This window comes from Telopea speciosissima, chromosome 4 (genome assembly GCF_018873765.1).
Source record: "Telopea speciosissima isolate NSW1024214 ecotype Mountain lineage chromosome 4, Tspe_v1, whole genome shotgun sequence".
Classification (NCBI taxonomy): domain Eukaryota; kingdom Viridiplantae; phylum Streptophyta; class Magnoliopsida; order Proteales; family Proteaceae; genus Telopea; species Telopea speciosissima.
The window spans coordinates 13,853,260-13,916,597 of record NC_057919.1 but is presented as its reverse complement, the minus strand read 5'-3'; the positions used below and the strand labels follow the sequence as shown (position 1 = coordinate 13,916,597).

At 38.3% G+C, this 63,338-nt stretch overlaps 1 protein-coding gene, 1 long non-coding RNA gene, 1 other non-coding gene and 1 pseudogene across 4 annotated transcripts; 2 read left to right on the top strand and 2 right to left on the bottom strand.

The window, feature by feature from the left end:
- Positions 1-8,359: 8,359 nt before the first annotated feature.
- Positions 8,360-13,632, bottom strand: LOC122658734 (annotated as a pseudogene).
- Positions 8,550-11,939, top strand: LOC122658735. Its single transcript, XR_006332486.1, has 3 exons — positions 8,550-8,664; positions 11,216-11,315; positions 11,842-11,939. It is a non-coding gene; the product is annotated as an uncharacterized LOC122658735 (long non-coding RNA).
- A 4,809-nt stretch (positions 13,633-18,441) lies between the features above and the next one.
- TRNAQ-CUG lies at positions 18,442-18,513 on the top strand. The gene has a single exon. It is a non-coding gene; the product is annotated as a tRNA-Gln (tRNA).
- A 1,902-nt stretch (positions 18,514-20,415) lies between these two features.
- On the bottom strand, positions 20,416-44,626 carry LOC122660003 (probable LRR receptor-like serine/threonine-protein kinase At2g16250). Of its 2 annotated transcripts, XM_043855175.1 has the most exons (4): positions 42,633-44,626; positions 40,556-40,684; positions 28,642-28,664; positions 20,416-21,355 (listed from the first exon to the last, which is right to left on the bottom strand). In XM_043855175.1, exons 1-4 carry the CDS (start codon positions 44,510-44,512, stop codon positions 20,748-20,750), a joined length of 2,640 nt encoding a protein of 879 aa, XP_043711110.1. In that variant the 5' UTR covers positions 44,513-44,626; the 3' UTR covers positions 20,416-20,747. The 2 variants fall into 2 exon arrangements, with proteins under 2 accessions (XP_043711110.1, XP_043711111.1); XM_043855176.1 differs by lacking the exons at positions 20,416-21,355; positions 28,642-28,664 and having other exon boundaries at positions 40,552-40,684.
- Between the last annotated feature and the right edge of the window lie 18,712 nt (positions 44,627-63,338).

The following is a 63,338-nucleotide window of genomic DNA, read 5'->3' as shown; positions in this document are numbered from 1 at the left end:
CTCAAAACCTTCGTTTCGAGGCCTAGAAGTTTTTTTGCCTTGATTTTTGCTGTGCTGCCTATTTTTGACATTTTATATCCAATCCGTGCATTAGTTTTGCATAAATAATACTCAAAATAGTATTTTTGGTTTTGACCCTAGTTTGGTAGTGTATACTGTTCTTGGAAATGGTATCGAACTAGAATTATCCCTTATTTGTTATTTCATTTACTTAAAGTTATTATTCATAAATAAGCAAATATACCCCATTTGAATCAAATAAAAATAGTTTGAAAATCAAATTTCAAAAGGATAAAAAGTAAACCCCCAGTTCAAGAATAAAACCTGGATTTTTCGGCAGTAGGTGAAATTTTCAACTTTCTACTGCTGGGGTTTTTCACAAATCTAAAAATTCCATAAATCTTAATATGGTAAAACATTGCTAAAATCTGAAGGAGCGGTAAAATAATCATTTGTTTTTATACCTAAAAAAATATTTTCATTCAGAGCGATTTTGATAGCATTCGCGCACAACAAATAAAGTTTGACCAGAACATAACTCTTTTAATATAAATTGGATTTAAGCAATCTTAGACTTTGTCAAGGGAGTATAGCATTGTTTCTTGTGGTTGTTTTATATTTGCTGGACAGATCCGATGGACTTTTCAGATCTTTCTGGTATCTGGGGATTTATTCCCTTTGGAACTAGAGATGAGAGCCTGTGGAGGTATACTGTCACAGAGATTCTATGGAGTATTTGAGAGGAAAGAAACAACTGAATATCTAGGCAAGAGAGTTTGCAGGTGAGATTTGTGAGGCGATAAGGACAGCACATATCAAGAGGCATTCCTTTTGACTATATGATCAGACAATGAGCACAGGTATGAGTTCCAATCCCCACTAAGAGAGAGTTAGGAATGAATGCAAGGATCCACTGGACATAATAGAGAAATTAAATTTTGACAGAAGTGGTTTGGGCAATTCAATGTAGTCTACTCTTGGAAGAGTGTGTAGGGACTAATGGAAATATTGTCTGCTTTTTTGGATGCCATTGGAAGGGAAGTTTTAGTACTGCTGAAGTTAATGCATTCCTTCAAGGACTAACAACTATTTCCAGTGTCTTAGGCTCATCTTATCATTTAAGGGGTTTTGGCATTGGTGATAAGGTGAATGTCCATAGATTTCGACATTCCTTTGATGCTAACACATCTGATTGGTATATCTGAATCACTATGTAACTAGGAGAATACCTCATTTTTCTTGGTGACCTTGTAGTCCGAACACCCTAGTAAATGCTCTAGCTCATGAAGGGGTTGGAAGAAAAATTATATATCAGGGCCATATCCAAATGTGTGTAGATATATATATATATATAAAGAGAGAGAGAGAGAGAGAGAGAGAGAGAGAGAGAGAGAGAGAGAGAGAGAGAGAGAGAGTTTGTGGAGGAGCCCCCCAATCTTTTGGGTGTTTGATGTAGAATGGTGTAGGTTCATGTATGTCTCGTGATGGATGTACAGTTTTCTTGGCTGGTTTGCCAGATAAAATTGTTACTTCTATTTGTTATGGATGTTCAAAGTTGCTACACATCACATATGCTGAATACTGAGCAATAATTTTAATTTATCTTCCATCATTTCTTGCTCTTGTACTTAAAACTCCAGATCTTCAGTTCTAATTGTTTCTAGAAAATATCCATGCAGATTATTGTGGTTAAAGCAAACTATCCATCTCAGGATTATCTAATCTGGAAAAGCCGTGAAACTATAGTTATCCTGAAACCTCTGTGCTACTGAGTTCAAATTATCAACTATTTGAGTGAGAAGTATGAGGTGGAGCTGGTAGCACTCATTCATTAATTGTCTGAGGCAGAGCTGTTAAGTTTGTGATTGCCACTCAAATTATTCATTGTGTTTGATTATGGTTACTGACAGAATACCTTTCCTATATCTGCTTGTTTTAAGGCTATTGGAAGAATTCAATAATTGTGCCTTTGGTGGAAATATTTTTTAAAGACTTGTGGTAGTAATCCAGTAGAATTGATGAATTTGATATTTACAGTCGTGAGTTTATTTGAACCAATGCTGAAAGAATGCATTATTGGACAGTTGATTGAATCAATACTCAAAGTGCTGAGATTTCTGAACAGGATCAAGAGTTTAAAAACACCTGACAAACTTATAAGTTTTGTTTTTGTGGCCTTCAGGGTTTGATCCCAAAATTTAAATATTTCGGAATTCTGGTTGTTTCAGTGAACCACTTCGGTGAAACAAGCTGTGTTTTTGATTTTTTTTATAAACAAAAAAGCATTGAAGAAAAAACAAAGCAAAAACGCATCCAAATGATATAATTTGCAAACAAGTGAAGTGTGAAACATTTTATATGTTAAAAAACACTTGGGGCAATTTCAAAAACGTTGTTACGAATAACCCCACATCAAGTAACTCTAGTTTCTAAACACTTCCAAGTTCGGCCGCTTTTGGGTGTATGGCCGTGGAAAAGAAGTGCAACACATGCAAGGGAATGTTCAGAATTATCTCGCATCGACTCACTCTGGGACTTTTGATGTCTTCATATACTAGTTCTCTCTCCAGCTAAAAGTTCAAGCTCTTTTTTTTTTTTTTTGGGAAAGGGAGCTTATATACTATTACTATTATTACTAAAGGGGGGGGAGGGGGGAAGGTAACAGCCAGGAGGCTCGAACTTGAAACCTCCTTGTGAGCATGGGCATGAAGCACATCACAGTTCACCAACTGAGATAGGCAGTTATTAAAAAAAGTTCAAGCTTTTGGATGCCACAGTAACTGGAGAATCCCTTGGTAGTGTCTAGACTCCATTAACCGTGGTCTTCAGATTGGCATCACCCACGACCTGAGGGTATTATCGACTTCTTCCAAGGGGGGATGTATAATGACCCTAGGATGGTGACTAATGCTTAGTATAGGAAAACTTTCCCCAAAATGGAGAAAGTATTCCTCCACCATGGGTGAAGGAAAAGTACACTCATCTAGGATCATTATTACTCCTAACGAAGGTCAAAATTACCCCTCCCCTTGTTTCCGATGCCCATCCCATTGCCTTGACACCCATCGATAAAGGGATTCCTCCTTCGCCATGGGTGAAGGAAAACCGTCCCCTTTAATTAATGTATTAGGATATCTTATATGCTTGAAAAAGCTAAGTCATAAGCTTTTACCGAATGACAAATAATATTGGGAAAATCTTATTGTAATCAAAATGGTGAACTAAGAAGTAAGAAGTTTTAATCTTACTTTTTTGCCCTTTTAAATAACACATTTTCCCCCAATGAGGTTAAATCCTTTCATTTCACATAAATAATGATTTAAATAACTTTCCTTCAAAAAAAAAAAAAGATTTAAATAACTGTCAACTGTAACGATCTACTTTGGCCCATGGACCTCACGGTTCTAAAACGTGTCATACCAAGTAGAGGAGGCTACTCTTTATTAATAGCTTAGGATCTCCCTCCCTGCACCCCCTGGTACTAAACCTTCTCTTTCTTGGGGCAGTACATTCTCCCTCCCCCCTTTACGGGCACATTGTCCTTGCTGTGGCCCTCTTTGGCCTTTAGGGTTCACAACATTAAAACACATCATACCAAATAGAGTAGCCTATACTCTTTATCAATAGCTCATGATTTTTCTCCCTAGCCGATGAGGGATTAAGTTTGTACTCTCTCATTGATCTCCCAATCTCCCTAGTACTAAGCCGTCTCATGATAGAGACACCTCAACGATCTTCCAAACAGGCCGACACTATGCCGTTTTCTTGGAACGTTACATGAACTTCATGAAATCTTTTTTTACCTATGCATTAAATAACTTTGTGGAAAAAGACCGTGCAAATGTGCAATTAAAAGAAGATCACAACTTCTTAACAAGAAGTTGGACTCAATAAGATTTGATTTTTCTGTACAACAATAAAAACAAGTACTGTAAAAATGGTGGCAAAATATTCTGTATGAGAGAGTGTAGCCTTGCCGTTGACCCAAGCACAAAGGTCTCAATTCCAAACAGTGTCTAAGCAATCCTGGACTACTCTGAAAGTTTAAATCGTAGACTACTTTTCTATAGTGCATGAGATTCTCATAGATTCCCAGAAAATAAAAGCAAATCTTGAGGGGGTAAGTGATGTAGACACTAGGAGTCAAGGATACGTCCTTTCTCTGGAGATCTTTCCTATAATACTAAAGCATTAGATTGTATGACAATCCAATCATTTCTTGAGATTTCCAATGGGTTGAAATCTAGGTATCGTCGATCGAATTTGTTTGACAGATGATTTACTCAATGTGGAAAGAAGCCAAGCATTACAGGTAAATCAATCCATGGCGTGCTTTTAAAAGGAAGCTGTTGTGAATATTGGATGGGAAAGGGCTAATAATGATCAAGTCAAAAAAAGCAATGCGGTAATGTTGGATTAGTACTGAGTAGTTTTCAGATCGAACATGCTACAATTTTGATTCAAGAAAGCCAGACCTTACAACATTGTAAAAAAGGGAAAGTTCTTACTTGTTGGATCCAATCCTCCATACCTAAAGATTGCTCTGCTTACTATGTAATAACTGGGTAAAAGAACATATTATTGCACTATGAATCTGTATAAAACTAGTGACTTTTTATATTCCCTAGTGGAATGGAGAAGCTGACCATCCTGTGATTGTGCATATATCTATCTCAGTACTGATCTGCTTCTGCAGCAGATTAACCTAAACTGTAAAGAATCTAACTTGATAGAACTGTGTATTTCTTTCAAGCTAAAGGGTGTGGGCAGCAAACCAAATCTACCACCTGTTCACCAAAAACTCTGAACAGAAGCTATTCTGTCCTAAAATACCTTCACCTATTCAAATCGTAGGGTTATTTGGTGCCTAATTACACTAGTTGTGGGGACCCTAATCCTATATCAGTATTAAAAGGAAATGTTTCATAGTGAAATAAAACCCATCTGGTTTAAGTTCCGCATGCTAATGGACTGGCTTAGTTGCATCATAAGTTGGGAATTTCAGCATGGATGGCCGAAGACTGGTGTTGTGCATTTGGGTAATTTACTTAGCATGAGAACCTGGACCAGTGTCCACTGTTGATGTCTTATTACTGGTTCACAGCTTGTATTTTCTCCAAGTGGAAAGAAACAATAGTATGGAGTGAATGAAGGGTTAATTTGTTGACGAGTAGCAACTTAAAACTGTGAAAATTTGAAACAGAAACAGCTCTGATTCAGATTAAGGAAACAAAATAATACCAAGCATCGATCATATATGCACTATTTGCAAGTAAAAATTTTCGATATTGATTCATAACACATATTTTTTTCATTCTTCTCTCCTGGATCTAGGATTCTTTACAGGCCTATCTGATCTAGAGATGAATGTGATGAACCTTGCTACTGCACCATGCATTACCTTAAAATCAAGCCTATACTGTTTAAGATTTACATTTGATTTACAAAGATGTAGCTTGAGAATGCTACCAATATTTGAACTATCACTGTGTGTTCCCCCACCACCTCCCCCATTGGATGAAATTGCTATTTTTGTATCACCTTTAAGGGTACAAAAATAGAGGGACAGGACAGAGGAAAGGGGGTGCATATCATGCAAAGGTGGTGCACTTCAGCACATGGCAAAAGTGGGATTTGATCCCAGTCTTGGCTATAACGAAATGAGACTTACCAGCCGAACAATTTGGCACCTTCAAACAAACACCTCTAGAAAATGAATTATTTCATCCATCTTTACGGCTAGTCATTCCTCCCTTGATAATCAACTTCACTCAATGGAAACTATCAGCTGCATGAAAATCTGAAAGAGGATGACTGCTCACACCAGATTCAAACTTTTGACACCTCTCCACCGCAGCCTCAACTCTTTGATTGAACTCTTCATCAGAGCTTGCCAACATATAACACAGTTTGAAGTTTATCTGGTTTTCCACCAGAACCTTGTGCCTTGGAATTATTCTACCGTCAAGAGAGTAACTGAAAAACCTGCAAAACCTCTCTTCCTCATCAGCTTCAGAAAAATTCATAGCATAACTAAGATCTAAAATAGGAACCACAAACTAGCCACTTGCATGTCCTGCCACTTCTGATGATACAGAAAATTAACCAGAATAACAACTTGGCAACTTGGTACACCCCAAAAAAGGAAACAAGTGGAGGGAGGCAGACAGCTTGGTAATTCCTAAATCAACCTAAAAAAATTCACATGGATCAAATAAGGTCGGCTCATTCTTAAGCTCAGTTTATCGGGTAGATTTATGTATATCATATGAATTAACATTTTCTGAGTAAACATAGGTAAGGATAATAGTTCATTTCTAATAAGTTTATGCATATAGGCTCCAACTATAGACCTGGTGGACTTGGGGCCTAAATTAACCCAATGTGTAGATAGCACTTTGAGCTTTTTCCTGATTCAGGCCATTATGTTTGCTGAGTCAAACCTGACTTTGTCAGTTTTGTATTTAATCCACTAGTCCGACAAAATACTGCATGAACAAAACGTAAGACTGATAAATCATCCTGCGACAAGCAACTTCAGACCAATCACAGAGTGAGATGACCCAGCTCGTTATGGCTCCAAATTAGTCCAGACTCCACAAGCACAATATTCAGAATGCTCATAATCCAATTGTTCTATACATGGCTGACTATAAAACTGGTTTGCTATTTTCTGTTTACATTTCTCAATCATAATCAAATTTTACTCAAAAGAGACCATTAAAAGAAAGAAAAAAAAGGCCCAAAAACACTTACAAACTAAATATCATATATTAGGAGCAGGGAAGTGAGAGACCTTTACCTCTGCCAGCTGTTTTGCCACTTGGAAGTTCCAGGTGGCTCAAAATTTAATGGACTCAATTCTCCGCATCATTGATTCATGCGTTAATTTTCAACCCAATCCAACATAGTAATATGACAGGAGAAGGCTATGAAAATTGCTTTGAAAGCTCATTTATATCAGAACTGTTGAAATAAAACAACAGTGGGCCATATAGTTGAGGTAGGCACCATATTTGACATGCACCCTATCCAGATAACTTCCAATCTATTCAATGGTCAGAGTGACCAAGCATACTTACAACGCAACTCAACTTAGCCTTATCCCTAATAAACTGGGGTCAGCTAAATGGATCCACTTTCACCAATCAACTTTTGGGTAGAAAAGTTTAGCCGACAGAGATTCAGAACCTCCCACTTTTGTTGGTGGTTAGCAAGGGCAACTTCGGTATGAACATAGTGACAAAATCAAAGATGGGAAGAAACAGTGCCTACGATGAGAAAATAGGAAGAAGAAGACTAACTCACGGTTGGAGAAAGAATGGTCCCAATTTTATAAGAATAGAATTGTGTAATTACAAATTAAGGATATGTTGGACTTTTATTACGTAGTCCCAATTAGGTACAGAACATATCAACTTAACCCTATGGTAGACAATAAGAAATAAACATAAACAACAATTTTAACAAACACAAAGCTTAAAAGGATCTGTAAGTGATATTTGGATCCCAATCTGTATACTGGAGTCAGAAAGACACTCAAATCTAACCCTCTTCCCTGAAAGGGGTCTAGTAGCTTTGCTTTACAAACTCCACATATTTGCCTTACCAGCAAGGATTAAAATGTTGGCAGTAAAGTGAGTTCAACTTTAAGAGACACACTGTAGATATGTATGGATATGCACACACACAAAAAATTTAAGCAGCACATTGAAACTGGTAGCCTAATACATATATAAACAACATTTGTTTTAAAGCAAAATTGACTTGCATGAGGTATAATGCATATCTAATCACTTTAATAAGCATGGAGGTAAGCAAAAACATCTCCATGAACATGAATTATAAAACAAAAGTTTTTGAGTTTTTAAGTTTTTCAAGAAATATTCAATAAACATGTATAGATCCATACTATTTTCAGTATTTTCCATGACGGATGTGTGAATCTTAAGTGAAATCCATCACGTAATATGATTTCTTTGAAAAGAAACATCTTAAAATATAACATTCACCACACTATTGACTGATTCAATCTAGTTATGCTTCCAATTAATTAGTACCATATTAAGTATTATGAATATGTATCCATAAATAACGATGCATATCAACCCTGTTACTGTCAATGCATCTGATACGTATGCTATGCTTAGAATTTTCGAATACATGGGTATCTTGTATTCATAGATTGAAAATGGACAACGATCAGAGAATATCTTGAGCTATACATTGATCGTAACCTTGTATACCAAAACTGAAAACTTAAGTACTTTCTCAATTATATAATTTCAAGCACGAGAATAGAAAACTATGGGAGATAGATGAAAACATGAAGAAAAAAGTTGAATAGCGGACTGATATGCTACCTTGGAAAGTCAATGAGATCCTGCAATGGCCTGACCATAGTCCTTCTCAAATAACGGTACTTTGGCCGGAGGACATCCAAATTGTATCTTAGCAACATGGGAAAATCGGCAATCATCTCACCCAGCAAATGGAGAGGGATGCCCAGTGAAAGGAAGTACTTCACATTAACCTCAAGCTTATTAACAATGCTGCACCCCAAGAGTTCTGGTCCCAAAGCTATCACTTTTCCAATATCTCTCTTGGTAACTCCAGCTTTTGTAATCAAGAAGATAACCTGTACAGTATAACCACCAGGAAAAGGTTCGTGTGCTTCCAGCAACATACATTTTGCAATATAAAAGGTACAGAAAATAGCCTCCCAGATAATTATAATTCATAAATAGCCACCTAGAAATTTTATGGTCCTAAACCAGAAATAAACCATATTGAAACAAGAAAAGGAAAAGGTGTAAGCCACCAAATCTTCTCTAAGAAGAGGGTAGAACAAGGGAAACCCCCTTTGAGAAGAAAAACTTTACAATAATATCATAAATGCTATTTTTCTGGGGAAGAATCAGATGACAGATATATCTTTTTCTCTTTTCTTGATAAGTTAGTGTCGAGTTGGGGCACAGAAAAAGTATTGACAGCTCTGCACAAATACAAAACAATAGGCACAGCCAGAACTGAGAATAGCCATGTTTTGCCCACCAAGACCCAGGCACAGGTAATTACAAAGTTATCTTGTTCCTATGAATGATATGCATAGCATATCAAGGATAGAAAGTCCAAACAATGGAAGATAAGCCAAAATGCAGGAAACTCATAGGCAAGGGGAGCAACAGATCAGTCGAGCTTTTTGACTCACAAAACTAAATTATATAATTCAGGCTACAATCTTCTTCATTTCCTTTTCTTCCCTTTTCTGGATAACTAATTTAAGGATTTACTGATGAAATGAGGCATGTTATAATGCGTACATATATAGATTGATATGCATAAGAATCAGGAGTAGAAAAGCTGTGCACTAAATTCTGTCTCAACAGTCTTAAGATACAGGAAACTTTATTCCTTATAGTTTGTTAAGGATCAGGGTCCAATAGTAGAGAGCATGGTTCAAAATTTGGCGGAAATTTCAGCAAAATTTCACCAATTTTGACAACAGTGAGACGAAACAAAAGGCAAAAACACATTGCCTTTACTTTAAAAGCATGATTTCACGAGTTCCGGTCAAAATTTCAACCAGAATTCATCTATTTCGGTTCTTTCGCCTGGGAGAAGAAGAAAACACCTATTTTGCTGGGATTTTTGCAACATCACTTCAAAGAGATCGGTTGTTGCATATTGGTGAATATTTGGCCATATTCAACAGTTTCAGGTAATGAACTTTCCCTAAAATGATTTTTTTTTTTGTAAAAAATATGATAAATACCCGATAGTTAATGATAAAATTTTTATATATCAGACACCGGAGGCCGATCCCTCTGTTTTCAATTCTGTAAAAGTTAGATTCAGGGGGTTAAGTTGATAGTGAGGGTAGAGGAATTTTCTGATTTTCAATGCAAACGTCAAAGCCTAGGTCAACAAAGACGTCTGACCCGAGATATCGGACAAGTGATACGAACTTCAGAACGAAACTTCTAGTTTATCAAGTAAGACAAAACCAACTGACCAAAGGGAGGGCCAGGTTGACTGACCAATGCCGGAGACAAAGCCAGCTCTATCGGCAAGACTACGGCACCTGGGTCAAAATCCCATTTACCAACAAGACGTTGAGAGAGTCAGTTAACCATTCCCCTCCTGCTAACAAAGTGATGGCGGTTGTAGCATCCATCGGTAGTGTGTGGAAGAGGGTAAGCTTTCTCACGGTGTCAGAATTTTTTTTTTTTTTGTTTATATATTTTTTTATTTTTCTGGTTTCAAAAATGTATTTTCCTACAACAAAAAATGTGAAAAAAAAGTAGGGTTAATATCAATTGGATGGTACTCAATTTTATATATGTCAGACCATTGGCCGATCTACGGCTTCAGGGAATCGAAACTGCAAGGCGGCGGGTGGGGAAGAGGGGTTACCAATCAACATATCTAATTGAATAGACTGAAAACAGAAAAAATAATATCGAGAGGAAACAAAAAAGAAAAATAGAACAAACCACTGGGCGGATTTTCTTGTAGAGGCTATACGTTAATAAAGGAGGGAACTTGACAAGCATACTGCCGATTGCTTCTTCATGAATGCCTATGTCCTGTAAAAATTGTACCTTCACAATGAAAGAATAAGTCCATGTATTAGTACCATGGGAATAAAATTCAATCATGCAAACAATGATCATTATAGGTAGACTTTATATGCTAAGTCAGTAAAAAGAATAAGTCCTCTTTCTCTCTCTCTCTCCTGTGGCTGTGGATGTGTGTGTGTGTGCCAGCCAAAAGTTCTGTTAAGACCATGCTGGCTTCCACCGTGCAAACCTGCAGTGACGGGGTTCATTATCATGTAGAGCACTAACATGGCAGCTTAACAACATTCATCTTGTAGGTAGAATTTCATTAGCCATGTGTACAGGATGCTTGTCCAGGTCTACCCCATTGCCCATCATGTATAACATTTTCCTGCTATAAAAGATATTGTTTCAATATTCCAATATTTCCTTCATTTTCTTCTAAAAAATTGAATTACTAGTCTTCACCCCCCCCCCTCTTTTTCTCATCCTTTTTTAATAGAAAAAATGTCATTGAGTATGTTGGGCTGATGTGGACTATAGCACTGCAGCACATCATTATTAATGAATCATCTTTTCATTGGATTTTCATATTCAAATTTACTTCGTGAGAAAACATTTTTTACTCAAAATTGTTTTGAAGGGATTGACAGGATAGGTCACTGGATTTGGGTCACATGAAGACCCGATTTGGCCAACCCAACCACAGGACAGACATAGGACTTTCTGTATTGGCTACATGTCAAATTTCAGGTCCAACTCAATCATATGGACCACCTTGAAGTTGACTCTTACCCCTTTTATCTTAAATGGTTCGCATTAAGTTAAACTAACTAAAAACAAAAATGGGCTATAATGTATGTTAGTGGCCGAGCCTTGGCGCAACGGTTAAGTTGTGCTATTGCAACCTGTTGGTTGCAGGTTCAAAACTTGGAAACAGCCTCTCCTGCGAAGCAGGGAGTAAGGCTGTGTACATTTGCCCCTCCCAGACCCTGCAGTAGCGGGAGCCTCATGCACTGGGGCACTCTTTAGTGACTAAAGTGGAACAAATTAGTAGGGGAAGGTGTGCCTACCCATCTGTGTTTTTGAGACCCCACTTGAGCTGCCACTTGGCAGATACATAGTCTGTTCAACTAAGCTTGGCAGAACTGGTAGGCCCACTACCTCCCATCCATATTTCATACGTGTATTGTTGAAGTTATATAAAATTATACATGAAAAATGGAAAAGTCAAAACAGAGTAAGATCTCCCTAATTTTTTTCAAAATTTTCATTTCAGTGGCATGTTCCAAGCAGTCATTTTCAAAATCTCGCCTCACACACATAATTGTAAGAAGACACCCCAGGTAAGTGCTTTACTGCAACAAGTTTCAATCAGTAAGAGCTCCCTAATTTTTTTGGAAAATTTCATTTCAGTGGCATGTTCCAAGCAGTCATTTTCAAAATCTCGTCTCACACACAGAATCGTAAGAAGACACTCCAGGTAAGTGCTTTACTGCAACAGGTTTCAATCTTGGTAAAAGAAAAACCTACATTGGCTTCTTGACAAAATGGAGTTTTAACTACTTTTAAGAAGATAGTCTTGGTAAGTGCTTTATGGCAATAAGTTTCAGCCTTGGTTAAAGAAGAATCTACATTGGCTTCAGCATTGGCAAGATTATTCACATATTAGTGCATCAAAATATGTATTTGGAATTAAAAATATACATCACAAGAATCAGAGTATAATATTGAAAAAAAAATCTACCTTTGGTGCAATTGTTGTTTCCAAATCGACACAGAAACCCATTGGTTTCAAGATAAGAATTCTCCTCATACCATCTTGGCGAACCCCAAGGTAATACAAGTACTTTACAAGAGGCTTCCATCTTTCTTCAATGCTGCAAGCCATCAATTGTGGCTTGAACGCCAACAACCGCCCAACATCTTCATTACTAAGGCCAAACTCCTTAAGGTATTGAACCTGTACACAATGACAAAGCAAGAGATCCCAGCATATAACTACCATTTCAACCTACCAAGCATCGATGAAATGCAGACTGAAGAGGATGAGAAAATACCTTAGATCTCATCTCTTCCAGGGTAAAGAAGCCGAGTGCCTTAGGATAATCAAAGACCATGGTGCCGAAATCCTTCTCATTCATACCCATGTCCAAGTAGAAATTCACACGCAACCTCACTTCTTCTATGGTGTAACCCAACAGTGGAGGACAGCGGCTAACGACGAATCCAATCCACTCCCTCCTGACTCCATTGCTCTGTAGATAACTAACAATCTCATCCAACTCTTGGCTGCTGCGCTGCATAATACCTCCTCCTGCCCTTACAAGCGTGAGACCAAGAAATTCTCCCTTCACACGAATAGTCTTCAACCACCCAATCTTCTGCCTTATCAACTCGGGATTTTCACAAGTCATACAAATGAGCCTCCCAATTTGGGGATACGTCAAAGAATTGTGCTTCAACCACCTGAAATCCGGGAGGAAAGGAATGAGTGAGTAAGAAAGGTGGGATATTGAGATAAATAATCACCTGGAGTAGTTTACAACTGTGTACCTGATGAGAGGGATGACATTGGAATTCTGTATTACAGTCTTGGCGCGAATGTTGAAGGTGGAGTGTGAGAATTCGTGTAAGCGCTTCAAGGAGGCAGCTTGGATCATGATGTGGTCGATGAAGTTGGGCAACCTAGACACCAAATTGGAGGAGAAAGCAATTCGGAACTTACCAGCACGCATGGCCTCCTTGAAGATCTCGGCAGTGACATTACGGCGGATTTCAAGTGCCCGCATCAACATCTTATCGTCGTCTACGTCTGCGGGTCCTCCTTGGAAGAGACGATGCAGAGGAGGAGAAATTTCGGCCCTCGGGACTTACATGCGACTGCAAGTAGATGGAGCCGGCAAACTGAGGGGATCTTCTTTTGACAAGTGACATCTCCAACAGCTTTACTTTCTCTTCCTCTGTCATTTCTTCTTCTTCTTGCCATGGTTCTTGTATCGTTACTGCTTCTTCTTCCTCCACCTCATTTTCATTGTCTCCCGTGGTTGATTCTTCTGGTTGATGATGATGATAATGATGTTGTTGTTGAGATAAATGGCGGAGAAGGAGAGCTGTGCTCCTGGCGTTGTGCTTCCGGAGAATCTGTTTGTTGTTATCGTCGTGGGAATTGGACTCGAATTCGAACTCAGAAACCTGGGGAGTCTGATGGGGAAAGGGGAGGACTGAGGAAGACACGACGACCAAAGAGAACTTGCGGTGTAGAGTGGTGTTGGGGACCAAGTAATACAGTAGGTTGGTGCTTCTGGTGTTGCAATTACTGCGGCACCAGCAGAGGTAGCGAGAGTCTGAGAGGGAAGACAAGAGCTGCTGGCGGTGAGGCGGCCAAACCAGCATTTTCACCGCCGCTATTTTAACAGTTCAACACCCAAGCCAAGTCAATCCAACGCAAACCCAAGTGGATAGATAGCGCTTTTAGGAGCCTCTGAGGGGATTAGGCCGAATATTATCCTCTCCAATTCCTAAAACTCTGCGTCAGTGTTAGGTGGAGATGTCAACACATGATAGTTCGGACATCCAAGCACTGCCATGTATCTGAGCTGAGCTATCTTATGTTGGCATCTCCACCTAGCACTGCCAAGCTTAAAGGAATTGGTAAGAATAATTTTTCACGAGAGTTAAGATCTTACGACTTCTTCCTTTTTCAGGTGTTGTCTTTGCCAACTAAACAACCCCCTAGGGTACAATTTCCCGATATTTTGGTGAAGGGAGTATTTGAATGAACAATTTTACAACACGTATTAATAAAAAGATATAAGGGAAATAAAGAGGATGGGAAGGGTAATTATGAAAAGTAGTAATAATTAGATTGAACATACCCATGGATGAGTTGTCTTTAACCTCACAGCAGCCAAAAGCCAGTGGAAAACCTAGCTTGATTCAAGGTGAGAAATCTCATCCAAATAGGGTTGAACAGACTTCGAGAATCTAGCGGCAGGAGCAAAGAACCATCGAAAGTAGTAGAAAAGTAAACCAAGCAACCAATAGGAAAACCTTAGACAACGGCAAATCGCAAGGAGGAAGCTGAGAATAGCAGCAATTGACATCATTAAATCCTCCGACAACAAGAGAAGAGGAAATCCCATCAGAAATTATATCAGCAGTATATCAAGCAATCCCAAACATCAGCAATCGAAGCACATAGAACCAAGGCAGATTATGACAATGCCAGTAGATTCGAACCATATATAGCAGATTTGAAGAAGCAAAACCCTAGTTCTACGAGCAACAAGATCGACACCAGAATATCAATCGATAATCTGGACAACAAACTTTCGAATCAGAAAACCCAACAAACAATAGCAGATTCTCGTAGAGATCCTGAGAGAGAACTCAATTCCAAGCCAACGAACTTCGGCGAACTTAGAACACTAGCAAGTATTTGAATCGGATCTTTTTTTCTTTGAAACAACAGAATATTTTTTTTCTTCTTTACTTCTTCTTCATGGTCGCTCTAATACCATGTAGTCATGCAGTAATATCTGATCAGTAAACAATAAACAAAAGATATGAGATGAGATGGGATAGAAGGGGGATTGACTAGAGAATAATAATCGATTAATCTAGCGATCCCCCCCAAGGCTTTATTTATAATCAGAAAGATGGATAGAATAAGACTCCAACTTGTAGAAAGAATCAAAAAATAAAATAAAGAGAACAATTTAAAGACTAAATCCAATTCTTTTAGACATACTAAGACACACAAATATCAAGCAAGTCACGATAGAAAGAAAAACCCCATATATGGCGTTACAATAATTAACAAACTTAAAGCTAGACTTAATGTGGATTGTCCCAAATACGAAACAACTCTCCTTTACCAATATGTAAACTCTTTCATCCTCCTAAAGTTTCAATGGAATTAACACCAGAGTGGAGCCAGGATTTGTCTCTTGTGGAGCAAATCTTTATGAACCTAAGTATGAGATCTTTGACCATTTTCCCTCCTCAGACTTCCAAACAATCATATTTTATTGCATCCATGGGAGAGTTGTTAGGTTATCCCACACTATAGATCTCCACCCTACCAACCCACCCTGTCATCCAAACGAGGCATTATGAAACTAGTGTGAGATTATGACATAGATGATTGTAATAGACCATCACACTTCCAAACCAACGTCTATCATGATTAGGTCGTCCTTTTTTAACGGTTCTACTCTCCCCTAGGGTCTTTGCCTGATATAAGTAGCCTTTTCCTAGTGCTTCACTCTGGTACTAGGTTGCCTCCTTCATGATAAGGGTATTTCAGGTAAGGTCCTTAATAGATTTTAAGGGGCTTTATTGTTTAAGTGAGAAGAAAATACATAGCTACACAAATTTTCAATCAACACAAAAGCCTATGCTAATGATGTCTACTTGTCATGATGCTCCAAGTTCAAGTTCCTCTTATCTTGATTTGAAGACTCTCCAGTTCTTGCATGAGACAACCTTTCTTCTTCTTTTATTTTTTTGACACTAAAATGCAGTTCACCATATACTCTTCTTTGATGTCTTCATAATATTGAGATCATATAAACCTTTCACATTAAGAAACATGTTAGTAATCCCACTATCATCATTCAAGTGGTTTCACCATAAAAACATGGAGGCATGGATCCTTTGATCAATAGATATGGACTTAAATTTGGCTACTCTGATACCACTGAGATGAACTTCAGGAAAATTCCCATAAAAGATATCTTATAAGGTGAATGAACCCAAAACCTTATCAACCACCACCAAGTCTCATAAGGAATCGAGGTAGATCAGCCCATATGGCTGATATGGATGAAACCGAAAGTTGATTTGGCTCTTAAAGAGAGGTTCGACGAGCACATAATATTTTTGTTCATCGGAGGTGTGAAGAGTCCTCAGAGCCCAAAAAATGATTAGGGCAATGATTATAATGGACGCACAAGGCAAGCCCCACCTTGCTACTTTATTTTCAGGGTTTGCTTCTTAATCCTATTCACCCATTCCATCTCCCTCCTCCCCTCCTTTTTATCATATCCAATCTACAATCCTTTTTAAAATATTAATTTTAAGAAGAATTTGATCTTTTTCTTCATCCTCTTGTTGCCCATTGTTGTATGCATATGGAGTTTCAAAATACTTCTGTCTTTAAAAGTTTTTCGGATTGTGTGTCTCCCACAAGGTTTGACCCATAATTTACTGGAAGTTGCTTTTAACAAAGTACTTAAAGTGTGAGAATTTTAGTTCCACAATTTTTTTTTATAAACAACTTTAGTCCCTCATTGGAAGTGGAAAATATTGAAGAGGTTAATATTTGGAAATGGGAACTACAAGGATAGGGTTCCTTGAAGAGAATGCTCTTTCTTCTCTCTTGTGTCCAAGGGGTCTGGAGTTGTTTTTACACACAAGCCTAGCCGAAGCCTTGCTGTGTGTAATGGCTTTTTTTTTTTGTCTCTCAAAACGGACACGTCCCTTGGGAAGGTGCTTCCAAGGGTTCTTCTCTCTCTCTCTCTTTATATAGAAGATGTTCTGGACCCTTGAGAAGGGTAATTTAAGTTTTTGACTCTCTTTGGTTTGTCTCAAGTTTTACTGGTTTTGAGAGGTTTTTCTATTTCATTCATTTGGTTGATTAACACAACTCGAACGTCTCTCCTCGACGTGGCCCAATAAGCGAGTGAAACGACTATTGAAAATGTCATCAGGGTTGTTTTATCTTGGAGGTTGATTTATTAGAAACCGTTATACACCATAGGCTGTGGGCATCTACAATCTTAAGGAGAGTAACCACTGCTAGCACAACATACTCAACCCCACTTTTTCCTTAAACTTCTTCAATTCCTTGCAAGTTCGTGACACGATGTATAATGGTTGAACTTACCATCTTCAACACTGGTTTGTCTACAAATCAGATAAGTAATCTATACCCCTTACTATATGTAGTATCATGTATGTTTTGGATGACTAGTTTTCAACACCCATCACGAATTCAGTTGCAATAATGGATTAATAGAGTTAGCCCGCTGAGAAGCAACAGAGTTGGTACTAACAACTATTCTTCTTCCTTTCTCTCTTTGTTTGTCTATACACTCTTTCTTGTTTAATCATTCAATGGATTGCTTGCTACCATATTATATGGTCTTGCGTGGTTCCAACCACAATTGAAACCTATAATTTCTAATCATGAGTCTATGTCTTTGAATCCTATGCCACCCTGGTTTAAAAACCACGGAACCGGGGTTGGAATTGGTCCAGGCCGATTCTAATTCAGACCGGTTTGGAATCAGTATATGCCTGGGCATATAGGGTATTTCTGTACAAGATCCTGAGCCGGATCAAGCAGAATTGGGATCGATCTTAGCCGATTCAGATCCGGATTGGGCAAATTCAATCAATCTGAACTGATTCTTAAAATCTGATTCTACCTTCCCCACCCAAACCCACTCCAAATGTTCCTTACGAAGCTCATCGATAAAAAAATAATAATAATAAAAAATAAGTGAGTATCATTGCATCATAGATTTCTTAACATTGTGAGAATCATCTGTCAATGCTTTGTAGAAAAGGATAATATGATTTTTCATAATTATTTCCACTAAATTTATTTAGTGTAGCTATAAAGTTGCTCACATTTTCATCTCAAATGCATAAAACTTACTTTCCTTTCTCATTCAGTACACATGAAAATGTGATCAACTTTATCAACCTAAACTGTATAGTATGCAGTTTAAGTAACAAACTATTTCAAGAAATCATACCAAACTCAAACTCAGTCTTAGTCAATACAGTCTCATTTTTAACATAGTGATATGAACGTCAGATAGAAGACTCTTTTAAATATATTTTTTATTGATAAGGTAAAGCATATGGTCCCATGGTCTAGTGGTCAGGACATTGGACTCTGAATCCAGTAACCCGAGTTCAAATCTCGGTGGGACCTGTTTTTTCGACACTACTTCTAAAGTGCCGATTCTGATTCCATGACATATTTTGGCCCAAGCCCACACCATGTACTATAGTCGGACCAAGCCCAAGTGCCCTCAAGCATTTCAGTGCGGTTTTCATTTCACATGATTAATTTTTTATTTTTTTTTTATAGGAAAAAAAACTAGGCACACAGTTAGTGTGTGCTAAGCTAGCACCCAATGTGTCATCTCTCTCTTTCTTCCCCCTTTGAAATGATCCCTGCCTCTCCTTTATGATCTCTCATCCCACACCCACATTGGCGCCATCCAATTTATTCACCGCACTATCCTAGGGTTGACAAACCCCTATACGGTTTTAGTAAATTCATCAAAATATCTTCCTACACACATTGAAGCCCCATGGTGAATGGGGATTCCTATTTACCGTGGCTTAAGGAAAACTTGATTTTTATTTTTATTTTTTTTCTAAATTCTCTTGGATTTTATTTTTAAAAAAAATCATAGCAAAAAGAAAGGAGAGTGAGACATCCATGGTTTAATTCCCATTCACCGTGGCTTAAGGAAATTCGATCCTTTTTTTTTTAAATTGTCTTGGATTTTATTCAAAAAAAACAAATTCATAGCAAAAAGAAAGGAGAGTGACACATCCATGGTTTAATTCCCATTCACCGTGGCTTAAGGAAACTCGATCCTCTTTTTTTTTCAAATTCTCTGTGGTTTTCATTTCACATGACTTTTTTTTTTGGAAAAAAAAAACTAGGCACATAGTTAGTGTATGCTAAGCTAGCACCCAATGTGTCATCTCTCTCTGTCTTCCCCCTTTGAAATGATCCCCTGCCTCTCCTTTAAGATCTCTCATCCCACACCCACATTGGCGCCGTCTAATTTTTTTTATGAAAAAAGTTTTCATTCACCACACCATCCTAGGGTTGACAAACCCCTATAAGGTTTTAGTATATTCATCAAAATATCTTCCTGCACACATCTGAAGCCCCATGGTGAATGGGAATTCCCATTCATCGTGACTTAAGGAAAACTCAATCCTTTTTTCTTTTTTTTTAATTCTCTTGGATTTTATTTAAAAAAAAATCATAGCAATAAAAAAGGAGAGTGACACATCCATGATATAAAATCTGCCGATAGGTATCTAGATCAGCCTGTATTGTATAGTTTTACTCCTGTTTTTTCTTTAAAAATTGATTTTTTTTTTAACGTTTTTACCCTTCCATACTGCAACAGGATCGGTTAAAAATCGTTAATAGTTAATACTAGATCGATACCAATTCCTCAAACCATGGATGCATCAACTAACATGTACTTAAACGAACGGGGCAAAATACTAAACAACGGTTCGACGCTGGAGCATTATTTAAGACAGGCGAGGCTAAGCAAAAGATAGTATATCTTTTTTAGTTTATAGTGTGAACATTTGACATAAAACTTAGGACCGAGTTTCCCTCCACCCACGGCAGATGGGAACCCATTCACCGCAGAGCGGGAGAGGGCATCGGGATGGTATTTTGGAACATACTAAAATCCTAAGAAGGGTTAATGAACCATCCTCTATGGGTAGAGGAAAAATTGGTCCTAAAATTTCTCACAAATTCCTTTTTTTTTATGGGTAATTGAGTAAACTTCTCACAAATTCACAATACAGGGAAAACGGTGGTTGAGTTAATTTTCTTCTTTGCTTCTTAACTGAAGAAAAGAAAATCTAAATATCTGATTGACCAAAAACCCTTAACTGTTACAAATTTACATCCCAAAAGAAAACCAATAACAAGGATCAATTACAAGATAAAAATTGCAGCTTGCCTTCACAAATAACAGGCTTTTCCAACCAATATGAAACTTTCTAACAAAAAAAAACCATTATGAAACTTTCTACCAAAAAAAACCAGTATGAAACTTTCTACCAAAAGAAAACAGTATGAAACTAGGAATCTGGCACCAGCCTCTCCCTTTCCTTTTATGTGCACCCACAATTACAAAACCCAGTGCCACTGCCCTCAAAATCATTCTCTATGCTTTGCCAACTATTCTCTTGGACTTGCCCGTTGAGGCTTTACACAGTTGCATTGCCCCTTTTAAGGGAAAGAATTGCTTCCAGTGATCCACCCCCATCCAGAAACCAAAGAATTTTTTTTTTTTTTTGGGGGGGGGGGGGGGGGGGAGGATACAATGAGCAGGCACTGGATTGGGGAGCCTGCTACAGTATTATTAACAAAGAATCACAAACCCCTTTAAGCTAGTCTTCCTCTGGCCTCTCAATGTCCCTAAAATCATCTGGTTCAGGGAAAATTTCCTTAGACAGCCTCTTGTGGGAAAATGAGTGTTCAAATCCACCACCTTGCCCACTGCCATTTGAACCTGTAGTTCCTGACTGTTTTAAAACACCACTTCCCTCCCTTATGGCACTTGGAATGGCTGCAGTGTCCAATGAGCTTTGACGCCAACTACCAAAAAGAGCTGCATTCCAGGACCTCCTGGATGAAGTTGTCCTCAATGGTGCAGAGTTGGAGTTCTCTTCCCTCACCACTTTCAATGGGTTTTCCAATGCTTTAAGAATGTACCGCATGATTGGGCGCTTTGATGGCTTGGGGTTGAGGCATGATCTTGCTACAATAGCCATTGCCCACACTTCCTCAAGCAGGTCCTCATCTATCATGAGAGATGGATCCACAATCTTTGTTACCAGTTCCTTCTCATACATACTGATGTAAGGCAGTGTTTGTTCCAGCCACCCTTTTACAGAGGCATCATCAGATGCGCTGATGCCCAGCTTCCCTGTTACTAGCTCAAGTAAGACCTTCCCAAAAGAGTAGACATCAGAAGCACAAGTTGCAGACAGTGAACCTGAACGTTCAAAATAAAGGAAAACAAAAAGTATCAGCAATATGTCTAAAAAGAGGTATAAACAGGATTGTTCAAGTTTTAAGTGGTCCCAACTCATGAATATCAGAACTCTCAAGCAAAGGAACAAGTTCCTTGTCCCATGCTCTACCATCCAAATGGTACTCATGAATATAGGTAAGTGTAACAAATAGAAAGTACTGAGGCATCCCACCAGACTAGGAAAATATATCATGGACTGTTACTTCTGCATCTTTTCTCCATATACTCCCACAACCAATTACTCCTCTCTGTTTGCATCGACAAAACTACAAACCACTTTTAAAATAAGATAATATGCTTCTTCCATGTGGAAAGATGCAACAGCAATCCGACAGATGCAAAAAGCCAGTGTACTATTGCCCTCTCACATGAGCTTTTTTATGGTTTTCTCTCTCCAACCCTGACCTGTGAGCCCCATTGAATTATACCATTCTCCTTGCCGCCATTGGTGTGGTGTGGGAGATTCCTCCCACACTGGCATTGTTGGGAACCCTTCCTAAGAACGTAAACACAAGGGTGTCCAACTGATTGGGTGACCATTCAGGTGCCTAAGCATTTTAAAATTCCTTATAAGGATTATTCAGTTTGCAAGTTTTTGGGATTCACAACAGCCCAAGGTCACAAATACAGCAATCAGAGTGCTGCTAGTGTCCAATATATTAGCTTCCAGTTATCACACCGCTAAAGCACATTTTTTTAGTTGTTCAGTTTTGATGAGGACATCATACCATCCGATCGAGGATTCAGAGTATACCAGAGGAGATGTCGCAGAGCTCAGCTGTTCACTGCTCTATGTGGATTGACGACGAGTTCCAAGGCTACCATATTGCTCGAGTACAGCCCTGTGGACCCCACTTGCAGTACTTCTTAGTATCAGCTAGTGGGTCTGCTTTCTATTTATTTTCCTTTTCTGCTTCAGTTTCTATTTATCAGTTTATGTTTAGTGGTTTATGTTGGGAGAAGTTTCTGTTTACTTTGCTGTTTTAGTTTGTAATTGCCCCATTCCCCCCACCCCTCTCCCCAACTTGGACAGATTGTATTTCTTCTGTTTCCTTTTTTTTTTTTTTTTCTAGGTAGTTGTAACTACCCATGTAATCACCCCAACCCTTCCATGGTTTCCTTGTTTCCCCTTTATATGCCTTCTTTTTGAGAGATGTAAAAAAAAACTACTGAAATGATGGAAATGAAAAGCTGGAACTGCATCTCTTTATCTCTCTCTCTCTCAATTTCTTTCTCCTTCCTCTCTATCTTGTTCTCTTCTCCCCGAATTCTTCTCTCTTTGCTCTCTCTCTCTCCCTCCTCTTTTTCCTCTCCACGAATTCTATCCCCTTCCCCTTTATGTTACTGTTTTCTTCTTCCCCACCCCCACAGTACTGTTCCCTTTGTTTTCTTTTATGTTTCTGCTGTACAGTGACTCTAATGGACAGATTTATATCCATATGGAAGCTGGTCATCAAGTACAGCCTAAATCTGGTTGGTTCTAACTAATTCTACTTCATTTTTTTCTTCTTAATATTCCTTACCAATTTTCTGTTTAGTGTTTTACATTGAAACTGTAGTTATTCTAGCATGGAGTTGGCTGCCTATAACTATGTTTACGTTTGCTTAGCCTTATGGTTTTAGGATTCTTGAAATCTCCTGCATATTAATACTTGACTGAGTGATGCCCAAGTCCTGACCCCTATAGCATCTGAACGAATATTGCCTAGCTGAATGTATGTAGCTTAGGATTTCTATTGTACATTTTTACTATTATCACTGTTTTAACATGTATGTACTTCATGTATGCTGCTGCCCTCACCCAACTAGACAGCCTTAGTCTACCGTAGCTTAGTCTTGTTCTCCTTGTAGTTAAACTTAGTTTTCTAGGTTCAATCCTACATCAAGTTTCCACATGGATGGACAGTTAAGGAAGATTATTGATGCAAATTCTTTCACAGCCCATTTTGTAACATTCAGGAAATTCATGAAATAAAACTGAAGGATAGAATTTTATCTTAAAACACTGGATTCTGCCGTCCTGAACCAAAAACAAAAAGGGGTGCACTCTCCAACCCACTGGATTTACTCTAAAGAAAGACCAATAATAGTAATTTTTTCCTCTTACTTTTTCTTGATACCAAACAGATTCATTGGATTTGGATATTCTCTTCTGAAATAATAAATTATGTTGAAGTATCTCGAGCTCATAGGAAGTTGTGGTAATCTCGATCAGAACATTCTAACAGTCTGATCGAGATTCCCTCCTGTGTGTCTCTTATATTTGTGGTTTATAATTAGGATTACCTAGTCTCCTAGTCCTAGTTTCTATTAGTTTCTAATTTTCCTATTGTAACTAGGATTCCTAATATGATTAGGAATCCCCCTTTTGGTTGTAATCTGGTTCATATAAATAAAGGCAGTGTGAGGGAGACTGTTAAGTTTGATTATTCTTAACAGCTCTCCCCTCTTTCTCCTCTTCTCTTGTTCTCTCGGTTCTGGTTTTCTAGTTGTGCAATCTGTTATGGTATCAGAGCATAGCCATTAATTGGTTGTTACTCTGCAATTTTGGTTTGAAGATCCTTTCAAGTTCTTTTTAAAGGGGTGCAGCACCCTATGCTGCATATTACTACAAGTTAAAGCTTAGATGAAGTTTTCAGTTGAAAACAAGGGTTCTACTAACTATCTACAGTGCAATATCGATTGGAGATTTTTCATTAAAGCTCTGGTTTCTTCTTGAAGGCTATTGCTGCAATTTCTCTTGAAGATTATTAATATATCTATTTCTGATCCAGTCAGTGGATCATTGTTGAAGATTGAAGACCTTCTCGACAAGGCATTTCTGTTCTTTTTCCTTCAATACCCTAGTTAGGGTGGTATTTCTCCAATTGATCCTCTTTTTTTCCTTGTGAGAGTTTTTGGGTTCTGTTTCCCCTCTCCCAGAACAACACTCGGCTATCTATCTTGCTGTCATTGGAGTTGGTAAACCCCAAAATTGATGCTTGTTGAGATTTGGGTGTTTAAACCTTAATATTTCCCACTACCGATTGTGTTACTGCTGCTGATTTGGGTTCTTAAACCCTAATACTACTACTGCCGAGTGTACTACTACTGGTTTTGGGTTATTCAAACCCTAATCTAGTTCTATTCTGTTGCTGCTGCTGATTTGGGTTCTTAAACCCTAATATTGCTACCGTTGAGTATCCTACTGCTGGTTTGGGTTATTTCAAACCCTAATCTGGTTCTATCCAAGAGCCGATAGTTATCTTACTGCTGCTGTTACTCTTGATTAATCAGTCCTTCTAATGGCTGATCCTAAACCACCAATGGACAATGTCCAAGTTCAGATTACTACTATTAAACTCTTTGGAGTTTCGAATTATCTTTTACGGGCCCAGGCAGTGCAAGCCTATTTTCATGCCAAAGGAAAACTGAAATACATTACAGATGATCCTCCTGATCGTGATCCTAAGGATCCTGCCACAATCACAGCTCATGATGGATGGATGTGTGAAATTTATTATCAAGTTATGGTTATGGAACAGTGTTGAACCTGCTATTGCATCCAATGTGACGTTTCACACCCTTACTAAGGATGTCTGAAATGATTTCCGTGAAAATTTTTCTCAAGAAAGGAATATCTCCCGCATGTATGATCTTTATGAAAAACTTTTTACTTTCCCATAGGGAGATAAGTCCTTGAATGAATACTTTGCCAGTTATAAGGGCATAGTTGAAGAACTCCAGATACATCAGCCCCTAAATACCAATCTGGATCAGTTGAAACAACAAAGAGCTGAGTTCCATATTGCAAAATTTCTAGCTAGACTACATCCGACTACCAATCTGTCAAGACTCAATTGCTCACAAGGGAGAAGGTTCCTTCTCTCAATGAAGTTTTTTCTCGCATTAATTGTCTGGCTAATCCATCCAAAACTAATACTACACCCAAGGACAACTCAGCCTTTGTTGCCAATCGTGGTCAAGGACGTGGTTGTGGCCAATCAAGAGGCCGTGGCTGTGGCACTGGTAGACGAGGTACAAGCTCTCAAACCACTGACAGGTCTTCTCGCCAATATTCATATTATGGCAAACCGAATCATACTGTGGATACTTGTTGGGCTAAACATGGAAAACCTGAGTGGGCTAATGAACTAGCGGCCAATGTAGCCATGACTGACACTACTACTGAGAAATTTACTGGTGATATAACTTAGAGTTCAAGTACTTCTCTGCCTGGGTGATGATTACAGCCAACTAGTCAAATGCCTTCAACAACTCGAAGCTGCATCTGCCTCAACCTCTACTGCCAGTGTAGCCTATAAAGTCTGTCTTTTACCCTTCCTCTACTTCATGGCTTATTGATTCGGGTGCTTCATGTCACATGACTGGTAAGTCAAGTTTGTCTTCTTCCATGAATCAAGTTCAAAATTCTTCCACTGTTATCCTTGTTGATGGATCCTCTACTCAAGTAGCTGGTCATGGAACTGTTTCTCCAACATCCTCCATGATTTTCTCACTTGTTTTGCATGTTCCTAAATTACCTTTAAGCCTTTTATCAATCAGTCAACTTACTAAATCTCTTAATTGTTCTGTAACTTTTTATCCTTCTTATTATGTGTTTTAGTAGAGGGGGGGGCTTTGGGGCAACGGTAAAGGTTGTTCCATTGTGACCAAGTAGTCATAGGTTCAAATCTAGAAACAGCCGCTCTGCAAAAGCAAGGGTAAAGCTGCATACATTATGACCCACCCTAGACCCCATAGTGGTAGGAGCCTCGTGCACTGGGTACATCCTTTATTGTGGGTTTCATGACCTTCAGACAAGGAAGATGATTGGTGGAGGGCTTGAGCATGATGGACTATATTACCTGGATGGCATGGGACCTTTTACAGCTGCTACATCTAGTACTGTACCATCTACCATGTAATGGCTTCTACGTCTTGGTCACCCATCTCTACCTAAACTCCAGTTAATGGTTCCCAGTTGCAGGTCTACATCTCGTCTTGCATGTGAAGCCTGTGAAATGGGCAAACATCATCGTGCCTCCTTTCCAGCCCGTAATACACCTAGAAGCTCTTCATTGCTTTCTTTAGTACATTTTGATATTTGGGGTCCGTGTCGTGTCCGTAACAGATTAGACCTTTCTTATTTTGTTAGTTTTATGGACAATTATTTCCGTTCCACTTAGGTTTACCTGCTAAAGACAGGACTCAATTTCTTACTGTATTTAAAAATATTTTTATCAGGAAATAAAAACTCAGTTTGACATGTCCATAAAGACTTTTCATCCTGATAATACTCTTGAATACACTCAATATGAGATTTCTGATTTTTGCCTCACTCATGGTATTATTCACCATACTAGTTGCTCGTACTCTCCACAAAAAAATGGGGTGGTCGAACGCAAAATAAGCACTTACTAGAGGTGGCCCAATCTATTAAAGGTGCTCCTGGCAAGGGTCTTATTTATCGACCTAATTGGAATGCTAATCTGGTTGGGTTTTTTTATGCTGATTGGGTTGGTGTTGATGATGACAGGCATTCTACTACTAGTTATTGTACCTTTGTGAGTGGTAATTTAGTCAGTTGGAAAGCAAGAAACAAACTACTATTGCTAGATCCAGGGCTGAGGCTGAGTACCGGGCAATGGCTCATACTACAGTTGAATTGATGTGGGTAAAATCATGCTTCAGGAGTTGGGGTTTTTTTATCTCTCAATCTATGAAGATGTTTTGTGACAATCAAGTCGCTATTTATATCGCAAGTAATCCAATGTTTCATTAAGGTTGAAGTATTTGAAGTATGACCAGTGTTGAGGTCAAATGCATGATTCTGTAAACGGTAACAGATCTGATAGTGGAGAGGACAAAGCACATTAAGGTTGATTGTCACTTTGTTCGGGATGCAGTTATGAAGAAGTTGATTTCTACTCCGTTTGTTTCAACTACTAATCAACTTGGTGATATGTTTACCAAGTCGCTCTTTGGACCTGCCTTTCGTCGGAGTTGTTCCAAGCTGGGTCTAGGTGATTTGAACTCTCTAGCTTGAAGGGGAGTGTTGAAGTATATCGAGCTCATAGGAAGTTGTGGTAATCTCGATCAGAATATTCGAATAGTCTGATCGAGATTCCCTCCTGTGTCTCTTATATTTCTAGTTTATAATTAGGAATACCTAGTCTCCTAGTCCTAGTTTCTATTTTCTATTTTGGATTCTATTTTTCCTATTGTAACTAAGATTCCTAATATGATTAGGAATCCCCCCTTTGGTTGTAATCTAGTTCATATAAATAAAGGCAGTGGGGAGACTGTTAAGTTCGATTAAGCTCTCCTCTCTTTCTCCTCTTCTCTTCTCTTCTCTTCTCTCGGTTCTCGTTTTCTAGTTGTGCAATCTGTTACAAATTATATAAGCAATGACAACGGGATGAGGATAATCTGTAATTGTTCTTCATTGTACGAATTGGTAGCTAGAGGGGGGAGGTTAGGGAAAAGTATGTCATTTGTTTATCAATGATATTAAACCCAACTACAATTAGATGCTTCTTCTCACCCTATCACAGGTTCAAAATTAGTTACATGAAAGCTACAGGAGGAAACAATTACAGAGGATGCAAGTCCTAGTCAAAAAGGGCACAACCCCATGTTCATCTGATTTTCAGCCGCAATCAAATGCAGAGGAAGTTATATTATATCAACTCTCCATCTGGTTTCCTAACACAACCAACCAATCAGAAAGCTATATTTTCTTTTCCACCTGAAATCTTCACCAAGAATTGTTCTGTTTTCTATGCATTTCGGACAACCAAACAAAGCCCTACTCACTTATTTATTATATTCTTTCCCATGTTGAGAGATCCTTTTGGGTGACAATGGATGCTCCTCTTTCGGTTACCATGAAAGAGGTGGTTCACCATGAGTTGAGTTACCTCCCTATGTCCATCCTTTTTAGTGCATCTTGCCAATCCTATAGTAATTTGATGGTCCAGATCATTAATTTTGTCTTGACTCCAGAAGATGGAACTATGAAGCAAGATTATTTTTGAGCCACACAACATGCAAGAGATAGTCCAATGAGAGAACCATATGGGTTTTTTTTTGGTAATAAGAACCATATGGGTTGACCACAGGAACAAGTGCAAAGGATAAGGCCCATCATCTTTGATAGACCCTATGAACATTATTGAATAATCTCAAAATAAATAGGTAAACCAATAGGCAGATTACGGATGAACGTTAGGAGATGATTATAGGAGCAAGAAAATGGTACTTACCAGAAGGGCCTTGTCCAGAGGTCCTGCACATCATGGAAAAGAGAACAATTGTTAGGGGAAAAATGATAAACATGTGGTAAAGCAGCAAGGTTTACATCATCAAGAAAAAGATGTATATAGATCACAATATTGTCAAAGGTGTGCCTGTCGCAGGATTTGAAACAAGGTTTCTATGGTGCCTGCCACCCAAGTTCACAATTGGTCACTTTTGTGTTAAAAGAATGTGGGTGCCCCCACGGAATTGTCTGACAAAATTTATCCTTAAAAGTGGTGTTTTTGTATTTGTAACATGCTTATATTTTCATACTCTATCTCTCTCTTTCACCTCCCCCCTCCCAAGCCCAGTAAATATAAAGGCCATCAACAGATTTCATTACTTCCACAGTTGATGCATCTTGAGTATCTTTTGTTTAGGCAATAGCCTTGTTCTATGGTTTCATGTACTGGGCCTTCTAAAGGTATAGTTGGGCCATCTTGGATATATTTTTGTGTGTGTGTGTGTGTTATGTGCCCATAGGCCACTAGGGGTTGGTGTCCCAACTCAAGGAAGGGCAGCCAGGATAACAGGATGTACACATTCGATTGAGGGGGAGAGTCGAACATGCGGCCTCTCCCTGGACTTAGGCAAGTGCTCTACTGCACTGGCAGCCACCACCATGCCAAGAGGCGCTTCCCCATCTTATAACCTCTTTACTTATGGGTTGGGGGGGGGGGGGGGGGGGAAGAGGCTCAAATAGTATCGTTTTCTTAGTTTAGCATGTAAGAAACTTGTGGAAAGGCTATTTTGCCTGACATTTTCTTTTTCACTTTCATCAATTGCTAATATAGTTGGAGAGAAACCATAGGTAACAGAATATGCATCACAGGTAGTATAGGGGAAAAACAAGCTTTTTGATATGTTACATGTGTCATTGATTTTCCCCCCTACACTTTTTGGAAAAGTAGCACCTCACTTAAATCAGGCATTGAAATTATCTGTGTTCCTCCTGTCTTAGGCAGTTAGTATGCACCTATCATTTTATAAAACATTCATTCCAACTAATGTTTTCCCCCCTACACTTTTTGGAAAAGTAGCACGTCACTTAAATCAGGCATTGAAATTATCTGTGCTCCTCCTGCCTTAGGCAGTTAGTATGCACCTATCATTTTAAAAAACATTCATTCCAACTAATGGAAACATTATTGTCATTCATATTAGATTTAGGTCTAAACATCCATTTCGTTGCTACCAAATGCAACTGAACCATCCTCTTGTGCAATCACTAAGCAATGAACATGCCTGAAAACCAAAGGTAAATTCACTTCCTCCTATATATACTTGCTGGCACATTTTGCTTTATACAACATCAGCGATATTTTTATTTCAGAGCATGTAATATGAAACAGACTATTTTTAGTGTTGCTTCCTATGTTGCATGGTGGGCCTTGGTGCAACGGTAAAGGTTGCTCCATTGTGACCAATTGGTCACAGATTCGAGTCTGGAAACAGCCTCTTTGCAAAAGCCAGGGGTAAGGCTGCGTACATTATGACCCACGTGCACTGGGTACACCCTTACCCTTCCTATGCAACATCTGTCTCTATATACGGACTATACTTTATATTTCAAAAACAGTTATTAAAACTGTCTCCGATCATCAAATTGAGCCCAGGTCATGGATAGCAGCAAGTCCAACAAATGGTTTGGAGTTTACTCAAGAAATGATATATGTGGTCATGTAGAAATGTAAACACAAGATTTAAATAGTAGTATTCATTCCTCTTTCTCTACCTTCCTATTTCTTTTTTAACTTCTCCTATTCTTTAGATCTCTTCACAGAAACATAAGATCAGGTGACATTGAAAACAAAACAAGATCAAGGTGACATTGAAAACAAAACAAGGAAATCCAGGGGCAGCAATAATAAATGAGGTATCATCTCTCACTTCTGCCTGCATCCCTCTGGTGCATATCCCATGACAATGGGAAGTAAAATTTAAACGTAATTTATTAGAGAGTGTATCTCGATTGGAGGTCCATGGGTGTCCATAGACCTCTAACCTTGGGATTATGTCCAATGTCTAAGCTGTCTAGTTTCTTATTGTTTCTTATCATTCCTATCGTTATTAGACTTTAGATTCCTATTGTGATTAGACTTTAAGCTTTTAGCTTAAGTAAAGTTTTGGTTCAAGTATCCAATCTGTTCAGATTAATATAAATAATATTGGCTGGTGTAATAGAACTCATTCATTCTATCGCACAGTCTTCTCTCCAACCTCCTGACTGCTTCCATCTTCTTCCTCTCCTTTCTCCTTCTCTGATTTTGGGTTCTTAAGTTCTGATATTATTACATTACCAGTTAATACTTTGTGAGTGTTGATGTTACATTCTTTGAATCTATATCATACTTGCTGATAGCTGTCAGATGGATGCTGATGTTCTAGTGTCTCAAATTCTAGCACTTGTTCCCTTAATTGACTCTCCCCTGATAGTGCTCCAGCTAAGCAGTTGCATGTCTACAAGTGCCGCTCTAAGTCCACTTCAACAACCAAATTGTTCCTTTGCAACTGTCCTCTACTTCATTAGACTCCTTGCCTGGGGATCTTCCATCTCCTGACTTGCCAGTTGCTCTTCATAAAGGTACTCATACTTGTATTCAACAGTCTCACAGTGCTTACCCTTTTTCTCAATTTGTTACTTGTGTCTCACCTTCCACCTTTACTTCGCAACTTTGCATTGTTTTTATCTACTATCTATACCTACTAAGTATCAAAAAGCCTTATTGCATCCTAGTTGGAAAAGTACTATGGATGTTGAGATGGATCCTCTTTTGAATCGTCAGACTTGGACTACCCTCAGGAAAGGAGCTTGTGTGGTGTCGTTGGGTGTACATAGTTAAATATTTTCCGGACGGTTCGGTTGAGCGACTCAAAGCTCGTTTGGTTGACAAAGGCTATCAGGCGTATGGTGTCGACTATTTTGAGACCTTCTCCCCAATGGCACGCCTTAATTCTATTCGAGTTGTTATCTCATTGGCCGTGAATCTTGATTGGCTTCTGTTTCAGTTAGTTATAAAAAAATGACTTTCTTTATGGTGTATCTTGAAGAAGAGTGATGTAGATCACAGATTCCAGTACAAGTGTAGCCGCAGGAACAAGGCCCAAAAAAACCAGTCCAGAATTGCAGTGGGATTCAGCTGCTGTGGGAGACAGCCTGGTCTGATGTGGCATTGTGGCCTGGTTCTTGGTTGGTTTGATGGAGCAAGAACCTGTCCAGGTTCATACCCCCTATCGTCCAGCATATTTTGTGGAAGATTATCTTCAGATTTACATAGATAGAACTAGCATATTTTCAGATTTGAAGAGGATATCGTCCAGCATGTCAAGCCAATATTCTGCCTACATTATAGCGATCAACCAGCTTTCTTTTTGGGAAGTGTTTGGCTACATCGACTAACCTTATTTGAAGAGATATTTCCAGAATCAAATTTTGCCAAAGATTAGCCATCGTACAGCCTGTCTAACAGAATATATTCTCCAGATTTTGATGGGCCCCATGGCCATTGCATGGAGAAGCCTTTTGAGGATGACAGCCTTTTTTTCGTCCTCGATTTTAGGAAGTTTTTATATCTTGCGTGGGGGTTATTAGCCAGAGATTAGTTGCTTTTTCTAGGAATCTTTATTTGTTAACTAATTAGATTAGGATTGGATTACTTTGTAATTGTTTTTAATCAGGAAAAGTCTATAATTCTGTAATCGATTTGAAGTTTATAAATAAAGAAAAAAGGGCTGAAAGCCAATTCGAGTTTGAGAAAAAGAATGAGCTTAATTAAAGCCATTAATGGCTGTGAGAGACAGCTCCTGTAAGAGGCTGTGGGTGAGAGACCCAGGAGAGAGTGAGAGGCTCAATCCAAATTATCCTTCTGTTATACTACCTTCAATTTTCCCTTTTTTTTTCACTGTATGGTCCGCTACGAGTTCTGTGATTGATTAAGGAATATCTGCCACAAGTTCATCAATTGTTGCCCAGTTTTGAAGACCAAAGCATTAAACTTTGTTTAAAAAGATCCTGCCTGGGGCTAGCTGACTAGGTCCTCCATGATCCAGCTCTTCATTATTTGGCATCAGAGCCATGGAAGGACGGCAGACGGAGACTTTCCACTGAAGTCTGATTCGACATCTCTACCAAACTCAAGGACAATTTTTTTTCAAGATGGGGAGAACTAATGTAGATCACAGGTTCCAACACAGGTGTAGCCGCAGGCCTGCAGGAACAAGGCCCAAAAAAACCTATCCAGAATCGCTGTGGGAGACAGCCTGGTTCTTGTTTTGTTCGATGGAGCAAGAACCTGTCTAGGTTCATCCCCCCTATCGACAATGCACCATGCAAAGGATCGTCACAGCAGATGGTCCAGGTTTTGGCGACTTGCAGTGGCGTATCTCTACAATTACCTTCTGCCTTGGTGGTCTTGGCATCTACAGCGTCACAAACACAAGATATTTTGCCTTTGTTGCATCTAGAGCATACACGGCAGATTGGAAGATGAGATTCTAAGTCACGCTTTTGGGCTGCCAATAGACGTAGAATACTGCATCGCTCTACGTAGTTTGGCTGCTATGCTACCAAATGACAACTTCGCATTTTTTGTTGACCCATCTACTGCCCCCACAAAACCTCATCAAGTATTGGCAGAAAGATACTATGATGAAGTCTCAAGAGTCTTGTTATCGGATGTAAGTTTGTCGGACCGCCAACAGGCAATCTTACAATGCTTACAAATGGAGCATGCAAAGGACTTTTTGTTGGCAGCACCACCACAGGGACTGGGTTTATGTATGTCGTCAGTGGAGTATCAAGCTGTGTTGAAGTACCGCCTTATGATCAAGGTTTACGTTGGCGGCGAGTTATGTTCGTTATGCTAGTCCAAGGAACTGGACGCATACGAAGACCATGCAACACATTGCAGCCACACTCCGGGCATGAAACATCATCACGACCACGTCAAAGATGTCTTGTTTGACATATGTCGCCAAGCAGGCATCCAAGTTGTAAAAGAAGCCCCTGTCATGTTCTTAGTTGAGGGTGCGCACCAGCGACCGGCCAAGTTGCAATTGTATAGTTGGAACCAGGGTCGCCATACTTGTGTGGATATCACTTGTGTCTCGTCTGCAGGGCGCCGTGTGATAACTTCATAACAGGCCAATTTGCACTCTTTTTTGCCTTTCGCCATGGACACTTTTGGTGACATGGCCAGCGATGTGGTTGCCCTTATGACACGTATATCTCGGGTTGTTAGATCCAACAGAATGTCAAGCGATTTGGACCATTTTGTATATGCACGGTTGTGTTTCGCCTTGCAAAGAGTTTTGGTGGCTGCGTTTGTTGCCCGCATGTCCGGTAATGCCTTCATGTAAACAGGGAAAGATATTTCTCTGTCATATTGGGCATCACAATTTCCCAATCAATCATACTTCGTTGGTAAAGGAAAACTCGGTCCTATTTGAAGTTTAAAAATTAAAAAAAAAAAGGGCTGAAACAGCCAAGTCAAGTTTGAGAAAAAGAATGAGCTTGATTAAAGCCATTAATGGCTGTGAAAGAGACAGCTCCTGTGAGAGGCTGTGGGTGAGAGACCCGGGAGAGAGTGAGAGGCTCAATCCATATTATCCTTCTATCCTATCTTATATTTTTCCTCTTTTTATTTTTTATTTTCATTGTATGGTCTACTACAAGTTCTGTGATCGATTAAGGAATTATCTACTACAAGTTAATCAATTGTTGCCCAGTTTTGAAGATCAAACCAGCTTTAAACTTTGTTCAAGAAGATCTTGCCTAGGGCTAGGTCCTTCGTGATCCAGCTCTACATTAAAGAGGTTTATATGGAGCAACCTTCGGGGTGTGTTGCTCAGGGGGAGAATGCATCCAAGGTATGCTTGCCGTCTTCACAAGGCTATATATGGATTGAAACAGTCTCCTCGTGACTAGTTTGATAAGTTTAATAAAGTTGTTGATAATTATGGGTTCACTTTGTGCTTCTCTGATCACTTTGTGTTCGTTTGTCGTCGGAGGGACAAGGTCGTGATCCTAGTTGTATACGTTGATAATATCATAATTTTCGGTAATGACTCTTTTGGCATTGAAGAGGTCAAGGCATATCTCCATCAGCATTTTCAGATAGACTTAGGAGTGCTCAGGTATTTTTTGGGGGTTGAAGTTGTTCATTGCAATAAAGGTGTCAATTTGTCTCAAAGGAAATACGTTCTAGATCTTCTATCCAAGACTGGTATGTTAGGCTGTAAGCCTGTTGATAACCCTATGGATCTGAATCTGAAACTAACTTGGGGTGCGTGATTACAAAGACTTTGAAGATAAACATCAGTATAGAAGACTAGTTAGGAAACTTATTTATCTGACTATCACAGTATCACTCGTTCAAATATTTACTTTGCCGTTGAGTCATCACTCAATTTATGGAGAATCCTAAACGTGTTCATTGGGATTTTGCTTATCACAGTTTTAAGTATCTTAAAGGTGCTCCTAGCAAAGGTCTTATAAATCGCCGCCATGGTCACATTGATGTTGTGGGTTATTTTGGTGTTGACTGGGCTGGTGTGCCAATGATTGTAGATCAACCACTGGATCTTGTACATTTATTTGTGGTAATCTTGTTTCTTGGAGGAGTAAGAAGTAGAATACTATGGCTAGGTCAAGTGCAGAGGTTGAGTATAGATCTATGGCTCATTGTTTATTTGATGACCGTGATGCATGACATTTATCATCCATTTTTCCGCTTGATTTGCATAATGTATTGTCATTTAATGTTGATATTAAATGATTTGAATGATGGGTTATAAGTTAAATATTGAAGTTGTAGACAACCTCAGACCTGTAACCAATACCTTTAGAGAGAAGAGAAGATGGAAGAAGATTATGCGATAGATTACCTTTAAAGCTCCAGCCAATGTTCCTTCATATAATAGCCTTGGACAGATTACATACTTAAAATAGAACTCTAGTCTAACTAGGAAAGGAACTAAACTAGGAAACTAAATAACTATGTCACGTTGGACACACCCCAACTGACTCATATCTCAACACTCCCCTTCAAGCTGGAGTATACATATATCAAAAGAAAGCTCCAGATTGGACCAACAAGAATAGAAAAAATAAATGCTACACCAGTCTTGATTAGTAGTCGTAGACTCTAGTGACCACAGAGAGAACTCCAATCAACCACCATAAAGCACAAACTCCAAACATTCCAACACTCCCCCTCAAGTTGGCGCATAGAAAGCACACATGCCCAATTGAACGAAATAGGACGAAGCAGCTTTCCAATTGTTGTCGTAGTGTCTAACAGTAAGTACTCACTTGTAATGTAGTACTTGGATTTGACACATGGGCAAATGGATGACGCTCCCAAATAATCCTGGATAGTTAAATCTTTAAGAACTAGAGATAATTGATCTTCAAAACTCGGACAGACTTGATCAGCAAACCGGGACAGATTTGTTCTGCAAAGCCTGAGAAGAATTGTTCTTCAAAATAGAGAGAAGCACCGATCTTAATAAAGGCAGACACAATCTTCCAAAGAAGGCAGCTTTCATCGATCTTCAATAGTTGTCCAGTGACGAATCTCGGATCTTCATAGTTACATATAATCTTGAAACAAATAAGCAAATAGGGTAGCAAACAGCGAAAATACCTTAATCAACCCAACTGTAAATCCTCAAATAGGCAAACAAATAAGATCCCAAATATCTTCAATACTTCAATCTCCCCCTCACGGCAAATACAACCCAATAACTAAAGATACCCAATGGCAATGGTGGAAACAAACTAGTCTTCAATGTTTTGCACAAATGTTCTGCAATGTCTGCAATGGAATTGTACACAATCTCCCCCTCACATGCAACGGTACACGGGGACAAATAATGGAGATGATGTAAGGGATAATGGCAAAAAAACGTAATTGACCAAAAATTTCCAAGAGGTGTTATGGGTAATACCAAGCAATGCAAATCTGAGGTTCCGAAAACCGACTCGGATCGCTTAGGGGCCCACCCAATTAACAAATAGATCAAATGTAAGTAGTAGTCGCAATTTGGTATATAACCAGAATTTTCAAGAGGGCTATGGGTAATTGAAGAAGCAGTGGCACATAATGGGAATTAAAACTACTGAAAAGGGACTAAATTGGAAAATAAATCAACTCCCTAATAGAAAGGGAAAAAATAAAATAAATAAAAGAAAGGAAGAAGAATCGTGAAAGAGAAAGATTGACCAAAAAAAGGTAACGTGGCTGTCTTTTAAACCTTGCCAGTCACGTTATGGTCAAGGAGTTGTTGGTGGACTTTGCAAAAAACTGGAAAGAAGAATATTGTGGCCTGTCTTCCTCCACCGGCAAACTAGCAGCGAGAAAAAGAGCAAATCGATACCAATCTTCAACTTTCTTCAATCGATCAAACAAACTTCTGAAATGGAAACTCCTGTAGTGCCGAATTGAACAGCAAACTCCAATGATCAGATCTGATTTAAGTAGGGAAAAACACAGATCTGATTTGGAATAAAAGAAAGGCTTCAATCTTCAAGACTTGGGCAGAACAAATCAGCGATTTCCAGAAGAAGAAGATACCTGATCGATCTTCAAAAAAGGAAGAACCAGTGTGCAAAATCTCCGATCTACAATCACCCAGATGCTGGATAGAACTGATTCAAAAAACTTGGATCAATCTCCAAGAATAAGCAGGATATAAACCTGCAGAAAAACTTCACAAATCTGAATAGATTTGAAGTCACGATCTATAACCAAAGAACAAACTGCTGCAATCCCTAATTAACAAATAGAACTGATCTCCAGAGTAGTAGATTCGACTCTTCAACAAGATGGAAGAGCTTCGATCCCCAATAGCAGGCAGACACAATCTCAAAACCAGGACAGCAGTAGTCTTCATGAAGGCAGCAGTTGTCGATCTCCAACTTTCATAGAAAGAAAAAACAGCAACATAACTGCAGAAAATTTTCTAGAACTGGAAACCGCAAACTTTCAATGTATAACCACATAATTTCCAAATAAATAAATAAACAAGGATGAAACGAGCAGGAAACCCTAGTTCTTCTTTTCTTTCTATGAACTAGGGTTTCTCCATAAATCGGAGAACCTTGAAATGACTCAAAAATCGGCAATCTTGGAGAGAATCAATCACTGGTTGCCTAGCTCTGATACCATGTAGACAACCTAGGACCTATAACCAGTAACTTTGGAGAGAAGAAAAGAGAGAAGAGAAGATGGAAGAAGACTGTGCGATAGATTACCTTTATCGCTCCAGCCAATGTTCCTTTATATAATATAATAGCCTTGGACAGATTACATACTTAAAATAAAACTCTAGTCTAACTAGGAAACTAAATAACTACGTCACGTTGGACACACCCCAACTGACTCATATCTCAATAGAAGTATTTTGATGTGAGTGGGACCTTGGGTAGTTGCTCTTCTATGGATTGCTATTTATTCTACTGTTCTCGAAGCTTGATTCATTGTTTCTCCATTTCTCAAATTTATCAATATGATGGTTTACTATTTAAAAGCTATGATGAGATGACATATATGACATGAAATGAAATGATGAGAATGGAAAATTGAATGATCGAATAGAAATGGAAAGGACAGAACAGTATTTGCCACCAAAGTTGTGGAAAGGACAGAATAACAATTACCACCAAAGTTGTGGGAAGGAAAGAACATAAATCCTCACCAAAGTTGTGGAAGTAACAGTGCAACATTTCCTTCGAGCGTATCGGAAGTGCTCACCAAGTGTGAGTAGTTCGGTGGCCGAGATGTAAGGTCCACACCAAAGCTGTGAGGTCTCCACCAGAGTTGTGGAAAGACAGAAAAGTGTTCACCACCAAAGTTGGGGAAAGAAGGGTACAGTATGTACCACCAAAGTTATGGAAAAGACAAAAAGTTATGAAAGCCACCAAAGTTGTGGAAAGGATAAAAAGTTATGAAAACCACCAAAGTTGAGAAAATGACTAGTTATGAAAGCCACCAAAGTGGTGGAAATGACTAAATGCTATGATTCACCATGGTTATGAAAGGAATATCAAGATAATTACCACCAAAGCTATGGGAAGAACAAGACATAAATTTGGACTATAGGACTGAAGGATTGTAAAAAGAATTTCTCAACTCATTTGAATTATGCTTGCTTCAAGTTATATTATTGGTCTGTTGATTTCTTATTTCTTGAGATGAAATATCATGTATGGAAAATATGCTTGAGTCATATTATGAAATGTATGTATATGCTATCCTCATGTATATATGATTTTCAAAGTGTATTCCATTGTTCTACTCATGGGGCCATTGAAGCTCATCCCCCTTTTTTCCCTTTTTTGTTAGAGCCTCCTCATTTCAACCACACATGTTCAGTGTGCGTTTTTGGAGATAGGGGACAAGATCCCAGGACTTGATGGATATACTTGCTATAATGACTTGATTTTGTTCTTATTGGACTTATTTACATGTAATTTTAGTAGTTCACATGGATATGTATCTAAAGTGTTGTCTACATTCGTAATACGTTGAGGAATGCAATTAAAGCATTCTTGATGCTTATGTAAACTGATGAATGTAAGTAATGGAGATGTCCATGAACTTCAGGTGCCACCAGTGTGTCACGGGATCTTTGAAGTAATGCATTTTGTGGGGATACTATGTCAAAAATCCCCTCTCCATACTTAGATAATTATTCCGCTGCGCTTATAGTCATTTATTATTATTATTATTATTATTTTTAAAACATGTTGCACCTTCAAGTTCATGGTGTCGTTGCGACCTTGTGACCGACACCGTGAGGGTGAGACCTCTTACCCGCCCTTCGGTTGGGGTCATGAAACATTCATTCTATCACATACCCTTCTCTCTAACCTCCTGACTTCTTCCATCTTCTTCCTCTCCTTTCTCCTTCTCTGGTTTTGGGTTCTTAGGTTCTGATCATAGTTCGAAAACTCGTTTCGTTTCGGTGTTTCGGGCTGACCGAAATATCCAAAATTTCGGATATTTTGGTCGAAATTTTGCATTTTTCAGGTATGTTTCGGTAGGTCATTTCGGCGGGTTTTAGGCCAAATTAAGGCCTTAAACTTCATGGAAACCCTATTTTAGGCTATATAAACACATCTAAATGTTCAAATTGCAAAAATAGTCACCCAAAGTGGTGTTTTGGACCATTGATTGGCTATGTATGGTCAAACCCTAATGTATAACTTAGTTAATTACACATACACATTGTTTAAGACTTTAAGTTCTAGAGGACATAATAAATTAATGATTAATAAGCAATTTAAACAAGTAAATTGACTTGGAAGTTGGAAACATAAAGTGAATGACTCATAAGTCATAACTTAAGTCATAATATTTAGTACATTAAGTCAATAACAAGTTAACAACTTAAGAAGTTTGAATCTTGTGTTCTCCAAGTGGTTCCGGCATAGATTCGAAGGTCGGTACACAAATCAGCAAAAAGAGTTTGAAGAATGAAGAAAACAGAAGAAACAAACCACAAAAGAGCAGCCTTGTTAATCTCAGTCGAAATTTCGATCGAGACTAATGAGTTTCTGCCTTTTGTACTAGGTGTTTTGAAAAGAGAATCTCGATATCTCGCGAGATATGTACCAATATCTCGAGATATCATGAGATAATCGAAATCTCGACCGAGATTTGGTATTTTTTTTATTCGAGGTACCATTTCGTTTCGCCTTGGTCTAGATTTTCGAATATTTCGAAAATCTTCACCGAGATTTCGCGAGATTTAGTACTATGGTTCTGATATTATTACATAATCCAACATACACGAAAAGAAGAAAAATATATTTGTTTCTGGCATATTTTAGTATAGAAATGACGGTCCAAATACAAATAGTAATAGAATACTTACTGTGGTAACCGCAGAAACCTGGTGATCACATTTTGGTGAGTATCCCCTTCCTGAGTGCAAACCTCGCTCAAGCTTCCAAGCCGCACTTCAAATTTATCATCAAGAAGGATACTACTCGCTTGAACATCTCTTCAATAAGGAAATAAGAAAAAACCTTTAAGTCTTGCACTAGAGCATGAAAATTCTTTATAACAAAATTGGAAAGTGATTTAATAGCATTAATAAATATGGGAAAGAGATCGCTGCCTGGCCCTCTAGAGCCTGCACGTGTGTACTGGCCAATGGGAGCACACGCACAAGCATTGCTCAAGGTGGGATTTTCGCCTTTCCATGGGGGCAGCACAGTACTTTAGATTGCTTCTGTGTCTAGGTGCAGGAGGCACGCAGGCCACACGACCGGGTAGCGTTCTTTTCCACAATAAATATATATATATAGACACACACACACACACACACACTACCAAGCTAACATTGTCCTTTCACTTTATCAAAAAGAACTTGGTAAAACCTCAGATAAGTATTTGACAGGCAAATCAATAAAAGGACACCTCATCAAAAATGGAGGAAGAAGATACAAGGAAAAGACCCTCCCCATAATGAACAGAATTGAAAAGATGAAAGTAAAACCATATAATCAAACACCAGCAAACTAGTTCTGGAAATGTAAACGAGGACTAGTAATGCCACTACTAGCTAAATATCATCAGTAATTGCAATCTTGGCATCATGGATCATAGAAAAAGACCATTAAGTCAAGGCAAAATAATCTTGTGTGGGTGTAACTCTTCTAATACCCCATGTAAGTAAAACCTCCCAAAATGGAGCTTCTCTGCATTGGATTCATGTGCTGATAAATATGAGCAATATTTGGACATAAGGATCAGAACTAGCAAATGGAAAGTAATCTCCCAAAATAGAGTAATAAGGCAAGAGATGCATCATCAGCATGTTATAGAAGGTAGAAATTCTCTTTGGAGAGATCTGATAACTGGAGTGATACTAGTATAAGGTAACCGCTAATATATGAGGAGTGCTGGAGGGCAACCAAAACTAAAACATAAAAGTTCATGAGATTTGTCCAACTGCAATTATACCTGCTGCATACTAAAATGAAAAGTGTAAAATGGATTTAATCCGAGGACATCTCGGAGTCTTTCAATAAATGCTCGATTATACTCCCATGCACTCACAAGTGTAAACAGAAATGCTGGGTTTTCGAGCCAAAAATAAAAGAACTCCAAAAAGGCACTATCAGTGTCAGACATAATATCATGCAAATCCAGCACCACCCAAATCTGTTATGATCACCACTGAAAACCAGACATGAGTCAGACATGGCAAGGAGTTGACACAGAAGTTTCTACTTTCTCCTACACATTCCAAGGCCAGAAACCAGCCAAACAGGCACACCAACAAGTATGCAGTCTGGAGACTTGACATCTTTTAACTCCCATCCAACCATGTGCCCACATATTCTCACCCAGGAAAAGAGTGTTCACGCTAAGTTAAATATTTGCCCAGTAATGGACCTTCAAGTCCCCTAAAGCAACGGTATAACCCTAATAAGAAATGATAAGCAGCCTACGTAATTAGAATACTGAATAGAGCTGATTGGAGAAAAAGGATCCGTGTAGTCGACCCAATTTAGTTGGGAGAAGGGTGAGTTGAGTTTTGCTAGATCCTGCCACCAACTTAGTGATAGGACTCCAATGCGAAAACAACCAAAAGTTCAACAAAAAAAAAAAGGTTTGTACACACAAGTAGCCATGGGTTTAGCTCAGGACCTAGGCTACAGAGAAGAGCCAATCCAATTTCAATATGCCTATGTAATTGTGATCATGATACGAAACCCAGAACCTTAGTTATATCAAGCATCTCAGAGAAGATTCACATGTATGATTTGATGAGTGACAAACTAAGGGATACATTTGCCATTCTAAAATTTGAAAGCTTACCATTAGAACAGAGCCTATTCTCACACATCAGGACCAGTGGATATTAAGAAAGACTTATCACAGGGACAGCATAATCACAATTGACAGCTACCAAAAACATGCAAAAGCTAGTACAGGCATACCTGTGAACAATGGGTGGACAACATTCATGATGCAGATAAGATAGACCGTCTGCCGCTCCAATTGCAATTTTAAGCCTTGTTATCCAATCCAGAGATTGTAAACCGTCATCTTGTAAATCGGTCTTCCTGTACAATGAATTAGCCAAGTCTTTGTTTGGCATGTATTTGTAAACCAGGAACTTCTCATTCTCCTGCTCCAAACAGTGACCCAAAAGGGGCACCAACCTTGTATCTGAAACCCTGCTAAAGAAATCCAACTCCCTCATGTATGATTCCTTCTTGACTGAGCTGGCATCAATCCTCTTGACAACTACAGGAATGCCACCTTCCAAGACACCTCGGAAGAGGTCTCCTGAGTGGCCATGTTTGATTAAGTTTGAGTCATTAAAATCACTTGTAGCCCCGAGAAGCTGCTCGTACGTATAGGCATCTCCCAAACTAGAAAAGTTAATAGGTTCTCCAGGAGGTGGTGGGCTACTTCCAGCAGGGGCTGGCCTTACATCACTGCCTCTTTGATCTGAAACACCATTCTCACTTCCCCGTCTCCGTAAGATTAGTGCCAAAACTAATACCAAAAGCACGATGAGACCAAGTCCTCCAAACACTCCACCCAAAATGGGTGCTAAATTTCCGTTGTTATTGTGCGTTTCTGCTGAAGAGGGAGGTTGGGTTGTGTTTCCCGCTCCATCAAAACTCAAGCCTCTTGCCGCATAAAATGATGAACAGTCCTCCAAACTCCTCTGATTTGATGCATTCTGAAGGCAGTTGTAAGCAATAGAAACATTACTCAGAGTATTAATCGGTACAATGCCTTGAAAGTAATTATCAGACAGATCAATAGAACCGAATCTCCCGACAAGGGAAGTTAGAGTTCCATAAAACTGATTGTCCGAGAGATTAAACACTGGAAGTGTGTCATTAGCATTTGAACTCCGGTTTGGAAGAATACCCGTTAAGTTATTTCCTGACACATCGAGTAAGCGCAACTGAGGCATTGACCATACTGATACAGGAAGAGTACCAGAGAAATTGTTATGACTCAATACCACAAACTGCAACTGTGTGAGACCAGTAAACAAGGTATTGGGCAACGAACCAGACAAGGAATTCGAGCTGAGATCAAGGTCAACCAGGCGAGAAAGGCCACCGAACTGTGCAGGAACATCGGCAGAGAGGCTATTGCTTGAAAGATTCAAGAATCTAAGGGTGGAGAGGTTCCCAAGGGCGGGAGGAATCGGACCTGACAGGAAATTCGAAGACAGGTCTAGCAGGGTAAGATTGGTGAGAGCGGAGAAAGACGAAGGGATGGATTCAGTGAGCGAATTCTGCGAGAGATCAAGCACCGACAGATTCAACAACTGACCTAGCGAAGGTGGGATTTTGCTGGTAAGGCCATTCTTGGATAGATAAATAGAATTGAGAGTGGTTAAGTTTCCGAGAGAAGAAGGGATGGGATCGATTACAGAACAAGACCGGAGATCAAGCACTTGCAGTGAATGGAGGCGTTCGCCGAACCAGTCAGGAATAGAGCCCGGAAGCGAAAAACCAGAGGCATTAAAGGAGGCCAAGAGGGTAAGATTGGCGAGCCCATCGACGGAGAACTGTGGATTGAGACGACCAACGCGAGTGCGCCCCATCCCCGATAAGTTTATTCCAACGACCCGACCGTCCCTGCATTGGACGCCGGTCCAAGCCGAGCAAGGGTCAGCTTTTCTCGGCCAGTCTTTAGCCCTCAGCCCTAATGACGAGCGGAGGTCAAGTAGCGCAGCTCGCTCGGTCCGATTATTTAATGGCTCCAACTGTCCCAACACAGTCTGAAACAGTAAAATGAGTATAACACGAGCAAGCAGCTCCACTGTACTCCACCTGCGATCCGCCATGCCTTTCGACCATGTAATGAAGCCAACAACAACGACGGTAACGATTATCTCTGCATTTTCAACTCGTTCATCTTTGATTGCTACCTGGACATCCCATTATTAACTTACTTACAATTAATGGAATTTGGTTTTTTCCATTGTAAATGAACAGAGAAATGCAATCCACCTTCAGCGCTCCTCCTTCTCTGTGTACTGCTCTATCTCTCAATCTCTTACCTTAATAACAAGCTTTGATGCGGCACTTGTTTCTCCTCTAGTGCTGCTGATTCAAAGTAGTAGAACTAAGAATTAAACGCAAGTAACCCCTTGTCAGTAACTCATCATCTCTCTTCTTCGACCTTCGAATTATGCTCCCTCTCTGTCTCTCTCTGGTTGGTAACGGAAGAGAGAATGGTAAAATATTTGGAAAAAACTACTTATTAAGAGAGAGAGAAAGAGTGAAACGAATTCTTGACCGGTTTATCAGTCGCTCTCTTGCTCTAAGGAAAAAATAAATAAATACAAAAAAAAAAAGAGAAAAATAGGAGCATTTAAATGCCGACATTAATGATAAAGACTATTCCAACGACCTCGTCTCTAATAGAACTGGTGGGGAGGAGGAGGAGCTGCTACAGTCGCCGGAACTGTAAATCTGGTGATGGCACTTGGCTCGATCGCTAGCTTTCCGGTAAGTATTGGCAGAGTCAGGTGAAGAAACGCCAGCGCCGATCGTTTGGCAGTTGGCACAGGGTTGACTCCTTCCAGAAAAACCGCCAAAGCCAGCTAACCCCAATAAATAAACTAATGGGAAAATTCGCCCACCCTTACCACTGTGTTCATCTACACTAATTTGACTTATCTCTAGATTTTCTATTATTATTAACATTTATGAACTAATTAAGTTCATAAATAAAAATAAAATTAGAATCATATCTGCCAGATCTGCTTCTTTGCTTATCTCTCTCTCCGGAGATGTGTATGAGTGTATATGATTCGTCTTTGCCTCTTTGGTGTTTGGTGAGTTTGTTTCTCTGTTTCCGAATTTATTTCTGTGTTTATCGAAAGAAAGGAAAGAAAACAATTGCTATAAATACTCACCAAACGATTTTCGGAAACTTTGACAGAAAATCACTCGACAAATTCCTGCCAAATCGATCTGTTTTTGCTTAAATTACAAGAAAGACATCTCGTTTCCACTTCCCAACTCTCATGATCTCATCTCCAGTGCAGTGCTTTCGATTAGATTTTAGGTTTGATTAAATTAGATCATTAGAAGTGTAATTGATTAATTAAAAGTTGTTTAAGTCTGAAATCTACACTCATCTTCTTCGCTACGTTACAGTTGCCGGAGACCGGGGTTACCGGGGTTTCAACGTGAAGGGCACAAAGAGGTCGGCTTGTGGGCCCAACTGACCTATCAGTTATTCAGCCGGCCCAGCCCAGGTCCACGTGGGGTGGCAAAGGGGACCACTTGCCACCCAATGGGTTTCCTTTTAAAAATTCATTGATGCTGATTAGATATGGATGGCAATTATGTAATTTCATGGAAATATAGGGGTGTATATTTTACAATCTATCAATTTAGTCAGAACATATAGATGTATGGTCAAAAGACTCAAAACTGAAAACCCTCGAATCTCAGACTCTATTTCTGATTGTTTTGGTGGATTTGGGAGTCATTTTCAGTCACGGAAACTGGTGAGTTCAGTGAGAAAGAGAAGAAGGAAAGAAGAACAAGTGGAAATGTGGAACCGTGAGAGGGAAAAAGATCATTACTGACGTGGCAAAACTTCTTACCCGGAGTCTTACTTGGACCGGGTCCAGGTCTCCTCCCAATTTGAGAGAAGTGGACAATCGTAGACCCGATCAACTCCCACTTACACAGCTTACGTGTACCACTTTGCTCTCAAGCCTGTCACTACATGTGGAAAGTGGAAAGTGGAAAGTGGAAAATGGAAAATGGGAAAATGGAAAGTGTGAACTGGAAATTGGGATCGGATCTAGTAGATAGCCCGATATTCCTATGTTTGGAAGGTTGGACTTTAAGAGATAGAGAGATATTCCTTTGATCTTTCTTTCCTTTCTCTTTCCCCAATTCCCCAAAAAGAGCTGAAATCCATTTTGATTTCAAACAAAATCTTGTATCAATAATCAAGAATGAAGGGTCAACATCAAACCATTTGATTCTGATTATACGGTATGATTGCCCATTCATCATGGTCTAACTAGGAGTCTCTATATTGGTGTCTAAGCTAGATCCACAGATCGTACGTTGTGGAGTGGGCCAAAGGACAATGGCTTTACTCTGGTCCGATACCCTAAAGGTGTCCGTATTCATTTATGTCAATATGTGTTCCAAGCCCTCATATCTCTAAACAATAAAAGGGAGAAAGAATACCACCCCATCACCTTGTGTCTTGGCACAGGGGAGTGCAAAATGATCGCTGCACCTCTGATAATTTTCAGGGTTCTAGGGGGTTGTGCCGGTCATATTATGCATCCATGTGTCAAGGTGCAGGGGTGATGTGTACTTCACGATCGAGTGGCAAGAGTTCGTTTTTTGGTCATGTAACACCTACACCTGCATCAGCATGGGAGCCAATAAAAACGGCACATAAAAGGATTTATTGGAATGGAATTTTTTATTTCACTTAGGGTTGAATAGTAAATTCACATGATTCTGTGTCTAGGGCATAAGACCACACGACCTGTTAACATTCTTCTCCCCAAATAAAAAGGTTAAAAAAAAAAAAATCTTTTGTAGAATTTTCTAAGAAAACCTATATATCAGATGATCATTATGACGCTTTTAATTCTGGAAAAATCTCCTTCACATTGCCTTGTGTTAAGAGGCCTACTAACTATAGTTTTATTGAGATTCAAATTTTATATATTTATATCTACATCACTATCCATCAATTTTTTTTTCCACATATTTCACCCCATCATTTTCTTGTTAATGGAAATATGAAGGTCAACTCTACCAGCTTTTTTTTTAAGGGGAGGGGGGGGCCCTTTAATCCAACCAATAAATATACATGAAAGAAGTGCTAACATGCTGAGCCATGCATGGAGATGGTTTTTTAACCTGATATTTGATGCATGGTTGATCCAAAGGGGAACCTTCCTATTCGATAATTGATTTAACTAAAGATATTCTCCATGTGGCTCAATAAGGTCGGACTGTGTTCATTGGCCTCTTCACACTAGAAAGTTTTTTTGTTTTTTTTTTTTTTTGGAATGCTTACAAAGGGAGATACTAGATGAGGAACGGAGCTCATAACCGGGACCTCTTGAGGGCTAGGCTCTATTGCACTATCGATTGGCTGTCCTTATTAGGGAGAGTATTTGCCGTTCGAAATTATCAATAGGGAGAAAGTTCTTTGTTCGGGAGTGTGACCTACGCCAACACTCATGAGTCTATCTCTTTCCTCCCCATATGAAAAAGATACCTCGGCCCCCCTTGTTTTGAGGTGGAGAGAGATAGACATATGGGAGTGTTGGCGTTGGCCACACTCCCGCACAGAAAATGGTTTAATGTTTTCCTTTCAATATAAAGGGAGAGGTTTTCTATTTAAGCGCAAATCTGGAGGATACCTCTAGACCAACACAATATTTGCTATTGATAAAATTTTAAATAATTATTATCATTAAATAATAATCAATCATTATCTTAATCTATATTCGATAACCATCAAGATATAAAAGGTTATCCGAATTTGTATTAATATCGAATTATGTCATTAAATATCCAAATAAATAAATATGAATCGGAATTGAATCCAAACTTTCAACTATTTTCTTTTTTCATTCTCTAATCTCTATGGCCAAGTGCAAACATAAAACTTTAGAAGTTTAAATAAAGAATAATTTAAAAAAAAAAACGAAACATCATGTTGCAACTCAAGCTGGTGAAAAATAAGTTGTAACCTTTTAATATAACATTTTTTTTTATTAATGAGGATAAAATCATGTCATTTCAAATATGAATTTAAAAAACAAGCAAGACAATGATGCTCTTGATAATGACATAATGGTGAAAAATAAGTTGTAAACTTTTAATATAACATTTTTTTTTATTAATGAGGATAAAATCATGTCATTTCAAATATGAATTTAAAAAACAAGCAAGACAATGACGGTCTTGATAATGATATAATGGTAAAAATCTCTTTTTTATACTTATCTTAATGAACTTTTGGGACTAAGACAATGAACAGTCAAAAAAAGATTACAACTTCTCCATTCACCACTTTGGTGATTATAAGAAACACATTTTTTTAAAAGATAAAACGGATGACTAAAAATAAAAGGAAATATGTTGATACATCGAAGGATATATGATTGAATAGGAACTGAAATTTAGCACATGCCCAATCCAGATCATTTCCTAGATTTCCATATAATAAAAATTTCCCACTTCATCCTCCCCCTTGGAAGAATTTGGTGTCTAAGATACCCTCTATACTTTCTGGTATACAAAAATTATGCCAAATTGAAATGTCAATTTCATATTAACAAAATCATTATGCTTTTTATTTTTTCCCCTTTTTGTATCTTATCACAAATGATCTTAATTGTCATGTCAATATTATTAAGAGAGAGAGAGAGAGAGAGAGAGAGAGAGAGAGAAGAATGAGTTGAAATTCATGTCAATTAACTTGATTATGTATGTCTTGCACCCTTGAAATGTTCAAACCCTAACGTTTCGGAGCATAGGGAAAAAATGATCTTAGATGGTTATGTACTTAGATTTCTACATATTAAAAATTAATTTGAAATTAAGTAAATAGATAATTGGAATATAAAATAGATCGTATAAAAATATGCACCATGTCTTAAATATTTTTTATTGAAAAATCATAAAATATTCATCTCAAGTTCTCAACCAAAACTAAATTTGTATTACAAAAATAATATAAGAGATAGACTTTGTTAGAAATTTTCAAATCCGTGTTTTTTTAATATCACATGTTTAGTTGCTTATAACATTAATATTTCCTATATATTCTTGCCCTAGTTCTTTTCGTTTGGGGGGGGGGGGGGGTGTTACCTGATTGAAGGACTTTTTCTTGTACAAGGAATCAAGGATAATTGCCTACCCTATAAGCCTCCATCCAAAGTGAGATTCGATCTTGATCTCTGCTATCAACGGTTGGAGACCTTACCTCCAACCCAACGGTGGTACCTCCTCGATTTTTAATAAAACTACTGCAAATTTATAGTTGATCAACTCTTCATCATTATTTCTTTAAATTAAATTTTATTCATTTACTTGTTAACATTGATCTCTAATTTTATGTAAATTATACTTCTATATACCTTGATATAATAGATTTTTTTTTATTATATATCTGATAATATGCTACTCAAATGTTTATAACGCCTAATTCCCCCCCCTCCAAGTAGTAAAACTTTCAAGTTTGGGGATTTAACAAAAGTACACGATATAGATCGATTACTCAAGTACACAATGTCATGCATCCCTAGCAACTAAAACTTGAATCTATGAAATGTTGAGCAACACTAAAGCTGTTGCGGGTGAAAACCTCCGATGCTCGGTTCGCCCACGGATGAGCCTGCAAAAATCAAGCGATGAGCACAAGAGAGCCGGTGTGGCTCCGGCCAAGGACTCTCCGATGCTCAAGTTAGGTCTCCAATGCAACAGCGTAACTGCGTAGTGAAAGCAATATGAGGAATGATGCCCCATACCTGGGTATTTATAGAGTGAGGATGAGATGAGGTGGTTGGGAGAGTCCTAGTATGGTAGGAGTCCTTCTTTTAGAAGGCTCTCTCGCGTAGAGCGGAGTGGAGAGCTATTTTCGGGGTCGGGCTCTTATTAAGGTAAGAGTCCATGTAAAATGTGATTTCGTATTGCGCTGGGATCGTGGCTCGATCCTTATCCCGTGATTCTCGGGATGTGCTGACGTGGTCCCACGATCCCCGGTGGGGCTCTATGGTAGCTTCTGTGGAGGAGGGCTCGGCCTCGGAGGTCAGCCTAGTCGATCGGCCTTGACAGTCACCTCGGCCTGGGAGGTCGGCCCGAGAGGTTGGTCTTGGCAATCAACTCGGCCAGGGGTTTATGGCTGACCTTTGTGAGCTCGGCTCAAAGCTCGGCCTCAGCCACCGGCTAGCTTGCGCGAGTCCGGTTCTGTCAGGTGACTTATCGGAGATGGAGTCGGCCCGGCTTCCTGCTCAGCTCAATTCGGTTCTCGGACTGAGATCAGGTCGGCCATGTGGCAGCCTCTGATATGTGGGGTGTTTTATGCCTCATCAAATGCCAATTCATCTAATAGGGATTCATAGTTTTACACCTTCTTCTTGTACCTAATCGATTTTAATAAATCACACTACCATACAGTAAATAATAGGACATTTTATAACCAATAGTCAAGGTGGAAATAAATTGTACTCATAACTCATATCACTTAAAATAAAGACTTTTGAACTCTTTTTTGGAAGCTAAAACTTTACCCTAATTTCAAATTGTTTTTTATGAAAATTTTGGTTTGAGGACTTAAATTTAGGCATAAATTAGCTTGCTTTTTGTATATTGATTCCTCCTTTGTTTTTGTGTAAGTATACTTCTAAAACTGAATGAGACTTATTTTTATTCTGTGATTTTTCTAAACGAATTTTGGTTGTAGGACCATTAGGGTTGAGGACTGAGTTTTTCCAAGCTTCATCTTCGATTTAGTTTTTCAAAAACATCATTTTGGATCATGTGATGTCTAAACTTGATAGAATGTTTGGATGATACCTTTTTAACCTTAGGGGATTAGCAGGGTTTGTGATGTGAGGATTGTCTCATTATAATTTGTGATGACAACTTAGAATCTAACATGGACTTCATTTTTATTACTTAATCATCAATTTCTTGTGGTTGCATGGATTTTGGTGTTGCAAGAGTGTTGAAGAAGCATAAATCAAGAGATTGTACAGATTGGGATGGATGACAGTAGAGGTGTGGACAGATTGTCCGAATGTGATTGAATGGTTGCAGCAAGATTCGTAGTGGTTGGTCTTGAGAACTTTTTACTTATTTGTATAACATTATCTTTAAGATTTGGATTTGTAATATTTAAGAAGGTAGTCATTAGTTTTAATAAGTCATAGATTAGCTAGGATAGCTAGACTATCTAAGGCCAGGAAAAGGATGACTATATTTCCATAATTTTGTGTAATGATTTTTCTTTTTTATCAAGGAAAAATTTTACTTAGAAATTTTTTTGGGCAAGAATTTTTTTATCTGGGAGCATGGGCTGGGGCCAACGGCAACACCCACGAAAGCATCAATTGGGGTGGGGGCGATTTTGCCCCATCCTATGTTTGGGCGCAAGGGCCACGCTCCCACATAGGATCATTTTCCCCTTTTTTCACAACCTACATAAGAACACCTTTCTATACAATCCACATAGTTGTGCCATGTGGAAGGATGACATGGTACATCAATCTATTGGATATATAGGGTATAATTTGGATTGACCTTGTGCAAATTTAACCATTGGGGGTGGTTTCATACGTGGCTGTATAAGGGGGTGGGTGACAGTGTGTTAAATAGGGATCATTATCTTCTCAGGTTTCTTTGTTTGATACAGTTGTCTGGTTCCTCTCATAGAGATGAAAATGACGATCTAACCCCTTGCTCAGATGGGGTGCAAAGTCCACCTTCCCTCTTATTAGAGGCATTGGACAACCGTATTGGACAGAGAACTTAAGAGGAAAAAAATAGGGGGTTTGGTGACTTTGGTCGAATCGACCTCGCCTCATGTCCGTTTTCGATAATATGGAACCTTTTGCCTTAACCATGTCCCTTTGTACGTTTTTTTTTTTTTTTTTTGGTTGAAGTCCCTTTGTACTCTAGTTGTCCATTTGTTGTCAACGAAGATTGAAAACCAAAACCCTTTATTTATTGGGGACAAAGTTCCAACATGCATGTACTAGGATCCCATTAATGCACACCCTAATTGGTACTCGATACTCTATAGTTGGAGTTTTTTTATTTTTGGGTCGAAAATAATTGGTTACATTTTCATCTGATGCCTCCATGTGTAATAAAGGGGAAGCATGGGCATGCACGGGAGGGCATGCCCTTACAAGGAAGACTATAGGATTGAATTTGAATTGAAAAATCAAGGGGGGAAACACATATATGGTGGGATATGTGGTTTTGATAAACACCAAATTTGATAAGTGACCTATTAATTGAGGTTCTATTCTAAGGGCAACTCGTCAAATTATTTGTCCACATGATTAAAACATGGCAATCCTACTGGAATAGGTTCTAGTAAGGGCATGCACAAACATTTTGCCTTATTTATAATAAAAATTAACCCCTTACCAAAAAAATAAAAATAAAAATAAAAGACAAACCTTTAACTTATAAGAATTCCCCCCCCCCAAAAAAAAAGCAAATTCTTTTCCTCATAATATTATCAACAATAATATATTATTTATTTACAATTATATTTTTTTGAGAAAATTTTTATTTGAAGGACAAGAAGAATAAATTGCAAGGGTTTGAAGAAAAAAATCCCAAAAATTAGTGTAAAAACACAAGACCCAATAACTTAGTACAAAGACACAATGAGACCTAGTAAGCTAAACTCAAAGCACTACAAATTCAAACAAAATATATTAAAAAAAAATGTCAACATACTTCAAATTAAGGTGTCAAATAAATTACAACTTTACTTTTTTCCTTTTTTAATATTATACACAAATTTTTCCAATGTACTCGTAATGATATGTCATTTTCAAATTATTTTTAAAAACTCTTTAATACCCCTAAATTAAAGAAGTTTTTAGAATAAAATAAAAAGTAATTAAAAGAAGATGTCAAGTTCTAAATACACCTATAGAGGTGTCATTCAGATACTCCCGTGGATGAATCCTAAAACAAACTCCGATCAGAGTTAGACATTCCTTTTGTATAATACCCCAATATTTACCTACAAATATCAACAACTACTGTAAAGGGGAAAGAGATTTCCAAGCTGATTGATTTGGAGAGAGTATCCCAAATGGCCTTGGTCCTACCATATGGCATGTTAGAGGGGGTTGTGATTTGTTACAGCCATATAGGTGGACCATCAAGAGTTTCATGTTAATTGCGGTTGGTCAAATAGCAAAATTGCAGACACGAGCTTGAGCGGGTGGTTTGTACCTATCTTGTTGAAGTAGGTCCTGGGCTTAGGTCATCAGTTCGAGCCTTCCCTTGCCGCATTTCCACTCCCACCTCTGCACATCCTCTCTCTGGCCACCCTATGAGACAAGATAATGCATTAGCATATTGCATACATACGGGGTATTTTTTTGAATATGAGATTCAAATTTCACATGTGACTAACCTAGGCCATTCCATAGATATCCATTGATTGGAATTGCCACATCACCCATCTAGTTGCACTCAGACACATGGACAAAATGAACGTCCCACCCCTATGAAATAAAAAAAATTTAACCCTTATTGGATGTTGTTGTGTGCGTTCTTATTGGCACCCGTGCTGATGCAGGGTCAGGGACACGCATCGATCTTTTTCCTTTTACCCTTACACAGATATCTATGAAATATGAATAATATGCAAACAAAATGTACCTGAAAAGAGTAAACAAACCTGCTTAAGTTAGACAAAACATGACTATGACCAATGTAATTTAGTACCAGTACCACATAGAGATTATGGTAAGGTTATCTACAATAATTAGGATTCTCTTTATAGCTTCTTTGGGTACAATCATAACCCTGGTCAGTTTGCATGGTCAATCAAAAGCCATAAAGCACATTATTTTTCTTAGTATTTTTAGGTAAACAATTGAGAATTGAGATGATGGTTGAAAGCATGGTTTTAGTGCACGGTAGTTATATTTACTCAAAAAAAAAATCATGATATATACTCTATACGATATCAATATGGATCGGCATGTATCAGACAAGTAGTTTGTGTTACGTGCAAGATAATCTACAAATAAAATTAAAGAAAAAAAGAGAAGGATAAGATATAATTTTATGGACGAAGCAAGGGAGTCTGGCTTGTTAAGAGGTAGTCAACCTTTTCTCTTAAAAGATAAAGGGATTTAATTCAAGACCTCTCTTCTCTATTTCTACATTCAATCAATAAGGCAAGAGACAGTTACAACTCACTCGTCTTCCAAGTACATACACACCACTAACTCCTAGTAACTTACTCTATTTAAATAATACAACTCCTAATAACTTACAATAACCGCTCACTAGTTACCACTTGATTGACTACAGTACTACACTACGCATACACCTAAGACGTAACAGCACCCCTTTAGAATTGACCTTGTCCTCAAGGATTTGCCCTAGGTGCACCATTATGCATGGTTACATCTTCTTTTGGTCTCCTTTTATCACTTGAGGATTCTTCCATTGAAGGATTGGCTGACGTATGTGATCCAAGTGTCTCGAACACCATGGTAAGTTTTTCCATGATTTTCGACAAGCTTCCTCATGAGTTGTTGTTGCCCAAAACGAAGTGAATTCACAACGCCTTCCATTTTCTCGACTCTTTCTCTCATTCCTAGCTTTGATACCATTTGTTACGTGCATAATAGTCTAAAAATAAGATAAAAAGAAGAAATTACAAGGAGAAAAACAAAAAAGAGAAAATAGGGATTTGTTTTACGGATGAAGCAAGACATCTTGACGTAATTGGGAGGTCGCTGACCTCTTCTCAAAATAAATCTAGAGAAATAAAATAGAAAAATTTTCAACTATCCTTTCCTTCATTGTATTACAATAAATAAGATGATACAAAAGGCTCCACATAACCCAGGTACACCACTTATACCTTAATTCCACGTATAAAAATGAGTTTGTTTTTTTTTATACTATTTTACCCTTGATCTGTACCATTTCATTGGTTCAATAACGATACAGATCCTCTGATATGGGCAATCCGATACCGATACCGATACCTGAAACTATGGTTGAAAACCTTAAAAATGGTGGGAGTATACCAAATGGAAAGATGCAATTCTGAGCCAATGCAACCCCCAACCATACGTTCACAAATGTAAATTATTTGATCTATTGGAATCGTAGAATTATAACATACGGATGACCAAAAGAAGGTTGGTGAAATTATTATGTGAAAATTCAATTTCGGACTCAAAAATCTCTCTAATAATAAGTAGAAGGTGAGGAAAAAGAAAGGGAAGTGGTTGAAACCAGTACCACAGAGCTTTATATTTCTGTTCACAGCCAGCACAGGGCTTTAATTAAAAGCTTGGGAAACAGCTCACCAACCCAAACAAATCAATAAAAGGAATAGATTTTAGACAAGTTTTTATGGAGGCAATGAAGACAGAGGAAGCTTTTAGTTCCTGGCATGGTTCTAAGTATCGGTATATCGTATCGGGCAATACGTATCGATTTTGTTAGTTATCAATATCGTATCGATAATACAATACAGATAAGGGGTAAAATGGTCAGAAAACTCATTTTTTTAGAAAATTCAGGGATATTCTGATCCGATACAACCGATTCAAGCCAATACCCGTTCTGATACCGTGCACTAAAACCATGGTTACAGGAACCAAACCAGGAAGATTTTTCTAAAACTGCCCAACAAGGTCAGATCAAAATTCAAGTAGTAAAGTTTTAGAAGACCACGCAACTCTGGATCGATGCTTCCTGACACCCAAATTCAGTCCAAACTACGGCTTGAAAAATTGGACTAATAAGAATCAAATAAACCAGCTGGGGCGGCCGCCGGCTGGTTCCTTGATTCAACTGACTTTGTGACTGCCACAAGGCATTTCGGCTAGCATAAGTCATGATCAAAACACATCCATGCTTTTAGTTTCAACAACTACTTTGGGAAATTATTTTATTTTATTTTCACCCATTCCTTATATTGATTAGGTTTTGATTATTTATAGGGGTATCAACCGGTCGGTCTAGGTTGAATCGGTTTCAGTGTGGTAAAGATGAATCCAAAATCAAACCAATAAGGAAAAGCTTCGGTTTCAATCAGTTTTTGGTTTCGGTTTGGTTTGATTTTAGGATTTTGTTATCAGGTTGGTTTGGTTTCACACACACAAATATATATATATATATATATATACACAAAAATTATGGAGGGAAAAATATGTTTTTTTAATGAGTTTCAAACTAGTATCAAGTTCTTATCGGGTTATATCAGTTTGGTTTAAGTTTCAGTTGGGTTTCTCACTTGGTTTCAGTTTCGATTTAGGGTTAAGTTGGTTTTGGGTTGGTTTCAAGTGTCCAACACCCCAATCTAAAGCCGCTCTAAAGATCGGTTCGGCTTGCTTAGGGCTAATCGGTTCGATTCGAACTAGTTTCGCCATTTTCGGGTTAGGTTTTGATACCCCTAGTTTTTGAACCCTTATTAGTGTTGGAGGGTCCAACCCAAACCCCTTTAAGATGCTAAATGGGTAGAGCTTGGATCTTCCTTTAAGGCATTAAGTAAAGAGAGCAGCATCCTTAGGTATACAAACGCATCAATGACCTGAACAAATCGATGTGGGATTATATAACCCTCAATATCTCAACATTTCCTAGTCTCACGTGTAACTTTGGCATATCTAACTCCATACATAGACACAATTTAGGGAGATAATACACGACCTAGGTTTTAATACCATGTTAGAAGGCCCAACCCTAAACCTTAAGACATTAGATAGAAAGACCTCCTCAAGCATATAGAGGCACCAATAACCTGAACAAACCCTATAGAGTCTCCTCATAATGTAATCCATTATTTTATCCATTTTTGTTTCATTCTTTGAATACTTTTATGAATATAAGAAAGATCTCTACTTACTTAACAGACCAATCAACTGTTATTTTCAGTTGGTCAACCCCCATAGTCTCCTTCTAATGTAATCCACTTTTCTTTTCCATTTTTGTTTCTTCTTTGAATAAATTGTTATTTAACCGTTTATATTGACAACTTCTATATATAAGATGAACCCAATTGGTTGGTATGATATCCTTTTCATTTTCCCTATTTTCTTTTGGGGGTCAGATGATATAGTTTGTCACTTGTGAAATAAAAAATAATTTTCAAAGATTGGTTCCAAAGTAGATTCATATCCATTGGAAGTAATGAAAAAATAATTAATTATAACTTCAGAAGAGAAACTCAGTTGTAAAATGTTTTATTTTATTTTTTCCCTTAGAATGGTCAACTACAAGAAATCTAAAATTTGACCTAGACAAAGAAAGATGATAAAAAAAAAGACTTATTTGTTCCCCTTGTACTGTAGTGAGAAAAGGAGCTAGCGGCATTAGATGCTTTGGGTCTTGTATATAATTACAAAAAAGGAAGAATTTTGATCTTAACTTTCCAATCATATATATATGGATTGATTAATTATTTTTTTTGGTCAAATACATAGCTTAAATATTATAGCACCCAAAAAAAAAGTAAATTTCAAAAAGGTACATAACAACTACCAATGAATTGGGATAGAAGTACCAAAAGAATGAAAGAAAAAAAAAAGGATTATGGGGAGCAGTTCTCTGTGGGGGGGAGCGTAGGGGTCACATGTGCACGGCAGCTAATAAGAGTGCGTGCACTGGCATCTTGAGGGACAGGTTTTCACCTTTCATGGGGGCGGGGCAATCATTTCACCCCACTGAGTCTAGGCGTGGCCTGTGCCTCCCCACCCCAACACAAAGAACATTTTCCCAAAATATTATTATTTGGTAAAATATTTCCTAGTTGACACACCCCATACAACCTTACCTAGTTTGTGCATGTAATTGTGTCACTTAGAGAGGTGATGTGGCTACGTGCCAAATCTAAAAATCAAATTCAGCCCTATACCATGTATGCCCACACAACATCTTAGTAAAATGTATGCTCTCTTATATTCTTGAATTTTAAAATGTTTTATTTTGTCACTTGACAATTTCCTCTTGAGCTACATCTTGTCGTCACCAAATAGGTGTACTAAGAAATCGTAATCTTACTTCTTTACCCCTTGTCTTATTCCCAACAATTATTTTAATCAAAGATAAAAAATAAAAAAAAAGGTTTTCAAAATAAGTGAATGTGACTTATCATTATGTCATTTTCAAACGTTGCCATTATACATGTAAAATGACAATATTACCTCTACATTAAATAAAAATATTTTAACCTTGTGTGACCTATCATGTGTGCAAACTAGGGATAAAACAATTAACAACTGAGATAATAATACTAACAACAACAATAACAATAGTAATTAACCAAAAAATTATAAAAATAATAGTAATACCCAGTCACATGTAGGGCATCCAAAGAATGATTAAGATTTCAATAACCTTGCATCAAACAAAGAAGAATGATCATGCCAAAACTGTTGATATTAAATCAAACATTGCATATATAAGACTTAATGAGTACCAAAAATTTATTTTATCTAACAAATGAAACAAACAAACAAAAAAAGGAAGAAAACTTCCATAGATGTGCAACTAACTGCAATAGAGGTTTAAAGTAATGTTTAGAAATAAAAAAATAATGAAAATTTCAACCATAGGTTACATAATAAAAAAAGGACGATTGTTCTTTGGCTTGGAGTGCAGGCTGTGCTCAGACACATGGGACAATCATTTCGACCATTCAGGGGGGTAGTCATTTCGCCCACCCCCATGTGTCTGGGCACATCCTGCCCCCTCGGCACAGAGAACATTTGGCCCAAAAAGAATAGATAGTTAAAAAATAACATAAAGTACAGGAAGATAGAACTATTAATCATTGTGTTTTGCCCACTTAAAAACTCTAAAGACTACTATTGCATTTAAAGTTAAAAAAGATAAACCAACATTTGTTTCAAAATCCATAAAGAGACTTTCTCAAGCACAAAATCGATTAGGACCTCCCCTTTTTGTCCTAGCTTAACATTTTATTTTAATGCTTTATATATTTGGCTAGTACTTTAACCTTTTTTTTTTTTTTTCTTGTAACTTGGTTGAATAGGCATATACCAATATATGAAAGGATTAAATTTATTATATTTATAAAAAAAAAATAGAAAAAATATTTACAACTATTACTTATAAGAAACAAAATATTTTGTTTCACCATGATTATCAGTTTTAAAAGGTCCCTACTAAACATGGAAGAATGATAATGCCATATATTACATAACTTATCTATCCAAACAACATTAGAGGAATGAATGATACGACTAATTTAAGTGATTGGATTTATAGGGTGTACATCTTCTTAGAATTTTTACATATTAAATTTAGTGGTCCAAATTAATCATGTGGTACCACCATGTATGGATTTTTTTTTCTTGTATTTTAATAAACCATTTTAGCAAAATTTGAAATTTCACAGTTTCTTCAAATTTTATTTTGCCATGCGATAAACTCTATTTAACTCAAAACTTGACATGTAATACAAGGAAATCTCCAACATTTTCGTTAGTAGTTGTAGAATGATTTCTCTCTCTCTTGTGGGAAGGATTAGCATCCACCCAAGGTGATATAAGAAAGATAGATTAATTGATTAATGCAATGCCTTGCCACCATGGCAAAGGATATTTTATGTGACACTCAAAGGAAGGATATATTCGCATCCACCCAAGGTGATATATGGAAGAGATTAGTTGAGTAATGAAGTGCCTTGCCTATCATGGCAAAGGTTATTTTATTTGAAACTTGTAGGAAAGGATATATTAGCATCCACCCATGGTGATATGGAAGGATTAATTGGTTAATGTAGTCAAGGAATAACATATGGGGGGCCCCATTAACCTTTTGGGATTGGTGTGTGGTTTATGTGATCACACTTTCATCAAAAAAAAAAAAAACATATGGGAGGCCACCTCTTCTTGGCCTTCACAGGTAAAAAAAAAAAAACTGTGAAGGCCAAGCTGGTTATCTGTGTCACTTAGCCAAGCTTAACCCCTTTCTATGCAGTACTATGTAGTCACAAACATGGTCAAGCAAACCTCTATCTTTTTCTTATAACTTACACAAATCATCAAACCCTAATACTGAAACATGCTTGGGTACGTGGTTAATTACCAATACCATTGACAACAATGACAAAAATCCTGCAATTTGGTCTCTTATTTTAGGGCAGGGGATCGATATGCTGTCGATGTGGGATGGAATCGCCCACTCCAAGCCAATGGGTGCATGGGTAAGACCCCACACGGCTTGTATAAAAAGGGCCCACATGTTGAGTAGAGAGAGAGAGAGAGAGAGCATATTGGTACCGAAGCATGTCGATCGTATCAAGTCATATCGGGCCAATATGGGATCAAAATATTGTTTTAAACCAAAAAAAGAAGAAGTATCTGTACCTTTTTTTTTCCAAACATATTGATTAAGTGTCGGTATCAGTCATGGCCAATATTGATACAAATCGATTAATCCCATACATAAAAGAGAGAAAGAGGCCTTGAGTTCAAACCTGTTGGTTGTCATCTTCCCTCCCTCACTTATAATAGGATATAATAAATACTTATCAGAGGAGAGAAGAGGAGAGAGAGAGATGATGCCATAGAGTTCCCTTATTTTTTAGAAGAGTTTTCTATCCAAGAGTGTGGTCCTTATGCCAGGGTGTGAGGGTCAATGGAAACGCAAATGAAGGAGGTGGGATTTCATCTTCCATGGGTGGGGAAGTCATTTTGCCTTATCCTGGAGCCATGCTACCGTACAAAGTTCTGTTTCCCTTAATTAATGTTTGGTTTGGCCTGTTTTCTCCAAGTACGTGCAGGCAATAATTGTGACAGTGCTCTCTGCTGTACTCTCCCCATGTACTTACAGGATTACATGAACCCTGCTCCCGCTTGTTATATACATATCACTCGGCATCTAGAGGAGCTGGCCATCCATGGCCCACACGGACAAAACACCTGCTTTGTGCTTAGATCATGGCATTGACCTAATAGTTAGTCCATGGGCCCAATAGTTAGTTTGGGCTTTTGTGCCAATGGTACATATTATTCAAACAGGCCTAAAAGGAATTGAGTTTTTAACAACACTGGGGAAGTACATTAATCACTCACCATTAATTTTAGGGTAAATGCCTTCTCTGAAATCTGATGAGTTTGATCACTTAAAGGAAAAAAGGATGTAAGACCAGCCTCCGTGGCTCACTAAAGGGTGGACCCTAGTGTACAAGGCTCTCATGTCACTGTGGGGTCTGGGGAGGGTATGCAACGGAGAGTCTGTTTCCCGACTTGATCCCACAACCACTAGGTTGCAATGAAGGAACCTTACCGTCACGAGGGTGGTTCACTACGCCATACAAATATGGCGTGGGGCATCCTTGGCATCTGGAATCCCTTATAATGAGGAGGGGAAGAAAAATAAAATTATTTTTTCAACTTTGTGATTGGATTGTAAGACTCATGAGACTCATAAATCAATAAGATTATCATATTTTAGTATTAAAGTTGTGTTGCTTCAGTCACTTATGGGACAGTAAATTGGCCAGGTTTTTGGGGTGGCTCAGATCCTGCCTTCTAATCTCTAGGTGTGTGTATGTACTATATCTTAAACGACATATGGGCTTTTCCCAAAATATTGTTTTCATTACAACTGCAGCAATAACTAAGCCCACTAATTTAGCATTTTGCCCACGGTTGGAGGCCCATAGAAGCCCATATCACATGGCTGGAAAATTGACATAATTTTAGCCTTTTAGGGTTGCCATCAGTGTGAACCGTTTTAAACCAAATATAATCCATTATGTCAAATCTTTTCTCTTAATCCTCTTAAACTTTGAAGAAGTATGTACTTCATCTAATTCGTTTGTCCAATCATTTACTATGACCTTTTTTGGGGTAAACGATCAACCCTATCACTTCCTAAAAGATAAACTTATCAGGAATCCAACAAAGTTCCTTGAAAGAATACTAATGGAAACTGTTGTGGTCGAAGAAGATGATTATTTTTCTGCTGAGACACGTGGAGGTTTCGTATTAGGGGGAAAGAGTATTTTGTTTCAGCCATCACACCATACTTCTTTGAGCGATATTCATTTTACAATGACAATAAATTCCTCTTGCTAGGCGTTTATTCACTTCAATGTCCATCAATGCTTACATGTGACAACCAATAACATCTCCTCAAATCGTACAATTCAATATCGGAATGAATGCATTCAATTTCATGCAGCTAGACCTCCTTATATCCCGTCGGCTACAATGTCTACACTTAGTGCTCCACAAACGTCTACATTTAGTGTTTATCAATCACCAATTGTGGTCAACAGTTACAATCTTTCTCATACTACGACTGTATGTGGCAGTGGTTACAATTTTTCACACTATGTAATTTTGCATGCAAGTAAAGCTAAATTGATTGTCACTTAAAGAGCATCAAGTGGGCAGTGGTTATCATCAAACAAGGGGTCTCTATTTTACCACTACTCCAAGTATTCTTTCTTTATGGGATCGTCCGATCTCTTTAAGTATAGCCCGTAATCCCAATTAGTTAGTCTTCAGTGATTTAAGTCTTATCTATCATGGCGGAAAAACAAAAGGTGGAAAATATCCCAATGAAACAAATATGATGATCCAAATTCTCAAGCCTACACCAGTATAAATGACTCTCAAAAATTTCGGATCGAGAGCTCCCCAAACCCCCGAACCACTCAACGACGAGTGGGACCACCGAAATTGGGGAAGAATCACCGATACTTCTTGGATTAAGTTGAGATCAGGCTTCACCAATTACAATATTTGACATTTTTCCTTGTAAAAATAGGATTGGTGCTTCATTTATGAGAATTAAACCAAATATAATCCATTGTGTCAAATCTATTCTCCTAATCCTCTTAAACATTCAAGTATATGTACTTCGTCTAATTCGTTTGTCTAATCATTTACTAGCACCTTT

What these genes read in the sequence shown, in the direction of transcription:
- LOC122660003 (XM_043855175.1), bottom strand. Translation starts at nt 44,512, where the DNA reads ATGGCGGATCGCAGGTGGAGTACAGTGGAGCTGCTTGCTCGTGTTATA. An exon ending in TGTCCACCCATTGTTCACAG is followed by an intron (nt 40,685 to 42,632) that starts GTATGCCTGTAC and finishes TCCTTATTGAAG; the next exon opens with AGATGTTCAAGCGAGTAGTA. An exon ending in CTCTGGACAAGGCCCTTCTG is followed by an intron (nt 21,356 to 28,641) that starts GTAAGTACCATT and finishes TTGAACGTTCAG; the next exon opens with GTTCACTGTCTGCAACTTGT.